The sequence below is a fragment of the Neophocaena asiaeorientalis genome, unplaced genomic scaffold, assembly GCF_003031525.2.
Source record: "Neophocaena asiaeorientalis asiaeorientalis breed wild unplaced genomic scaffold, Neophocaena_asiaeorientalis_V1.1 scaffold67, whole genome shotgun sequence".
NCBI lineage: Eukaryota > Metazoa > Chordata > Mammalia > Artiodactyla > Phocoenidae > Neophocaena > Neophocaena asiaeorientalis.
The window spans coordinates 11,089,640-11,160,810 of record NW_020173731.1 but is presented as its reverse complement, the minus strand read 5'-3'; the positions used below and the strand labels follow the sequence as shown (position 1 = coordinate 11,160,810).

The window sequence follows — 71,171 nt, the reverse complement described above, 5'->3', positions numbered from 1 at the left end:
CACAAAAATCCAGAGAAACAGAAAAAGTATAAAGAAGAAAATTAAAATCACTCATATGTCAACTACCCAGAAATAACCACTGAGGTTTTCCTTTCAGACTCTTTCTTATAAATAAGAGACCTTTAAAAAGGGTATATGTAGGATAGATACAACATGTAATATATAGTCATATTAATATAGCAAAATGTATATTTCATATTAAAAGATTATGTTATGTTAGAACATAATCTGAATTCAGAGAATATATCAATTAACATACAAGTTATTATATAATAACTTAGTATAATATAGGTCATTTTAAAGAAAGCTAAATTGAGATGTTATAAAGAGGGAGTTTTCATTTTTATTTGTTTATTTTTAATAGACAACACATTTGTGTGCTCCATAATTCAGAAGGCACAAGAGGTTATATAGTGAAAATGTCCCTATTGCTCCATCCCCTACCATCTAGCTCTCCTCCTTGGACTCAATAAATGTTGTTGTAACCTTCCAGGAGTTTTATGCATAGACAAGAAGATAAACATATTATTTTCTCCCCCTTTGTTACACAATTGTTAGCCACTTATTCTGCATCCTTCAGTTTTTACTTAGTATATCTTGGATACCATTTCCTATGAATGTATAAAAAGTCCTCTCATTTTTTATGGCTACATACTTTTCCATCATATGAATGTATTCTAATTTATTCAGCAAGTCTCTACTAATAGTCATTTGGGTTTTCTCTAATCTTTTGCATTTATAAACAGTGCTGCCATAAATAACTCTACATATGTCGTCTTGCACAAGTAAAACTCCATATGTAGCATAACTTCCTAGAAGTGCAGTTACAGGTCAAGGGTCAGGTGCAGTTATAATTTTGATGCATATTTCTTAACAGCCCTCTGTAGAGGTGATACTAATTGCTTTAAAATGTCCCTCTTTTGATGTAAATGAGGGATAAAATCAGGTCTGAACTTAGAGTATAAGGAGGCTGGATTAGAAGTGGGCAGGCAGGAACCAGTTTGGAGGCCACTGCAATAGTGCAGGAGAAACCTGCCTAGAACTGAACTATGGGTCAGGACCATTGGACAGAGGAGCCGGAGCCCTGAATTCAAGAAACATTCTGGACTTAGAACTGATAGGATAGAGACACAAACTGGCCTTTGGATGTGAGGGTGCAAAGGTCTCTAACAGAGTGACTGGGTGGGTCTGGAAATGGTGTCTGAAGTAAAAAGGTGAAACAAAAGCTGCAAACAGAGAAGGAAGGAGCCCCCTGGAGTCTCGTTTCTCGAAGTGTAGAGACATTTATTATAATAATGCTCTTACTTTGTTTCTCCTACATCAAGGAAAATGACCTTCACTCTGGAAAAGGTAAAACGGACACATTAAGAGGGAACTGAAGATTCCCCTTTAAAAAGACAGGTTATTGGTCACGTGTGTTCGACACTTCTCCTTCCTGACCCCACGAAAATGATTATAAAGCAATGAGCAACTGTTACCCTCCCAGTGATGAAGAGAACAGGAGAGAGGCCACCGCGGATAAACGTTCTCAGCAAATACATAGGAGCTGAGAAATGGAGAAGAGAGTGGTCACTGATGAAGTGGGTGGAGGACAGTGAACCCAGAGGAGCAGGCAGCGAGAGAGAGAGATGGCTGCACATTACCGCGGCAGAACCACAGTGGAGCTCAGGCCTCCGAGATGCTATGAGGGTGGACGGTGTAGAGGAAGCAGGGGACATAGCCACCGCTGAAGTGAGGAGGACTGGCCAACGGTACATGGAACAGTCAATTCCCAAGCAACACACAGGGCAGCCAGGGATCCATCTCCAGTCGGAAGCTTCAGTTCAATGGTCCCAAAGCAGGGGCTTCCACCTCTAATACTGGAGTCCTCGTGTGATGCAGGCTCACTGCCGAAATGAAATGAAATCTGCCACCTGACCAGCCCAGCCTCACTCTTAAATATGAAAAGACAAAGATCATCAGACATTTGAAAAAAAGCCTCTGGCATGAAAAAAAATAAAGATAAACGGTGTGTGTGGGGGGGTAACATAATGTCCATAATGGACATATTCCATTATTTCTCTTTAGAGAAATAATTTAGGAAACAGAAGACTAAAGAAATTTTCAGTAACTAATAGGTAATCAGGGAGATTTGAGGAGGTGTTGCATCCCTAAACAAGTATAGGATGCTATGAAAGGAAGACCAGAAAATAAATGTGAGCTCCTGGAAATAAAAGATAGGATTATGGAAATTGAAATTTCAATAGAAAGTGTTGGACGTAAGAGAATTAGAGAAGTAGTTTCACGTCTGGATAAGAGAAACATCCAGAAAAAAAGTAAAGAGAAAAGCAGAAGAGAAGAAATTCTCAAATAAGAAAATAAAATAATTCCCCAAAGCTGAAGGACAACTTGTAAAGGGGACACCAAGAATACAGCGCAATGAGTGAATAAGGGACCCACATATGAGCACCATCATGGTGAAATTTTAGAATAGCAGTGATAAAGACAGGATCCTAAAATTTCCCTAGAGGAGAAGAAAATTTACCTCTAAAAATATAAGAATCAGACTGGTCTCAGGGCTCTCATTAGCAAAGGCTACACTGATGCCTTCAACATTCTGTGAAAAAAGCAATTTTCAACAAAGAAGTCTATATCCATCCAAATTATCATTCAAGTGTGAGGGTGGAGCTATAACACTTTGAGAAGCTAGGGACTCAGAAATATCTATGACATACTGCCCACTCCTTTTTTTCTTTCTTTCTTTTTTAATAACAATTTTAAAATTGAAGTATAGTAAATTTACAATGTTGTGTTAGCTTCAGGTGTACTGCAAATTGATTCAGTTACATATATATATATATATATATATATATATTCTTTTTCAGATTCTTTTCCATTATAGGTTATTACAAGACACTGAGTATAGTTCCCTGTGCTATATGATAGGTTTTTGTTGTTTATTTTATACATAGTAGTATATATACATTAATTCCAAACTCCTAATTTATCTCTCCACACACACATACACTCCTTTTTAAGCAATTACCTGAGATGTGGTGCAACAAAATGATAGCCTAAACAAAAACAAAAACAAAGGGAGGGAGGGAGGAAGAGAAGAAGGAAGGAAGGAAAGAAGGAAGGAAGGGAGGGAGGGAGAGAGGGAGGGAGGGAGGGGAGAGAAAACAGTGGGACCCGTCAAGGGCATCAGTGAAAAGAAGTCCCCGACCAACAGCTATGTAAGAGAAAAGCAACACGCCCAAATTAGAGCATATAACGGAGAGGGCCCCGTGTGAGGTCCCTGGGAAAAAGAGGAACCTCGGAAACAGAATACTCGATAAGCTGAAAAGTAGGAAACAAACATGAAGAAATAATCATGGCAAGTAAAGAGAAGAAGAGGAGGGGGAAGGGGAAGGAGAAGAAAGGCAATCTGAAACTATGAAAAACTAAAACAAATAAAAGAAAGAAACATAATTATAGGACATTCCTGGCTCTGCAATAAACAACATTTAATGTAAACATTATTTATTGGTTTTAAACTTTTAGAACCAACTAATAGGCAAAGCACAGAAGACTTAATTATGGTTAGAAAATTATATATACAGGTAATCAACTTTGAACATTTAAAGTAAATGTTCAGAAGACAGAAGCTGGGAAGGGGAGCTAAAAGGGAAAGGTAGGAGTGATATCCTTATCCTTCAAAATAGTGAGTCAAAACTACTATCCATAGCTGATGGTATGAGAAATAAAGATATAAATATGTTACTTAAAGCAACATACGTAATCAACAGCTTTATTTTTATTTTATTTAGAGGAATTAAATAAAAACAGTTATACAACCATGTTGTGAGTAGGGTGGGGGAGAGTTATTTGGATGATATATATGAACTAAATCCTTATTTTTCATAGTTATAAATAAAGAAAGGATGTTTTAAACTGAGAAATCCAGAAACGGCCACATAAGCACATTATTTAGAGATATAGAAGTCATTCCCAGAATAAAGAGCTAAAAGATTTAGAAGCAGTTGCCTCTGGGAGCAGGACTAGAGGGGGAAGGAATGAGGTGGGACTGTTCCTTGCAGGCTCTTCTGTTCTACTTTATTTTTAACCATGTACATGAATTACTTGGATATAAAAATTTAAGTACATCACAAGATAGATGAGAGCTTATGTGGCTGCAGATGAATTCTGGGGGCCAGATTCAGATGAATTAGACACAGGGTCATGAAATACCTTGCAGGTAGGACTGAAAAACAACCTGGGTAAATGATGAGGACATTGGAGATAAGAAAATGTTCATTTTCACAAAGAGACAGAAGGTATTTCTGGAAACTATATACCAAATGGCTCAATATAGAATCCTGGCAAAATTCTAGCACAGATTATTAAACAGATGGCTTGGGAGTGTTTTGTGATTTATTTATTTATTTATACTCTGCCTCCTTCCAAAAAGAAGGATTTGTAGTGGCTTATAGAGAGACGTACAATACAATAAGATTTTTAAAAATTTTAATGAGAAAAGAGTCTCAAAAAGTTAAACTTAAAAGTACTATATGATCCAACAAATCCACCTGTAGGTATATACCCAAAAGAACTGAAACATGTTCACATAAAAACTTGTAAATGAACGTTTGTAGCAACATTATTCATGATAGCCAAAAAGTGGAAACCCAAATGTCCATGGAAAAACAAAATGTGGTACATCCATTTTGAACAATGGAATATTATTAAGCTATGAAAAGGAATAAAGTATTGATACATGCTACAATGTGAGTGAACCTTGAAAACATTATGCTAAATTAATGAAGCCAGACATAAAGGGCCACATAATTATATGGCTCCATTTATACAAAATGTCCAGAATACACAAATCCATAGACAGAAAGTAGATCATTGATTGCCAAAGGTTGAGGGGAAGAGGGATTGAGCATGGGTAATGGGGTGATGAAAATGTTTTGGAATTAGGTAGTGGTGATGTGAATATACTAAAACCCACGAACTGTACACTTTAAAAGACTGTATTTTATAGTATGTGAATTATATCTCAGTTAAAAAGCATTATTATGGGGAAGATTGAGGAAAGGAGGATGAAGAGAAAAGGACAGAAAATAAAGAGGAATCAAGTCAGTAGACAACACATATACCGTAAAATTCCACATAGGTGATAAAGGTGGATCACGACTTTGACCGTGAGCTTTCCAGCAGCCACTACAAGCTTGGAAAATAGTGTTAATTAAATGATTCCCAGCATCCATAAGATAAACATGAAATGGTTGCTCAGGAGAATCACAGATTTTCCTGGTGCCCAATAGAAATTTCTGTGTGTCTTTGTATAGTGGTCCGTTGGCAACAACATCCCTACCATAACTCCAGTCACGTATCTTCAAGTTGCTCAAACTAGGCATAAAGTCCAAGGATAATTCAGTAAAGGCACTTTAATGAGGGGCCTAAATGGTGTGGGATATGCAAGCAGCTCTTGTTGATAAAATGTGGATTCTCTGGAGCAGTGGTTTCCAACCTTGGCTGTGCATTAAAAAGCCCTGGGGAGCTTTTGCAAACTACCAACGCAAGACTCCATCAACCAGAAAGTCTGACTTTTCTGAGATTCCAACATACATACTGTCCCCAACTTATGATGGTTCGACTCCTGATATTTTGACTTTACAATGATGTGAAAGCGATATGCACTCAGTAGGAGCCATACCTGGAGTTTCGAATTTTGATTTCTGGGCTATCAATATGCAGTACAATATTCTCTCATGATCCTCCTGGGCAGTGGCAGCGAGCCAAAGCTCCCAGTCAGCCAGGGGATCATGGAAGTAAACAACCAATACAGTTACAACCATTCCTTACCTGTAAGACCTTTCTGTTTTTCACGTTCAGTACAACTTTCAATCAATTACATGAGATATTCAACACTTAATTATAAAATAGGCTTTCTGTTAGATGATTTTGCCTAATGGCAACTGTAAGTGTTCTGAACACGTTTATGGTAGGCTAACCTAAGCTATGATGTTTGGTAGGTTAAGTGTATTAAATATGTTATTGGGGGGTGGGGGGGCTTGAGGATATCAGTTCCCTGACCAGGGATTGAACCTGGGCCATGGCAGTGAAAACCCGGAATCCTAACCGCTAGGCCTCCAGGGATCACCCTATTAAATGCATTTTTGACTTAATGATATTTTCAGCTTACAATGGGCTTATGGGGACGTTACTCCATGGTAAGACAAGAAGCCAAGTCTGAGAACTACCGACTAAATACAATAGATGACTTGTACATCCCTCATGGAGTCCTCTATGAATATCATTTCTTCCTCAGTTTTTCATAAGTTCAAGGTTACGACAGTTAAACATATATTCACATGGCTAATATTTTCTGAATGCCTGCTATGTGCCAGGAAGGTGCTGTATAGTGCCCCTGAGAATTAATGTGTGACTCAACTTCTATCCTCAAAGAGCTGACATTTGATCCACATTATGAACACCCCAGCTGGTGACCACAAGAAAGGGAGGTAAGTGAGGAGATGGAGGGAACACAAGGCAGGCAAAAGAGGCATCCCTGAGTTGGTGGGGAGCCCCCCGTAGAACATATAGCTCATCTGAGCCCTGAAGGAAAGGTTCATTAGGAAAGAGGAGGGTGGAGAATGGTGCAATGTGTTCAGTATTTTTCTCCGTGGTTTGGGTGAGTACAGTCATCCCGTGGTATCGCAGAGGACTGGTTCCAGGACTCACCACGGATATCCAAATCTGTGGACACGCAAGTCCCATAGTCAGCCCTCCATATCCCAGGTTCTGCACCTGAGGAGTCAACCAACCTCAATACTGTATTTACTGAAAAAAAGCTGTCTATAAGTGTACCCACGCAATTCAAACCCATGTTGCTCAAGGGTCAATTGTATTAGTAAATATACATTATGCATGTGAGGTGCCATCCTTCTCTGGAACAGCTGGAGGAGCAGCCCTTCTGCTGCATGGATGAATTGGAACCCGAAGCATGCTGGCAGGGAAGAGGAACCCAAAGAAAAACTAAATGAGACACGGGAGCAGGGGAAGGCAACGGAGAAGTGTGAACAGCACCGAAGAGTGTCTACCAGCGGCTTTGCATATGCTCTAATTTCATCCCACCATAACACTGTACGAATTTGACATTTTACAATTGAAGAAAATTAGGTTTATCATGTCAAGCCCTGAGTTGTCATGGCCAAGTGTGGGCCCAGAACATAGTCCAGGCCTGACACACTCCCAGGTCCAGATTCTTTCCATTATTCAACGTATACCAAGGCTTATACTTGGATTCAATACATCGACTGCTCATAAATGAGATGGGAAGACTTGGTTTAACAGCAGCTCTTGTGGGGGAAAATGTTAATAGCTATAAGCTCAAGCACAAGTCTTAGGTGTGTAAGTCGGAGTGTGAGAGGCAGATGGTGTCATGGGAAGGATCCAGTGTTTGGAATCGGGATACCTGGGCTCAAAATTCAGCTTCAATACTTACTAGGTGTGTGATTTGGGGCAAGATACTGTGCATTCCTGAGTCTCAGTTTCCTAATCTATAAAAGGGGATAATAAGGCCTATATCACAGGATCATTGTGAAGGTTACAGATAATGTAGGTACAGAAAAGAAGCAGATATTTACATTACTCAGTTATTACACATAACTGAGAAAAGACATATCCGGAGTATATCAAAAACTCCTAAATAAGTTTTTAAAAGACAGACAATCCAATTTTTAAAGTAGTCAGAAGACTTGAAGGGGCATTTCACAAAAGATGATATTCAAGTGGCCAATAAGCACACGATAAGATACTGAACAGTATTTATCGTGAGGGAAATGCAAATTAAAACCACCGAGATAGCTTCTTTTCATCTGGAACCGCCATCTTCCAGTAATTCGCCAAAATGACCAACACAAAGACAAAGAGGAGGGGCACCTGCTACATGTTCTCTAGGCCTTTTAGGAAACACAGAGTTGTTCTTTTGGCCACATACATGCGAATCTACAAGAAAGGTGATATTGTAGATATCAAGGGAATGGGCACTGTTCATAAAGGAATGCCCCACAAATGTTACCATGGCAAAACTGGGAGTGTCTACAATGTTACCCAGCATGCTGTTGGCATCCTTGTAAACAAACAAGTTAAGGGCAAGATTCTTGCCAAGAGAATTAATGTGCCCATCGAACATATTAAGCAGTCTGTGAGTCGAGACAGCTTCCTGAAACGGGTGAAGGAAAACGATCAGAAAAAGAAGGAAGCCAAAGAGAAAGGGACTTGGGTTCAACTGAAGCTCCAGCCTGCTCCACCCAGAGAAGCACACCTCATGAGAACCAATGGAAAAGAGCCTAAACTGTTGGAGCCCACTCCCTATGAATTCATGGCATGATGGGTGTAAAGAAAATAAAAGACCTGGACTGTAAAACAAACAAACAAACAAACAAAAAACCACTGAGATACTGGTATACTACCAACACGATGATTAAATGAACATGGCTGCCAATGCCAAGTGTTGGCAAGGAAGTGGAGCAACTGGAACTCTAGTAAGTTTGTACTCTGATACAATCACTTTGGGTAACTGGTAGCATCAACTAAAGTTAAACCAACCCCACAACCTAGCAATTTCACTTCTGGGCACTATCTCAATAGAATGAGAGCTTATGTCCACCAAAAGGCAAGTACATGAATGTCCACAGCAGCTTTATTTATAATAGCTCCAAACTGGACACAACCTGAATGTCCATCGATAGTAGACAGGATAAATAAATTGTGGTGTATGCATATAATGTTCTCCTATATAGCAATGAAAAATAATGAACTACTACTCTCATAGACACAACATTGAGCAAGTACAGTACTGTTTCTGGGGTGGGTGCTGGAAGTGTTCTATATTTTGATCTGGGTGGCAGTCACCTGGCTATGTAAATACATATGTAAAAATTCAGTGTGTTCACTCAAGGCTCATGCACTTTAATGTATGAAAGTTTAACCTCAATTAAAAAAAGTAAACAAAAAGTTATTGTATGTCATGTGCTTGGCACAGAGTGGGCACTCAATAAATAGCTGTCAAAACTCTCCTTTTCTAGAGAAGAGGAGGCAGCAAACTCATTGCACTGTGTGCTGAATAGGCCACTTGGGAGCCCTGGGTGTGGTGCTGGGAGCCTCCCTTTTTAAGAGGGTCACTGACAATCAGAGCATGACATGATGGGGAGATAAGGATGGCAAGGGGTCTGGAACACATAGTAAATGAGGAATGGCTGAAGGAAGTGGAGAGAATGTTGGGGACAATAAAACTTAGGAAGAACATGAAGGATGTCTTCAAGTAGTCAAGGGCACTCTGTAGAATGGGAATTAGACATTTCCTTTGTGGTTCTAGGGCAGTGATTCTCAAACTGAAGCTGCAGCTGAATCCCCTGGAGGACTTATTAAAACAGATTACTGAGCTGCACCCCCAGAAATTCTGATTCAGCAGGACCAAGAATCTGCTTTTCTAGCAAGTTCCCAGGCCAAGCTGCTGCTGGTCCAGGGACACACTTTGCTAGTGTAACTGAGCAGGGCAGAACTCTCACAGCAAGTGTTTGCAAGCAAAGTAAGGGTTCGTCACAGGGCACCAAGCAAGGAAGTGGAAGACAAGCCTAAGATCCACTCCCTCTTGGTCCTTGAGTTAGGGGTTTTTAAAAGGGAAAGACAAAGAAGCTGGGGTTAATCACCATCTTGTGACAGTTCTTACTCATAGTTTTGGGAGTCAGGATGCCTAAGGCTTATGAATCTCTTGTCCGGTGGTCCATGACCCAGGGGTCTTTTAGCTCATCTTGCCCAGGAGAAACAATCTGAGTCTGAACATTAATGACATTATAGACAACAGCAATTTTAGTCATCTGGCTCTGGGTGATCAGTGTTCAGTTAGGACACAACTAAGGTCAGAGGGGACAAGACAGGGAATAAAGTTTTGGATAGAGAGGTTAATCATAAACTCAGCAGGGGAACTTGGTTTGGGGGGACTCAGTTTCAATCCCTACTCCTGTTTTGACTTTCTCCATATCTTTGAGGGAATGGGGCAATGACTGCTCTGGCTACTTTCTGCTGAAAAGGGGCATAGTCCTGCCTCAATTTGGGGAATGGAAATATTGTACACCGAGTTGGAAATATTCCCACGTTCCAGGTTTTGGATCTAAATCTTGCATAATTAAATTCTTAGTGCCTTGGTCTACCCATTTTGGTGCAATAGCTTATAGCACATTTTATGCTCAGGTACCCAATTAGGAGTAGGACGAAGAGTGACAACCTGAACTTTTTTTCCCTTTTTGTAACTTGAACTTTAAGAAACCTTGGAAAATAGATCTCCTTCCCTGAGAAATTCAAGAAAATAAGCCTGAAAACCAGTCTGAACCTGGCACTTCTGGAGAGACTTATAGTAAAGAGTTGCCTAATTTTATCTAAGTAGGTTTTAACTTCAGTTGTAGTATTAATGTACAAATAACAGGAGCTATTAGCCACTACACATATGATTCCCTTTTCTACTAAAATCTAATCTAAAGCAATTTTATTGTCTAGTACTATTCTGGCTAAAGAATCTAGTGCCTTCTGCTGGGAGGCTATGACTTGAGCTGTTTCATTTGTTACTATTCCCAAAGATATAAGAGGAGAGTTTGAGACCATAGATTGCAGTTGCTAGAAGATACTGTTTTTGAGAATAGCTGATGATCACAAAAAAAAAATAAAAAAAAATAAAAAAAAAAAAAAAAAGAATAGCTGATGATGTCCTTGAGTCTGATACAGTTCAGAAAATTCAAATTTCAATAATACAGGAAAGTGTCTAAAACCATATCCACAATGGCCATCCAGCTCTACTTTGGATGCCTGAACCAATGTTAGTCTATTTTTTTTTTTTTTTTTTGCAGTACGCAGGCCTCTCACTGTTGTGGCCTCTCCCGTTGCGGAGCACAGGCTCCGGACGCACAGCCTCAGCGGCCATGGCTCACGGGCCCAGCCGCTCCGCGGCATGTGGGATCTTCCCGGACCAGGGCATGAACCCGTGTCCCCTGCAACGGCAGGCGGACTCTCAACCACTGAGACACCAGGGAAGCCCTGTTGGTCTATTTTTTATTTCAAAATGCATTTTTTTCCTTAATGGTTAAAGCAGATGTAGAATGCATGTTTGATAGGCCACAACACAGGTGGTTCTAATTAGCATAAAGTTTAAGTTAAATCATGTATAAGCCAGAATGACTTCCCTATTCTTCAATATGTGAACATTTCTTCTATCATTTCCCCTTGTGTTTGCAAATCTTTCAATAGAAAGCATTGATGATCAAAAATACTTGTCCCCCAATGCCAGGGTGGTTGTTGCCTGCCCTAGGTTCACCATGTCCCTTGGTGCCTCCTTTTGTTTATATATATTTGCCTAGTTATCACATTGAGAGAAAACTAATCAGACACAGTGAACAAGCTCAGAGGTATGCTAATGGGGAAACATTTTATAGACTATACATTTTTACCAATTATACCAAATTGTCACACGAATATCGTACATGTGCTTCTAGCAGTAGACTTAAAGCAAGCAGTGATATATGTCATGGGTAGTCATACTCTGTGACAACTTCACTAGAGAGTTTTCTTTCTATCCTGAACAGGGGTCTCCAAACCACAGGCCGTGGACTGGTACCGGTCGGTGGCCTGTTAGGGACTGGGCCGCACAGCAGGAGGTGAGCAGTGGGCGAGCAAGCGAGCGAGCAAAGCTTCATCTGCCACGCCCCATCTTTCCCCATCATTCATATTACTGCCTGAACCATCCCCCACCCATCCATGGAAAAATTGTCTTCCACGAAACTGGTCCCTAGTGCCAAAATGTTTGGGGACCACTGATCCTGAACATTGGAGGCAATAGTATGGTTACAAGTAAAATAATAGCTTCCGCTTTTGATAAGGAGACATACATTTGGTAAAAATTTCAACTGAGTTGGTAGGATGCGTCTTACGGGTCTGGTCTGGATTCTTGGGTCAGCTGTCATCATCATTTTTTTTTTTTTTAAGATGTTGGGGGTAGGAGTTTATTAATTAATTAATTTATTTTTTGCTGTGTTGGGTCTTCATTTCTGTGCGAGGGCTTTGTCTAGTTGTGGCAAGTGGGGGCCACTCTTCATCGCGGTGCGCGGGCGGACCTCTCACTATCGCGGCCTCTCGTTGCAGAGCACAGGCTCAAGACGCGCAGGCTCAGTAGTTGTGGCTCACTGGCCTAGTTGCTCCGCGGCATGTGGGATCCTCCCAGACCAGGGCTCGAACCCGTGTCCCCTGCATTAGCAGGCAGATTCTCAACCACTGCGCCATCAGGGAAGCCCTGTCATCATCATTTTATGCTGATGTCACTTGGGGTTATCAGCCCTTTCTATAGACCTGATCAGGGCAGAGGCCCTTCCTAAGGGAAATATGAAGTCAAAAGTCAATTCCCTTCAGTTTTACTGAGATTGAGCTCCTTAGGACTACCTATTACGGGGCCTTTCTTCTAAGTTGGAGCAGTACTTTCCCATATGCATAATCTCTTGGTTGCAAGTTCTGGGGTATCTGATCTTCATCCAAAGATAGATTGCTGTGATAAGCTTCAGAAACAAACAGAGTATCCTTTTAATAATTCAATTAGACTTTACAATAATGTAACATACCAAGAAGGAGCTGTCTGGGAAGTGAGTCTTAAGCAGTAAACACAGACCTCAATGAACAAAACTAGAATTTAATATCCACTGAAACATAATAGTTTTTTCTAAAATTACCCTAATTTCTACCAAATTAAGACCAATTTTTTTGCAAATCGCGCAGGCTCAGTAGTTGTGGCTCACTGGCCTAGTTGCTCCGCGGCATGTGGGATCCTCCCAGACCAGGGCTCGAACCCGTGTCCCCTGCATTAGCAGGCAGATTCTCAACCACTGCGCCATCAGGGAAGCCCTGTCATCATCATTTTATGCTGATGTCACTTGGGGTTATCAGCCCTTTCTATAGACCTGATCAGGGCAGAGGCCCTTCCTAAGGGAAATATGAAGTCAAAAGTCAATTCCCTTCAGTTTTACTGAGATTGAGCTCCTTAGGACTACCTATTACGGGGCCTTTCTTCTAAGTTGGAGCAGTACTTTCCCATATGCATAATCTCTTGGTTGCAAGTTCTGGGGTATCTGATCTTCATCCAAAGATAGATTGCTGTGATAAGCTTCAGAAACAAACAGAGTATCCTTTTAATAATTCAATTAGACTTTACAATAATGTAACATACCAAGAAGGAGCTGTCTGGGAAGTGAGTCTTAAGCAGTAAACACAGACCTCAATGAACAAAACTAGAATTTAATATCCACTGAAACATAATAGTTTTTTCTAAAATTACCTTAATTTCTACCAAATTAAGACCAATTTTTTTTGCAACATAAGTCTGGTTTCAAGCTTGGCTTGATTATTTACATACATGTAATGGATCACAAAGGCTATTTTATTTTATTTTATTTTTTTGGCCACACCACATAGCTTGCGGGATCTTAGTTCCCCGACCAGGGATCGAACCTGGGTCCCTGCAGTGAAAGCACCGAGTCCTTACCACTGGACTGCCAGGGAATTCACAAAGGCTATTTTAAATTAGCTGTGTTGGAATTTTTCATAAGATACCGCAGATTGAACTTTTAAGAAGGCTCTCAAGACTGGGAAAGCTATGCCAAGGACTTGCCATCAGATTCTGCCTGTGATATCTACAGATTTGGGTGAATTCCTCTCTTCTCAGTTTCCCTAACATATCTTGAGATTCCTGCACCAGTAAGGAGGTGGCCTTTCTTGTTCACCTGTTAAGGCTATTGGGAACTTAAGCATTTCCAATTTCTAGAGGGATCAGGTAGAGAGAAAAGGTAAATGTTTCGATTCTGCTTACAAATGTATAATTTACCAAATTGCTGTTAAGTCATGATTAGCTGAAGGGGAATGTTTTCCTTACATTTGGAAAACATAGATTAAAAGCCAGCAGTATTTCAGACCAACAAAATATTAAAAATTATAACCATATTAATCAGATCACTCAGTCCTATGTAACTAATCCTTTTTGTTAACAGTTTTATGAAGCCATCAGGTTTTCCATTAGAATTCTTTAATTTCTTACTCAGTTCAGCAGTATGATCTGAAAGTTATCAGAAATCTGGACTTGTCAGAAAGTCCTTTCTATGAATCTTCTTGAAGATGAAGCATTTTTGCAAAGGCACTAGTGTAAAACAATAACTGTCCATGAATGACAAAAGACTTAAAAAGGCACAAAGATCTGATTACATTGCAATGACAAAGAAATCTGATTATTTTTGGGACATACGATATTAAAGGAATATAACATTATATCAGGACATATTCAAACCTTAGAAATTTCATATAATTTCTAGAAATTTTATATTAATGCCATTTTACCTATGAAATATAACCTAAGAATGTTTATTACCACTCATTTGACAATGTTTCTCATGTAATTTAACATTCCAAGTAATCCTAAATTAGTTTAATATCTCTCTCTCAGATGCCTCAGAGGTCCTTGGAAACATCCCAAAGTTAGCTGGAGGTCAAAGGAACTTCAATTAGGATTTGATATTTGGGAAGTTTGTCAAAAATATTTTTTAAAAAATTTAAAACACTGGGTGAAATAGAATCATGGGTCACTGTGAAACAATACTTATTCACTTAACCAAAGTGATAGTAAATGATTTCAAAGGCAAATACAGAAAGTTACAACATGTCGCTTAAAAGGTGAAGAAACTTACAGTCTGTTATCAAAAGCAGCTCAATATTCCAAGAAAACTTTGTACTCTTAACACAGGGGAAACAGATTCTAGTTGTTCACTGTTTTATCTTTAACATTAAAATTTACTCAATCAATTAAATGTACTCTAATTTTAGTCAGTCCTGACCACACATGGAATTCCCTTCTAAAGACTCTTTTTTTCTTATAAAACCTTGTACACTTCCTATATTCATATTAATTTGTCCCTTATTTTCTTTCTCATTTAGAAATAATGAGGGACTTCCCTGGTAGCCCAGTGGTTAAGACTCCACGCTTCCACCAGAGGGGGCACAGTTTTGATGCCTGGTCAGGGAACTAAGATCCCACATGCTGCATGACGTGGCCAAAAAAAACAAAGTAGAATAAATTTTAAAAATTAAAGAAAAAAGAAATAATCACCTTTAGGACAAAATTATTCTCTTTTCCCTTAATAAAATGCATTTCCATTGCTTATACCTTCTTTTCCCTCACATACAAAGATGTTTTCCTTATTAATTTTTAGTAGTTTTAATTACATATATTAATTAGAATTCTTAACCTTTAAAAACCTTAGTTTCTAGTGAAAACTTAAAAGGAAACAGTTATGAACTGTCTTTTACATTAGCATTCTATCCATACTCATGTGTCTCTTCAGGTCATATAAATCTTTTGCCTTTTACATTAGCATTCTGTAGATTGGCAAACATAAATAGTACTTATTGTTTCAAAAAACACATGCTTTCTTATAGAAAATATCTTGTTGTGGCACCAAAAATATTTATTAATAGTCCTAAATATCTTTAGCTTTCTGTAAAAAGAAGCCTACATTCAGTAATTAATGTTCCAGTATCTTATTTTATTTGGAAGTGACCTAGATATTTAATAAACTTCCATCACTTAACTTAATTTAGCAAAACTCTAAAGCTTCAAGCTACCAAAAATCGGGAGAGACTTTCCTTTTTTTTTAACAAACACTGGTGAAGAAGGATCATATTTCAAGTCAGAAATATTTTCTCAAGGACATTTTATATAGAGATTTTTTTTCCTCATAAGTTTTTATTTTCTCTTAGATACTTCTATCATTTCAAGACTTACCACTTATTCTTTTTTTTTTCAATTTAATTTTATTTATTTTTTCTACAGCAGGTTATTAGTTATCTATTTTGGAGAAATTATTTTTAAGTAGACATTCCTAAAACATAATTATTCCTAAAGAGTTTACCTAAAAACTCTCATTTCATTTACATTTAATTTACTTATAAAAATTTCATTATATCAAGTTATTTTTCTTGATGAGAAATTTTTGTAACAGAAATAAGATCCCTCACAGATACAGAGAACAAACTTGTGGTTACCAACGGAGAGGGGGAAGGGGGAGGGGCAAGATAGGGGTAGAGGGTTAAGAAGTACAAACTACTATGTACAAAATAAATAAGCTACAAGGATATATTGCACAACCCAGGGAATATAGTAAATATTTTATAATAACTATAAATGGAGTATATCCTTTAAAACTTGTGATTCACTATATTGTACACCTGAAACTTACATTATATTATAAATCAACAATACCTGAATGAAAAAAGAAAAAACAGAAAGGAAGAAATAAGATCTTTTTTGACTTTCAGTAAACCTAGGTATAATAAAAGTATTAATGTTGATGCCTCTAAAGACATGTCTATGTTAATTAAACCAACAAGCTTAAACTAACTTTTTAAAATTTTTTAAATATAAATTTATTTATTTATTTTTGGCTGCGTTGGGTCTTCGTTGCTGCGCGCGGGCTTTCTCTAGTTGCAGTGAGCAGGGGTTACTCTTCATTGCGGTGTGCGGGCTTCTCATTGCGGTAGCTTCTCTTGTTGCCGGGTGCGGGCCCTAGGTGCGCAGACTTCAGTAGTTGTGGCACGTGGGCTCAGTAGCTGTGGCTCACGGGCTCTAGAGCGCAGACTCAGTAGTTGTGGCGCATAGGCTTAGTTGCTCCTTGGCATGTGGGATCTTCCTGGACCAGGGATCAAACCCGTGTAGCCTGCGTTGGCAGGCAGATTCTTAACTACTGCACCACCAGGGAAGTTCCTTAAACTAACTTTAATACCAGATAATAATTTAATACTGAATATTTTGCAGATCACATGAACCTGAAATCAATTTGGGTTAGTTTCTTTTCTATTTCTTTCTTTCTTTTTTTTTGGATTTTTTTCACATTAGTTTTTAATTGAATCATATTAATGACAAAATAAATATGTGCTTGTTTTTTTATTAGTTTATTTTATATCTTTTCTATTTCTGAGAATTTAAATAAGTGCTTAATTTCCTTTCAGCCAATTAAACAGAGTTCACTTACAAATTAATTTTGATAATACCATCCAAAGGAAAAGACATATATCTGTAATGCACACATAGACATATAGACAGACACAATCTCATAGCTTCATTTTAAAACTTAGTCATGAATCAGGTATTATAAAACTCACTAGTTTATAAATAACAGTTGGAATAAGTTAAGTTTAAAATGGTCTCTTTTCTCTTTTTTTCCCTCAGTCTGAGGAATTGGAAATGGTGTAGATAAGAGGAAGATAAAATTTCCTGAGAGCTGTGGTAGAATATTTACATCTCAAAGGCACAGGTAGAGAAAAGCAAGTTCTTCCTAGAAGCACGTGTTCCCTTAGGGTCAGAATTCTGAAAAGACTTTTTATCAAGTCAGCAACCCAGTTTTGGGGAACTATAACTAAAGGTGGTCTAAATTTGTAGTATCCTACAAGGCTATTTTTAGGAACTGAACTTTTGTTTGTCATGTCGGCCAATTAAAATACTGCATCTTCTTTGACAGAAATATACTCTCTCTCTCTCTCTCTCTCTCTCTCTCTCTCTCTCTCTCTCACACACACACACACACACACACACACACACACACACACACGACAGATGTCAAACCAATTCCAAAAGGTTTAAAGCCAAACCAATTCCAAAAGCAACCTTAGGCTCATACTTTTATCAAACCCAATCCCTCCCCCAATACCCAGCAATGGGCCTAGGAGGGCATCAATATACAAACCTAAAAGTTTTTGGCCTACACCATTGTGCTGGTTGTTTACCGGTAGATGTCTTCTAATCCAAAAACCATTCCTTCACCGCAAGCCTGGAATATTGCCTAGGCTGATGCTTGGTCAAAAAAGGAATTCCCCAGTTGGATCTCCTGGCCAAAACAGCTTCAGCTGCCGGATCTGCTAAGGGAAGACTGCACTGGCAGAGGGCCACAGACCATAGGCACTAACTTCAGAGGAACCTGAGAGGTCCCTTCATGGTCGCCAAATGATAACCTAGCAAAAGGGCTCATGAGCCCACCATGTAGAAAGCCAAACTCTGAAAGCAGGTGTTGCAGCAAACTGAGTTTATTGCAGGGCACCAAGCAAGGGAGTGGGAGACAAGCCTCAGATCCACTCCCACTTGGTCTTTGAGTTAGGGGTTATTAAAGGGGAAGGAAAAGAAGCTGGGATTAGTCATTTTATGGTATTTCTTAATCATAATTTTGGGAGTCAGGATGCCAAAGGTTTATGTGTCTCTGGTCTGGTGGTCCATGACCCAGGGGTCTGTTAGCTCACCTTGCCCTGAAGAAACAACCTGAGTCTGTACATTAATGATGTTATCGACAACAGCAATTTTAGTCCTCTGACTCTGGGTGATCAGTGTTTAGTTTGCACAGGATAGAGGCCAGAGGGGATAAGATGGGGAATAGTTTTGGACAGAGAGGTTAATCATAAACTCAGAAGGGGGACTCAATTTTAGGGGGATTCAGTTTCATTAGCCACTGTTCTAGCGTACAAGACCAGGAGATCATTTTGAGTTGTTGTTGATGATAATAAATATAATACTATTAACAATAATCTATTGAGAACCTAGGGCACTAGCTCCTGTGTTACACACTCCGTCTACATTTTCTGTCAGTAAGGGAGGAATTATTCTCCCCATTTCAGAGAGGAGAAAACTGAGGCTCAGTTTTTCACAGGTCTTATAGATTCTTCTCACTAGATTCTTCTGACTTCAAGCCTGAGCGTGCTGAAGCTGTGGCTACCTGCAGGGATGCTATAAATGGAATTCCGTTTCTGAGTGGGAGGTTGCACTAGATAATTTCAGAGAGTCCTTCCAACTCTCAAATTTAGACTAGCTTCCACTAGCACTTTTAAGCACCAACTAAATGCCAGGTGCTATGCAACATTCTCTCCAGGATGCGTGCGGCCACTGGTCTAACTCTTAAGATGCTTCTGGGCCATTTCACCTGCTCCTATCCCTCTTGGCATCTGCAGCGACCACCCCTCTCACCCTCCATGCAGATAAGAACTCAGTTCACCTGGATATTTGTACACACACCCATCTCTGCTGTTTGAGTTCATGTGTGGTAGGGTGGCTGGGTCATCTGGGTGCAGTCCTTGGCACCAAGCTGTCTGCAACCTACCCCATGCCACCCCCAGACAGAGCCTGCCAATTCACTCTCCAAGTCTGGCCAGCCAGGCAACGATGTGGAGGAGAACACAAAATCCGGAAGTAGGGGAGGGGCAGCCTCACACCCTAGAGAGGCCAGAGGAACCGCAGGGTATGCTTAATGATCTTGAACTGGAGACTTCACTCTACTGCTCCTGCCTGGCCTCCTGAGAGTCTGGGAAGCAGAGATCAGAGGGCCCTGGGGACGAGGGCAGGTCCATGGTCACTTAGAGGATCCTGCCAAGCATGAAATCAGGCCCAAGTCCAAGTGACTCCCCTCTAGGCTGCTATAATCAGACCTTTTCTTTTTGTACATTTTCCTAACATTTAAGGTTTTCAATCCTAACAGAAACAGTAACAAAAACAAAATGCACATCATGTGCATTTCTTTTTTTTTTTTTTTTTTTTTTTTGCTGTACGCGGGCCTCTCACTGTTGTGGCCTCTCCCGTTGCGGAGCACAGGCTCCGGACGCGCAGGCTCAGCAGCCATGGCTCACGGGCCCAGCCGCTCCGCGGCATGTGGGATCTTCCCGGACGGGGGCACGAACCCGCGTCCCCTGCATCGGCAGGCGGACTCTCAACCACTGCGCCACCAGGGAAGCCCCATCATGTGCATTTCTACACTCAGGAATCTGGGCAGCCGTGTTGCATGTAAAAGAATCACAGTGAGGGTACCTAGTTCTTATTTCACTTTGTGTTACATTATCTTGTTTGCTTTCTCCTTGAGTATTTCCAGGATGTTGATCACCTATCCATAGTCCAAGACATGCAGTTGATTTATTGCTTGTAAACTTCCAGGTGTTAGCAGGAGTCAGTGTAGTGCAAACATCTCTCACCAAGGAGTCAATCCCCACATCCAGTGAAGAACAAACCCCATGGGCCCTGCCTTGAAAAAGCAGCAGCAAACAGGTAATTAGCAATGATTTACATTGGGAGCCCCAAGGAGGGACTCTAGGAAGGTCAGGGAAAGCTTCCTGGAGGAGATGATGCTTGAAGCAAAGAACAGATTTCAGGAAAGAGCTTGAGAACACTTCACTCCTTCAGATTCTTTCTGCCAGTCTATTCAGTCTTCCATATTTTGGGGTCTCAAACTGCTTTCCAGAGCTTGTGAGAGGTAAGGGTAATTTCCTTCCAATTTAGAAGGAGGTAAATCAGAGAATGGCTAAGGGACTACCCAATTTCTTTCAAATTTAAGAATGACCAAAGGGTGCCCAGCTAGGGCTAGACGTTTGAATACACAGCACAAAGGCAATATAGGATAGACTCTGCCCTTGGGAAACTTGTTATTACTGGAAGATATGGTATGTAAATGAAAATCAAAAATAATTGCAAAGGTGTTATATAAATAATTCAGTTCCCAGCTACTTATCCAGGACTTGCTATCTGCAAGGTGTTCTGTGAGGCACAGGGTAAAGGAAGGGAGTTAGAAATATAGGTAAGTATAGTCCCAGCCCTTTCTTAAGGAAGAACCCACAGTTTAATTGGCTGCAGGAGAGGCAGGGTGGCAAGAACAGGAAGCTAACACTTGGTTAAATGTAATAGCTGACACTATGAAGACTGGAGGGTGAAAGGAGTGGAGGGGGCTTGCTGGAATTTGGGGGCTGGATAGAATTTTGCTGAGAAAGCTTCCTGGAGGAGGTGGACAATGTGATTCTGGAAAACAGAGGAGATAGAGAAAGAGAAGAAAGAGCACATAAGCAAAACCTTTTCACATACTTGCCTTTTCTCATTCAGTTCAGTGGAAGGAAGGGAGGGAGGGAGGAAGGGAGGGAGGGAGGAAGGAAGGGAGGGAGGGAGGGAGGGAAGGAAGAAGGGAAGGCCTTTCACTATAAGGTGACTGGGTACTGCATTCACAGTGGGGTGTCTCACTTTCTTTTTGTCTACTTATTTTTACTTTTTCCTATTTTACTGAAGTATAACTCACATACAGTGAAAGGCACAAATCATAAGCATACAGCCTAATGAATATTTACATGTTTACAGCTGTGTAACCACCACCCAGATCAAGTTATAGAATGCTTTTAGCATTCCAGACATGGTGGGCTTCCTCACTGACCTGAGTCACTGCCACTGTGGCCCGAGGATCTGAACCAGTAGGGTGATGTAACTGGGAAGCACCATCCAAGAAAATTATGAAAGAATTTCAGGAATTTGGGCTGGAAAAGCCAAGTGCAGGGGGGCGGGGAGAGTGGTGGTGGGTGAGATCACTATGTGTGTGAAGGGCTAACACGCACAAAGCAATAGTCTTGTCCTGTGGGTGGCAGTGGGGAGCCACAGGGAGAAGCATTTCAGTTCCACATAAAAGCTTTCCTACAACCAGAGCTGAACCACACTGGAGGCAGCCCCCCAGGAAATGATAAGTAAGGTCCCCATCAGTAAGAGGTATCACTCAAGAACAATACTGACAAGCATTTATCAGCAGTGATGGGGTGGGGATACGGGACTGAACTGGAGATGGCTCCTTCCAACTCTGAACCTTCTATGGTTCTGGAATTCTTTGAGTGGCAGAGAGGACTCAAACATTGGTAGTTATTACTTAGTTTTGCTTTTTCCCCCCAGAGGATAACTTTTTACTTAATTGCAAGTACTGTGCAGGCCCATCATTATCGCCACTGAATAAGTAACCGTCGTCACCTATAGACCAACTGAGCCAGAGGGACCCTGGGGCTCTCCTCCCTGGTGTTCACAACCTAGGGGAATGGAGCAGATGCTAGGGTGCCACTGTGAGGGGGGAGGGTACCTGCAAGAGAAGCTGGTTGCCCCACCACATGCCAAGCTGTCATGGGGACACCCACCTACCTATCTGCTCAGCCCTTTCAGCCCTGGTCCCCTTGGTGGGCAAGTGGTCATGATGTCATGGCTCCTGCTACTATTAGGACACTTGGGCAGAGTGACCCTGAAGGACCTTTCTGCTCTGCTTCCAGGTGTCAGCACAGGAAAGGTGTCTGGCAGCCTCATGAGCAGGACTACACGGGACCCAACAGCCCCGTGGCCATTTGGGGGGAGTAACAGCCTGTGTCAGCTGCAGGATCCTGGAAGGACTCCCAGTCTGGAATATAACACCCTCCCACTCCACCCTCCATCCAGCTTTTTCCAGCAACAAAAAAACAAACAAAAAAAAAAAAAGCAATTTTCTTCAGAACTCTCTTTATTTTCTTTTCCTAGAGGGTTATTTCAGAATTCCTTCAAGTCACTGCCCTGCTCTTCCCGCCCTCTCCTCACCCTTCCCCCAACTAGGAAGAAGGGAGAGAGATGGAGTCTGGAAGAACGTCTACATCTTCCTCCATCCCGCACCTGTACAGGGCGCCAATGTGATGGGGCAGGCGAAGACCGGCTCTCAGGCCCTTCCGTGGAGCTGAGAGTGAGTACCTTTCTGGTGAAAGCCATGAATACTCTACCAAGAAAAAAACGTATGTATGAAATTTTGCCTTCTATTCCAGGGTAAGATGGGATGCTGTCAGACCCCGAAGTCCATCAGTGAAGCCCCTAGGTTTAAGGGGGGAGGGCTCGGTGTTTCCTTTACCGCCAAAGCACAGGCCAGATCGGTGTCTGGGGAGGGTTTGCAGCTGCCCCGAAGGAGAAGCGCTGGAAGATCCTGCTCCCCAGCCTCTCGGTGTACTTACAGGACGTCTCAGGCTCTCAGTTTGCCCAGCTCTAAAATGGGCGTCCAGGCCCTCCAACCCTGGGGGGCTGGATAAAAAGGCTGGAGAGACGCGGAGCTGGGTGGGAGCGGGGGTGGCGGTGAAGAGCGGCTCCCGGTTGGTCTCCCGAGGCCGGGGGAGGGTGGAAACGTGAGTTCAGGAAGGAGGGGAGGCCGGCGCCTGGCACCGCACGAGGAAGGCGCTGGCCCGGCCGCGGTGTTTTTTTTTCCCAGCCCTGCTGGCTCTCCCGCGGGCGAAGCGGCAGTCGGCACCGCGCGCGCCCTGACCGGCAGCCGCCAGCCGGGACCATGGGCTGCGACGTCCGCGTGTCAGGGCTGCTCCGCCGCAACCTGCAGCCCACGCTCACCTACTGGAGCGTCTTCTTCAGCTTCGGCCTGTGCATCGCCTTCCTGGGGCCCACGCTGCTGGACCTGCGCTGCCAGACGCACAGCTCGCTGCCCCAGATCTCCTGGGTCTTCTTCTCGCAGCAGCTCTGCCTCCTGCTGGGCAGCGCCCTCGGGGGCGTCTTCAAGAGGACGTGAGTGCCCGGTCCGCGCGCCCGAGGGCCGCAGCCCCCCGACCCTTCCGACCCTTCCTGCCACGCTCGTCTCTGCCCCCGCGGGGCTCGGGCCGCTGGTTGTCCCTGCCTTCTGGAAGGCAGCGACCACCCCTCCCCGCTACGCTAGCCATGCGCAGCCTTAGCTGGAGGGCTGCCTCCCTCCCCCACCCCAGCTCTCCCCGCAAAACTCTCTCTGGAGACTGAAGGTGACTTCTGGATTGTTTATTCGCCTTCGCTCGCCCCTGTGAGGGCATAGACTCAGCTCTCACCCCTCTTCTCCCGCCCACACCCCGAGGGAAAGGGGTGAGGCAGTTTGCAGAGGTGGGAGGGTCGCCCTCTTGCACGGCAGACCTGAGGTTTGTCTTGTCTGCAGCCCCTGCTGCCGGGGGTGGGCGACGGAATTGGAAGTGAGGTGGAAGGAGAGGGAGTGTCACCTCAGGGGCCGTGCCCAGTGCCAGAGCTGGCTGCGGCTGGACAGAGTGCCCTGGGGTGTGCTCCACTCAGATCCTCAGCTCCAGATCAGCTGACACAGGGTGTCCCTTCCCCTGGGCGGCCACGGGGCAGGTGGGTCCTGTGTGGTCCTGCTCCTGAGGGAGCCAGGGTTCCTGCATGGGCCCCTGGAGGTGGCATCCTTCTGCCTCTGAGACAAACAGGACCTTAGCACTTGGGTTCATGTAGGGGAGGCACAGGGTGACTCACCCATAGCTTAGTGAGGTGACACTCCAGCTCTGGTGCCAGGATCCCCCTCCGCTTTCCCCCACCCCATGTTACTCCTCCCTGGCCTCTGCCTGGCATGGCCCCCAGAGATGCCCCTTGGGATACCATTGCAGAGCCTCAATCTCCCGCCTCAAATTCGACAGGGCCACCTCCACGGAGCCCTTTGGAAAGGCAGTAGGATTCACTCTCCTAGTGCAACTGGGAGAGCAGACCCAAAGCAGGGGCTAGATGACTTGCAAGTCAGAGGCTGCTGGAGGTTTCCCTAATCCTGGCTTCTGGCTGGGTGGTTTCCTGGACTGCATGGACTCAAGCGAGCAGGCGTCTGGGAACAAAACCACAGTTGAAGCCTCTGGGGAGCCATTCTGCACCAAGGGCTCTGCCCTTTGGCTCACTGCTAGAGGTATCTGTGAGGTGGGTTTCCCCCTCCACCTCACTTCTGGAGCTGATGGAGAGGAGCATAGGTGTCTATACATATGGACCCCACATTAAGCGACCCAGCTGACAAAGCATCAGTTAGGGAGTGATTATCCCCACTACCAAAATCCTCGTGTAGACCCAGGTGTCCTCTTGAGAAGCAAGTCTCCTTGTGTACAATAGTGTTTCTGTGGGTTTTGTACAGGATCGCATGCATAGGGGACTCCGAAAATCTTAAGAAAAAGCTCCAGATCCTTTCTAGTTCTGCCTAGAGGTTTAATTAGAAATCAGTCAGGGTATTTTTCTGGTTTTGTTTTCAAGTATTTTGACTTACAAAAGCTCCCTTACCTGGAACTTTTTAGGAGCCTGTGTAGTGCAAAGAACAGGAAAGGGAATGAGGATCATTCTAAATGGCAGGTTGGCACGCCAGGCTTTGTAAAAACAGCAGAGATACACAACAAGCTGGGCCAGCTCTTCCTTGCTTGTTTTGTGCCTCCCTCAGGGCTCCTTACTCAACGAGGGGCTCTGAACAGGCAGTGGAAAGGGTCTTGCCTCAGGAAACTGGCTCACAGAAAAGAATGATCACGGTAGCCATAATAACTAGCTTTATGGAGTGTTTAGGCGATGCCAGGCACTGCTTACTTAGTACCTCACTTGTATCAATTCATTTAACCTTCACAACAACCCTGCAGAGTACTGCTGTTGTCTCCATTTTGTGGGTAAGGAAGCTGAAGCACAAGGAGGTTGAGAAACTTGCCGCAGGTCACACAGCTATTAAGCTAGTGAGGATATGAACCCGCACATTTGTGTCTAGAACAAGATACTTTGGAAATCCCTCTTGCTTTTTCGTAGTTGTCAGCTTCAGCTCTGAAGGGTACAAGTTATAACCCATACTCACCAGGCAGAGGCATGGCATGAGTATCCCTGTGTGTACTCGTGGGCTGGGTATTCCTGAGCTGACACTCCTGGGAAGGAAACTATGGGCCTCTGGGGCTTCCGGCTGGGATCTGAGGGGTGGGGGTAGGGTGGAGTAGGGGGAGTAGTCCCATCAGTGGTTCAGGTTTCAATTCTGAACCTCAGTCCTCCCACCGAAAGACAAAATGTCTTAAAGAACCTCTTCCCTTGGTTAAGAGCAAAGTAGACTTCAGTGGAAATAGAGGGACATCACAGGGATGGCCTGTGTGTAGACAGGAGTCGTCACCCAGCTAGGGCTGGACAGCTTATCGCAATCCTCCATCCCCCAAAGCAAGCAGAACCTCCACCAGCCCTGAAACCAGCCTCTACAGCTTGATTCCTTGGGGCTTCACCACAAGTTAAAATGCTAATACCACTGCTAGCGCTTTCAGCTTACGTGATTACTGCTGGTGTAGCTAGTCTGGTACTGCGGGAGGAGGGTTGGTTTAACAAATTGGGACAGGAGGGCCAGCTGTCGCGCGGGAGTGGGGAGAATTGCAGGATGACACACACCAGGCAGAGGAGAGCCAGGGGAGCACACTTTCTCTAGGGTTCCTGCTCAAGTCCTGCCTACTCCTTGGCCCAGACTGAGTTCCAGGGCTGAGCAGAGTTTCTGGATGCCTCCAAAGGGACATGCATTAGAGGGACTGGGTGTAGAGAGCCTCGATGTTAGAGGGGGTGCAGAGGAGGGCAGGAGCCCTCCACTCAGGATGGGACCAGCTCTCTCTCTCTCTTCTGACATTGACAGAGATCTTGAAGGAGGCCACCACATGCAGGCCAAGAGGGACAAGGGTGCAGTTAGGGCCAGAAAAACGTGGACTAGACCTTCCTTAGAAAAACCTTGCTTATCGAGAGCAGGAAGCCTTTCAGAGAAGAGACAAACCCAAAGCCACCTGGTTGGCAGGGTGTATAGATATGTGCTTTGTCAGGTAGGAAAGAGGAGGGGTATTTAGACAAAAGGTTAGGGTTTTGTTCCTGGTTTCAAGGGGACCTGTTTAACCACCCTGGGCAGGTTGGGAAACCCCTTTATCTCAAAGGCATCAGGGCAGATAAATGGCTTTCAGAGTTTCCCCAACCTTTTCCCAGCCTCACCTGGGCCTCTCCTCTGCACACAAGCTCTTAAAGGAAGGCTTGAGTTATTCTCTTTGCTATATTAACTATGTCTTTCTCTACCTTTCTTTTTTTCTCAATTTCCTGCAGCCCTGCCTTCCCAATGCCCACCTCTGACTCTCTCCTGCCCACTGCATGAAACCCAATCTCCATGCAGTGTTCCCCAGGCCACTATCTGACCTACTTCCCCAGGATGCTGGCCCCCTGTGGTTCTGGGATCACAATACAAAAGCCAGTTCCCTTCTCTGAGCCAGACCCTGGTTAGTCTCCCATCTAGAAAGCCTCTGCCTCTCCCTCCAGCAGCTTGTCCACCTTTCAGCATGTAGCAAACGTGGGCTGAAGGTCTCCTAGGGGTCTGACACCAGACATGGTTCTTGCTTAAAAATCCATTTCTTCATGGGAGGTAGCATCTGACCCAGCAATTTCACTCCTAGGTATATTCCTCAAAGAACTGAAAACATGTCCACACAAAAACTTATACAGGGGCTTCCCTGGTGGCGCAGTGGTTGAGAGTCCGCCTGCTGGTGCAGGGGACACGGGTTCGTGCCCTGGTCCGGGAAGATCCCACATGCCGCGGAGTGGCTGGACCCGTGAGCCATGGCCGCTGAGCCTGCGCGTCCGGAGCCTGTGCTCCGCAACAGGAGACGCCATAGCAGTGAGAGGCCCGCGTACCGCAAAAACAAAAAACAAACAAAAAAACCTTATACATAAATGTTCATAGCAGCATTATTCATAATAGCCAAAAAGTGGAAACAAACCAAATGTTCATCAACGGATGGATGGACAAACAAAATGTGGTCTCTCCACACAATGGAATATTATTCAGCCATAAAAACGAATGAAGTACTGACTCATGCTATAACATGGGTAAACCTTGACAATGTTATGCTAAGTGAAAGAAGCCATTCACAAAAGACCACATACTGTTATGGTGTCATTTATGTGAAAGGTCAGAGTAGGAAAATCTATAGAGGTAGAAAGTAGATGAGTAGTTTCCTAGGGCTGAGAGTGGGGTGCAGAGAGGAATGGGGAGTGACTGCTAATGGGGAAGGGATTTCTTTTGGGGGTGATGTAAATGCTCTAAATTGTGGTGATGAGTTCATAACTCTGAATATACTAAAAAAAACCCATTGAGTTGTACACTTTGAATAGATTAATTTCATGGTATATAAATTCTATTTCATTTTTTTTAATTTAAAAAAACTCATCCCCCAAAAAAAAAAAAAAAACAAAAAAAAAACAACTCATCCCACCCTTTAATTCAGTCATTTAACAATTATCTCTGGAGCCAGACCCTGTTTTGGGGGTGAATATGACACAGGTCCCTACTCTAATGGAGCCTACATTCTGGAGAATCATTTTAGTGAAATGAAGGAAATAAGGCGGGGTAAGGATGGAGAGTTACAGAGCTGGGGGTTACTTGAGCTCAGTGGTCAGGGAAGGCCTCTCTGAGCTGACACCTGAATGACAGGAGAGAGTCATGCAAGCAAAGAACGTGGGGAGAGGTGTTCCAGGCAGACACTGGAACTGCAAGTTCAACCAGCGTGTAAGGAGCACTCCCTGCAGGTCCAGCACCCATTGAGCCAGGGAACATCGTCATGCGAGGGTGCTCCCCTGATCTGAGTCTAACAGGGATCCCCCCCAAAGACAGGCTTCCTTGCTCCTCCTTCTGGGTCCCCCCAGCCTTAACAAAGGGTGTCAAACAAGCTGGGGTGTCAGTGTGGGGGGACCCAGTTAGAGGGGGACCTTTCCGCCTGCCCCTCCCTCAGTCTGTCACCCCTTCCCTCTCGCCCTGGCTTGCGCTGCAGTCTCCAGCCTGCCCTCACTCCCAGCGGGTGTCCTGTCCCCTGGTTCCTGTCCCGGGCCCTGCTCCTCTCTTGGGAGACTGCCGGGCCCTTTTGGGGTGGAGGGGAGCTGGGGATGCCTCTGACCCCTCCTGGTTCTGCATTCTGCCCCTTTCCCTGGTCCTTCAGGGAAGGAGATTATCCAGGGTGGACAGGGGGAATCCCCTGAGGTAAAAATGTGAGGAGCATGTGAGTGCCGCCCTGGGGTCGCTCACCCCGGTGGCATGGGGCTGGCCCTCAGCAGCATTCTTCCCCACCCCTGGGCAGCGGAGGGCTGGACAGCTGGCTGACATCTTACTGTTTTGCTCAAGCCCTTCCCCTGCTTTGGAGCCTAGCAGCCCCTCCAATTATCACAGAACCAGGAAGGCCAGAGCAGGCACCCATGGCAGGACAAGGTGATCACGTGTGCCCTCTGGGTAAGGCAGAGCACCGGGGCTGACAGGTCCGCAGTGTGCTCAAGGTCACACAGCCAGCTGGGCAGGCACCTGGCTCCCTGCTCTCCCTTGCCCGTTTGCACCTTCCGTGTGGAGCCGTTACTAATAACTGACACACCACTGTAAAGCAATTATACTCCAATAAAGATGAAAAAAAAAAAAAAAGTAACCTGGACGTTTCTCAGGCTTCCTGAGGAAGGGTTCCCTAGACTGTCTTGGGGGAGTGGGGCCCTTCCTGTCATTGGCCTGAATTAACGTCAGAACCCAGGGCCAGGGGAGGGATGTTCCACGACACCGCGCTGGCCTTTTCCTGGATTGGGAGTCAGAAACTGGGTCCCCACTCAGCATTACTCGCTCTCTTCGCTGTCTGGGCCGGCTTCCTGATCTGTAGAATGGGGGGTAGGACTCTTTGGTCCTCGATACCACTCTGGCAGTCAGAGGGCCTGGCATCAGGAATGGGCGGGGCGGGGGCGTCGGGCAGGAGCTGGCTCCGGTTCTCTGACCCTTTCTGCCCAGCGAGCCTACTTCTCCGGGCCTGATGATGCTCTTTGGGGCAGCCCAGGGCCTGCAGGGAGGGGGTAAGCTTCCAGTGAGTGAGCACAGGAGGACCGACTGTAACATCTCACTCCCCCTGCAGGCAGCCTCTCCAGGCACTGCTTCGTATCCCTGATTTAATAGCAGAGCACCTGAGGCTCAGAAAGGCTAAGTGTAAGTGGCTTGCCGTGAGCTGCCCGCTGGGAAGCGGCAGAGGTGGGCCTAGGACCAGTCTTCAGGTTACAAATCCCACCACATCCGTGCCGCCAAAGCTGCGATGACATTATTATTCTATAATTTTCAATTACCCACTTTCCTGGAAGGGGCCATTGACCAAACCGTTAAGTGACCAAGACAATTAGTGTATTTCAGTCTGGCTCTGAGATGTGTCTAGGACTCCTTTTTTCTTGGCAACAACATACCATTCTAAAGAAACCTGTTCAGACTGATTTTCGGAATGACCAGGCACAGCCCTGCTGAAACAACTGGGGAGGGTGGGCAGCCTGGGATCCAAACCCAGGGTTCGTTGTGGTGTGGCTGTCCCCATTTACTGGGAACAAGTCTCCATCTCCCCTGCCCCCACAACCTTCTCACCCCGCCCGATACCCCAGGAACGCAGCTGGCAGGCTGCAAGGTCAAACCATGGCCCTGGGGTTGGCAGGAGTCACAGGGAGGGGACTTCCCAAGCCAGCCTCCCTCCAGCCTCTCCTTTCCTCCTGTTCTCTTTTTATCCCTCCCTCCTGCCTGTCACTGGGCCTGGGAATGAAAGAGCCCCCTTTGGGCACCGAGTGTCCTTCTCTGGAATAACAAGGTGAGAGGGTATCAAGAGGAGAGAGGAGAGGCCTGGACAGGGCTGCCCACTGGCCACCAGCCCTTCCCAAACCCCATCCCTGTCTCCTGAGCCTCCTGCTGTTCCAGTCAGCACCTTCCTGGCAACTTGGCCCACTAGATTCTTTATCTCGTTACCTCTGTCTCTGTCTCTGTCTCTCTCTCTCTGTCACCCCCATACTATCCCACATCAGCCTCCGAACAGCCTCTAGTCCCTTTCTCCAGGCCATGCTGTGTGGGGTGATGAGACAGGCCTTTCTCAAGCATTCCCATTTCACTAGCAACATCCAGAAACCCTGGGTCAAACACCTCAGGGCCAAACACAGTCCAGACGTGGGGTCCCACAATGAACAGGATACAGCAGATGCCTTGGGAAGCTTGCGACAGAGCCAGCAGTTATCCGGAAGCAGTTGGAGTTCCCATAACACCAGCAGAGGGACCACTGGGGGACTCATGTTCTAGTGGCTACAGCTGTTTGCCATTGCTTCCTAAGACCAAGGCTCTGAAGAATCTGGCCTCATGCTCCCTGGCTGCTCCGCTCTCCAGCTCGGCTGGGTCCGTGGCCCAGCATCAGCCTTTTTACACACACACACACGTGCACACTCCATGGGAAAGCAGCATGGCACAGGGAACAGCAAGTCAGAAGCCCTGGGTTTGGGTCAAGGATCTGTCTGCTACTTTCTTAGCCCTTCTCAGCCTCAGTTTACTCGTGGGTCACACGAGGCACAATTGCAAGGTCTACCTCACAGCGTTGTCACGTACACCAAATGTCTTGGACCCTGTAAACAAGTGTTCGTTGTTTTCATGTACCCTGTAATGTTAGTTCTCCTTTCTTTTCCCACACCTTCCCACAGCTCTTGCCTATCTCAGTTTACTGATCCCAGGTCCCGTGCCCTCAGGACTGTGCTACAGGACTGGTTAACCACTGTCATCCAGGTTTTTCAGGGCAATAATGATAATGTATTAATTCTTCAAGAGAGCATTTTTGTACCTGGGGTGTCGGTGCTTTACCACGAAGTGGTGAGTGAGGTTGTGGCAGTGTCAGGCCCATGTAGCAGCTCGGTGGGGGGAACACTTGAGGGGGAGATGGGGACCCTCTTGCTATCCCTGAAGTCAGGCCACCTAGGAGGCTGCCTAGTCGACCTTGTGCAGGGAAAGGAAGGGGAAAGAGAGAGCTATTCTGAGAGGCCTGTCGATTGTAGCAGCCTGCAGAGGTGTGGGCATCGCCTCTGTGCCAGGACCAATGAGACAGGCCACCAGGTAGCAGGAAGCAGAAACGCATGAAGCTCGGTGAGCAGCCCAGGCTGTCGGTGCTGGAGGCCGGCAGAGCAGGGATGCTTGGGGAGCGGGAAGGGGGTGCTGGGAGGGGCCTGAACAGCCCTCTCCACAACACGAGCCTCTTGTTCTCCTTCCAGTGGCCGGGGTGAAGTGAGTCTCCCCTGGCCCCTCACACACAGCTCTGAGTTGGGAACAGACAGGGGTCCTGATTGGTAATCTCCAATCAGCAGATCAGCCTGGAAACAAGAAAATGAGAAAATAAAGAACTGCTGCTACCAGCAGAGCCCTTCTGATAAAGAATTTCATCAAAGATGGGGCAAGATGAAGAGCTGAGAGCCAACAGGGTCAGAGGCAAGAACCTCTGGGAAAAGACAGTCGGGGGGGGGTCTCTTGGGGCCTCTCCCTTTTCCTCTGTGAGCTGGAAACTCAGGTCTTCTTGTCACAGAAATACCAACACTCCCACCTCCACAGCTCCAGGTCCAGCAGCCAGACGGAGGCACCTGGGGCTCTCTACCTTCTCATAATCTGAGACACTTTCCTCTACAACCCCTCCCTTCCAGAAGCTGCTTGCTGCCCACTCTCCTTCCCCCCACGTTAGCCTTTCAGACTGGCCCCAGAAAATACGAGGCTTCCTTCCTTTCTCCGAGAGTCTGCTTACTGGGCGGAATGTACCCGAGAGACCGGACAGAGCCTTAGGCCTCCACCCATGTGTTCACTCATCCATTCACTCCCTCAGTCTGCTGCTGTGGGCTCCTCTGGGGAAGGTCACCACTCAGACACCTCTCAGTGGGGCCTCCCTTCTGGACACTTGCCAGGCACAGAGTCCAACAGCTCTGCCCATAGAGGGGTCACCAATTTCCCCAAATACCTCGGCTGTGGGCTTTGGTTCAGGCAGCTCAGGCCTGGTGCCTGCAGAGGGCCTTGGCGTGTTCCGTTCCTGTGTGGGGAGGGCAGTGCAGCCCGGCTCGGCCGCTTTCCCCGGCCCCCCTCCAGGCTCACGCATGTGGCACGGCTCCCTGGAGGCACTCAAAGCCATTCCCCTCACACCTTCCGTGAGAGAGATGGATATGTCTTTGCATATGATTGTTTATAAGTAAACAATCTAAAGTTTAAGTAAATGATACAAATTCACTTCTAAGTCCAAAATTAGCAGTTACACTTTGTGAAGTGTCCATTACATAGTTCTCACGGGTACCCCGTGTGGTAGGGATTGTTATCTGGGCAGACTCAAGACATCTTGCCCACGACCCATAGCTAACAAGTGACAAAGCTTCTGCCACAGCTCCCTTTGCCCTTGGACCAGAGGCGGGGGGAAGCATCTCGGCTTCCGCGGGGGCCACCCGGTGAGTGGAGGACAGGGTGGGGGGGGGTCTTCCTTCGAAGGGCTCCGGCCCCCCTCCACTGACTACACCCTCCGCTACTGCAGCCTGGCCCAGTCGTTATGGGCCCTCTTCACCTCTTCTCTGGCCATCTCCCTGGTGTTCGCCGCCATCCCCTTCTGCCGAGACGTGAAGGTGCTGGCCTCAGTCATGGCGCTGGCGGGCCTGGCCATGGGCTGCATCGACACCGTGGCCAACATGCAGCTGGTGAGGATCTACCAGAAGGACTCGGCGGTCTTCCTCCAGGTGAGCCCCCAGCAGGCGTGGGGCTGGGGGTGGGCAGGGCACAGGGGAGCTCCCTCAGCCCTCTCCCCCGGGCCAGGCATCTCCTCCCCGAGACCAGGACAGTGACCCAGAAAGAGTAGCAGGGTCGAGTTCGGTGTGACCGTTTCCAGCTGGACCATACTGGGCCGTTATCTCTGGACTCAGGTCTCTTCGTCTTTAAAATGGAGTGATGATCCTGGCCTGCAGGTGGTCAGAGGAATCTAAGTGCTAATGAGAAAAGGTTCTTTGTAAGTTGGAAAGGGCGTGATGGAAGGACTTGGTGTTTTCTCTCATCTCCTCCTCTCCCTGTGTTTCTTCTTCCTTCCTTCTCCCAGTTACCCAGGATTCCAGTCCAGCCCTTCCCTTTATTAAGCCCCCTTCCCTTTAGGGTGTTAACTGGTGGATGCTAACTTGGGAACAGCCCCCAGCTGGTGGTTAAGCTTTGGGAAAGAAGAGAGAGGGAGGGGTTGGCCACTGTCACCAAGTTATCCCAGGCAGGAAGGTGGTGACAGGAGCTTCATTCCTCACCTCTCTTGCCTCCCACCCTACTGGGCCCCCTCCCAGGCAGGGGCTCCCCAGATGGGACACAAGGTGGGGGGCAGGCAAAGCCTGAGCCATGCCTCCACCCACCCCGATTCTCTTCCCCTCCCAGGTTCTCCATTTCTTTGTGGGCTTTGGTGCACTGCTGAGCCCCCTTATTGCTGACCCCTTTCTGTCTGAGGCCAACTGCTTGCCTACCAATAGAACAGCCAACGCCACCTCCGGCGGCCACCTGCTCCACGCCTCCAGCGTCCTGGCCCACCACCATACTGGGGCCCAGCCTTGGTCCAACCAGACGCTGACCCCACAGGACGGGGCAGGGGCCCGCGTGTCCTACGCCTTCTGGATCATGGCCCTGATCAATGTGAGTGCCACTGGGGCAGGGCTGGGTGGGGACTAGTGGACAGTCACCCATACCAGTCCATACCAGCTCCCAGTACAGATTCTTCTGTTTCTGAGAAACGTACTAGGGCTGAGATATGCCTTCAGGAAGGCAAGAAGAGGGGAGAACTGACCCCCGGGGATTCATCTGAACACAGGGGGTTGCAGGAGATCACCTCTAATGTCCTTCAGTTGCGACATCCTGGGATTGTGATTCTCAAGGGAGATGAAACAGTGAGCAGGTTTAGTGCAATGAGATCAGGGTCAACTTCCAAGTCATCAGAGGTTCCCTGGGGAACCAGCTCTTTTCCTCCAAGGCCAGATGGTGTAGACCCTGGGACACAGCACTGCAGGACATACCAGGCTCTTCTCCAGGGTCCTCAATCACTGGTGGGATTCTTCTGTGCCTGCTGTGAGGTGGCCCCCTGTGGAGGCTGGAGGATAGACAAGATGACCTCCAAGGGACCCTGCCTGCCAAGGCTGCCCTGGTGGGAGCAGAACAGGGGGACCACGTCACTGTGTCTGGGTCAGATACCAAGGCCCTCTGCACCCCAGCTCTCATCCTCCCCTGCTAAGTCAGGACTGACTCTGGTCTCTGGCTGGAAACCTCCCCTGGTGCCCTGCGGCCCAAGTTAGCCCAGGCTGGGGCCAGAGGGAGAGCTGGGACACGCTCCCCACCAGCTCCCCCCCAGCTTGGGAAGAACGGTCGTGAACACCAGCAGCGCGCACTGGGGTGAGGAGTATCCCAGGTGGCCATCCACCTGGCTATGGGATGGAGGTGCCACATGGTTTGTCACTCCAAACTTGGAGTCTGTCTTTGCTCTAGGCAGACTTGTTACCTACCCCTCCTGAGGCAGGCAGTCTGGGCCTCAGAGTGACGCTATACACATAGCATCAAAAGAGGCCTTTGAGGGCGCTCAGTCCCACTTAAACAGCAGGGCAGGGGTGTCATACCATCACTGACTCAAGGGCCTGATGAGGGGCCAGTAAGAGGCTTGGCCAGGCTGGAACCCTGACCCCCAGCACAAGCCCCTAACAGCTGCCCTATAGTCACTGCTCATTTTCCCTTCTCTTTTGTAACTTTCCCTGTATGAGATTCTTCACTGGGGGCTCTGAAAGACATACCCCTCTCCCTCTGCTCCTTTTCCTTTCTGCCCATGCCCATCATTGTTATGGAAACAATGCGGCTTTGGGCCTGTGCCCTCCACAGGGGACCTACGAAGGCAAAGAGCACTGTCCGTACAATGTCAAGGCTGAGACTCTGGGACCAGGAAGCCGGAAGGTCCAGGCAGCTTAAGCGTGAGGTCTGTTTTCTCTTGCCCCATGAGGTGCAGACTGGAGGCACTTTGTTTGCTGCAGGATTTCCGGACTTTTTCCATTGGTTTGTGTCTGAAGATAAACAGCCCACCCCAGAAGAGAATGGGCTGTGCATGCATGTGGGCAAACACATTCACACAGGCCAGCCCACCTGGCATTCTCTGACTTTTAAGGTAGAGCCCACCTTCCCTGAATGGGCTTCTTATAAAGATCTGGTGTGTTCCGGCCAGCGACGTCAGCCAATCCTCTGTGAAGTCCTTCCCACCACCCACCTCCCTGGAGAGCCCAACCTGCGTGAGCACACCTCTTTTACAGCTGTTTCCCCTTGGCCTTCCCCCAGGCATTCTGCTACCACAGGCCTCTTCGAGTGGGTTTCCTGTTTCTCCCATCAGACTGGAGGGAGGGCTTCACCTCCCTCATCAGACCCAGGACTCCTGAGGGCAGGGGCTGTCCTGTCCATTCAGACCAGATTTATGGCTCTAATGCTGCTGGGGTGTGTCTGACTTATTTATAAGTGGAGGGAGGCTCCCAAGGTGCCCACAGGGAGGTGTCAGCACAGGGGTGGCATTCAGGTGACTTGGGAAAATGTCTATGCGGGCCAGCCTTCCTCCGGGCGACGGGGAGGCTTCCCCAGGGCAGCACTAGGCAGGGGCTGGCAGCCCCCTGATGTCCGTCTACCAGGCCAGCTTCGCCTGCGAGCCCAGAGGAGCCCATTAGTCCCTGGGACACTTCCGCAGTTCCCTGGGCTTCCTCTCTTTCTGAAGCAAAAGGAGCCGGGATGAAGTTGCAGCAGGAAGGGCAGAGGTTAGACTTGATGAAGAGCTCCCTGGCAGCGAGGGTGGTTAGACACAGGCAAGGCACCTGAGGGAGGTGGTGAAGGCTTCCCCATGCAACCTCAGGAATAGGAGACGTTTCCCATTACTCTGGGGAGTTCATAAAACTGAAGCGGCTTAACATAAATATCAGTGAACATGACACTGGGCTCTGCGCGTGTGTTGCTCACAGCATGCATTTTTCAATCCGGAGGAGTCCCTGTCTCTGTTTTCCCTAAGGATAGCCTCTGTACCTTCTTCCTAAGGTATAACATCCCCCAGAACAGCCCCTGACATGGAGATGGCACTGGTCGGAATCAGGTTGCCCGGGCGCCAGTCTAGCGCTGCCTCAAGTCAGCTGTGTGACCGGCACTCATGCTCTCAGGTCTCCTCCAGTTGTAACAGTTTTGACTAAGTAATAACTCTGAGCCTCAGTTGCCCCACCTGGAAAATGGGGTTAATGATTTCCCCCCAGCACGTTTTACAGAACTGTGATGAACAAAAGCCAAACTTCTTTGTAAAGCATCACATGCTCTACCAGCATGAATGAGTGTGAGGGGCCCTGCTCCAGCCCTGCTCGGGACAAGGGTATTAGAAAGGAGTTTAGCACCTCCTGTGCCAGCAGAGGCCCGGTGTGAGTCCAAGCTTTGCATGTGACGAGTACCTGTCTTTTCAGGGAAATGACTGTGGTTAAAGTTGGGCAGCAATCACACCAAGCCTGCCCAGGTGTAATTGCACCTGGCTGCATTTCCCAGGTGGGCACCCTGGGAAAAGAGCTGTCTTCTCCCAGGACTGTGCAGACATTTGCCACACAGCCACGTGGAGGTGCATGCAGCAGGCCAGGCATGGGAAATGGGGACCCTAACGGCAACAGGGCTCTCCTGACCCTCTGCCCACCCCCAGCTCCCGGTGCCCATGGCTGTGCTGTGTCTGCTGTCCAAAGAGCGGCTGCTGACCTGCTGCCCTCAGAGGAGGCCCCTACTCCTGTCTGCAGATGAGCTCACCCTGGAGACGCAGCCTCCTGAGAAGGAAGACACTTCCTCGCTGCCCCCTAAGTTTCACCCAGGTGGGGGCTCTAATGAACTCTCAGGCTCACGGCCCCATACCGAGGCTTCCCTGGTAAGCCCTCCCACCCAGAGGGAGAATGTAGATCACAGGTGAGAATGGTTGGGGATGAACCCTTGGCACTGCTGGTCTCGGGAGGCAGGAGATGGAACAAACTGGCCAAGAGGATGAGGAAGGCAGACTTCTGGCTCCAGCCTGCATTCTGCCTAACCCCTCCTGTGTGACCCTGGGCGAGTTACCTGACCTCTCTGAGCCTTGCTTCCAACAGCACCGTGAGATGGACAGGGGCTGTTCCTAATAGACAGTTGGAAGCTGGAGAAGGTGGGAGGCAGTAAGTGGTCTCCCCTCTGCCAGGGCTCTCCTGACCGCCGGCCACCGTCCCTGGGTGCGCAGAGGAAGGGAGCAGGAGCTGAGACCTGTCCCTGCTCTTCTCGTATGTCATCCAGGGCACGAGGACCTGTTCCGCTGCTGCCAGAGGAAGAACTTCAAAGGAGTCCCTTCTTCTTTCTTCGCCATCCACATCACAGCCGCCCTGGTCCTGTTCATGACCGACGGCTTGACGGTGAGCCTGCCCTCAGACGGTGTCCCTTATTGGGCACCCCCTTGCGCCCCCTGAGCCTCAAGTCTGGGGATGGTAAGAGAAAGGAGGAATGTCAAGGTTTCCTAGAGACCTCACCTGTACTACAGTGGGCCCCCAAATTTAAACCAAGCACAAGTCCCAGGGGAGAGTCTCTCCAGAATTGAATACAGCCCCTTGGAACTGTAGTCTCCTATCTCATTCAGTTGTTTTTATTTTCATGAACTCTGTGGATAGGGGCCTCTGGTTTGTTACTGAGTGTAGGCTCCCCACATTTTTTAAAGGGGCAGTGCCCTCTTCCCCCAGGTAGAGGTCATGCCATATAAACTCTAGGGCACTCTGCTTCCTGGAATACATTCGAAGCCTGGGCTTCTCAAGCCACGTGGTAAACAAACTACAGGTGGGATCTGGGCCCAGCTATTCAGTCCACTAGTGACCTCTGTTACTGTTTAGTGCCTTTCTCCAGAAATCTCTAAGGATTAGGACAGTTTTGAATGGCTGATTGATTAACTCGTTGCCATATGAGGGACTCTCCAAAGAAAAGGCCCTAAAAACTTAGATGACCTGGTGGAAAGTACTCGTGACGGTACTGGTTGACTTCCAACTCTCAGTGTGACCTTGGGCAATTCACTTCCCTCTGCCCTCTCATCTGTAAAATGAGATGCCTATACACACCTTTTTTTCAGCTGCAGCACCCTTCCTTCAACAAAAAACCTTCTGTGGAATCCTCATAAATAAGGCATGTAGTGGAACTCTGCTCTGGTTGAAGGGGGGAGCAGAGCCTCCCTGACCAGACCCTTCGGGACTCCCGTGGGGACCCAGAGACACCTTCCTGGATCCCCTAGCTCCTGCAGGCACCGTCCGTAAGCTGTGGTGCCCAGGTTCCACTCTCAGCTCAGGCCTGTGTGTGCCGCGTGGTCTCGGCTCCAAGCCCACCCCTAAGCCTCCAGCAGCAGGACCAGTCCCTGCCAGCCCACACCACACCTGCCCCAGCTAGGCCTCCTCTGCGGGGGTACGCTGCAGGTGTGCTCAGCAGGACCTGTCTCCCCACAGGGGGCATACTCCGCCTTTGTGTACAGCTATGCAGTAGAGAAACCGCTGTCTGTGGGACACAAGGTGGCCGGTTACCTCCCCAGCCTCTTCTGGGGCTTCATCACTCTGGGTCGGCTCATCTCCATTCCCATCTCCTCAAGAGTGAAGCCAGCTACCATGGTTTTCGTCAATGTGGTAAGTGGCCTCCTTTCACTTTTTGGAGACCCAGAAGAACCCTTCACTCCTGGCCCTGGTACTGCCCCAGGACATTTGTTCGGAAGTGGACTCTGTCAGCAGGTGAGAAATGTAGAAGTAGAGGGAGGAGAGGAGAGGAGAGAGATGCTGGTGCGGAAGGGATGGAAATCCAAGGCGTGGAGCCTATCCGTGCGATCTTGGAAAAGTCCTTTCCCCTCTGTGGGCCTCTGATTTTGCACCCATGGAAGAAAGGGGCTGTAGGAGACGATCAGTGCTGCGTCTGGAGCAGATCCCAGCTGACAGCCTGCAAGGAGTAGAGAGAAGCAGGTGCTGGCCTTGATCCTCCCTTGTTCACCTTGGTGCCCAGCTGGTCAGAGCCCTATGGCCAGTGGCCTTCAGAATCACCATCTCTGGGCTGGGGCCTGGGAATTTACATCTTGCATAGTCGCTCCGCGGCATGTGGGATCTTCCCGGACCGGGACATGAACCCGCGTCCCCTGCATCGGCAGGCGGACTCTCAACCACTGTGCCACCAGGGAAGCCCTCCCAGATGATTCTTAAGTAGCCAGACTGGCATATAGGATGGCCTTCAAGGAACTGGTCTTCTCCGGAGGCAGGAGGTCTGGGCCTGAGAAGTGGGTTAAGTCTTTTACCCTCATGTGTGTCCATGCCACCATCTATGACAAAGAGGTCCAGATTACAGATTCCTGTAAGGGTGTCTAGCCCAACCTCTGACCAGGGGTTGAATCACCTCTGTAATATCCCTTCCAAAGGGTCCACAGTCTGTCTAAACACCCCCGAGTGACTGGAAACTCACCACCTTTCCAGGAAGTCCAATCCACTGTCGGAAAGTACTTCCTTGAGTTGAGTTTCTAGTGGAGAGAAGGTTCGGAAATATGTAGAGGCTACAGACGTCAAAGATCATGAGCCCCAAGAAAGGCCCTTGGATTTGGCCTTGTGCTGGTTGATGACTTTCAAGAAAGAAATTTCTGTTCAATGTAGATGGGAGGTGGGGGGAGGGGGGTAGAAGCCAAACTCAGGAGGTTGAGGGTGGGAATTCCCTGGCAGTGCAGTGGTTAGGACTCCGTGATTCTACTGCAGGGGGCATGGGTTTGATCCCTGGTGGGTTCGATCCCTGGTGGCCTGGGAACTAGGATCCCGCAAGCCGCACAGTGGAAGCCAAAAAAAAAAAAAAAAAAAAGAGGTTGAGGGTAAGAAGGAAGTGGAGGTGTGAGAATTGCAAATATATCTATGAAGGGAGTTTTGTTTGACAGGAGTCAGGTGGTATGAGCGTGTTTGTAGGCAGAGGAGAAAGGCAGGAAGCCTGTAAGGCGGAGGCCTGTGAGGATAGCACGTCAGAGAGTAAGTGAATGAAGAAGGCCAGGGGAGAGGGGACGGAGTCGAAGGACAGAGGCGAAGGAAGGGCTAAGCTTAGTAAGAAGAGGGCCCCTGTTCTGTGGAGCTGGGGTGATGGTGACGTGATGCAGGCAGAAAGACTCCTGAGGTCCGTGAGGTGGAGAAGAGTGAGGGTACAGGGGCTGCTGGTGGCCAGACTCTCTAGCACACGAGGCCAGCTGCTTGGAGAGAAGACAGTGGGCATGACTCTGGGTTGGTGAGAAAAGGAAGTCTGAAGCGTCCACATGAGTTAGGCACTGATGATAAACTCACCCGGGGTGCTGGTTTTTAAAAAGGAAAGTCAGATTTCTGGGTCCAGCTCAGACTGGGTGAATCAGAATGTCCAGAGGAGGGGGCTCGCAATCTCTATATTCAACAAACACTCTAGGGGGTTCGTGTCATCAAGCAAGTTTGGGAAAACACTATCCTAGAGCAAGTGATTCCCACATACATGAGACCCACTGGAGGTGCTTTTGGAATATACAGATTCCTGGGCCCCTACCCCAGAGATTCTGATTCGGGGAGCAGGGGGAAGTGTGGAGGGGAACCTGGGTGTCTGAATTGTTTTAAAGCTTTTCAGGTACTTTTCGTGGGCAGCCTGTTGGGACCACAGCTGAACAGCCCTGAGCAAGCTCCCAGATGCTGCAGCTGCCATGTCTCAAATTCACTGCAACTTCTTCCCAGATTCCGCTCATTTTAAAATTAAGGGTCACTCTGCTCTTGATGTTCTCCTGGATCTCAACGACCACTTACTGGTTAATGAGTACACACGTGGGTGGGGGGGCCCTGCGGGGAACGGCTGGGGTGCCGAGTTCTACAGCATGAGGTCTCTGCCTTTAAGGAGCTTACAGTTGGCTAGGGAAGAAGATGGGCAGGGGAGAGGGAACGTGTGTGTCCCGGTGCAGAGGTGAGGATGAGGGTCTGGTAGGGAGGTGAGAAGCAGGCTGACAGCCAGTGTGCGCCACCGACTGAGGAGGCGGCCACGCCGAGTGGGAGCAGAGTTGGTTGGCAGTTGCTAATTCGCCCTTGGCATCCTCAGTCTTCTGTCATGCAGGCTAACATAAAAGAGTTAGGTGTTTTTAAAACTTCCCAAGTCTAGAGATTTTCCGGGCGACGCTTCAAAGCTTTGTTTGTAAGGTCAGAGCGGAGTAGGAGCTAAGCGTCTCTAAGGCATGCGCGGTAGGCTGTTTGCGAGATGTCTGGCTGGGCTCCCCTCCCCCCTTTCTCCTATTCTCAGGGTTTCCTTGGCCGACACCAACTGGGGAAGGTGCAGTTCCCGCATATTCCACAGGGGAGCGCACGGGTCACACAGCGCTGCCCCTGCGGCTGGAGAGGAACTTTTCAAGTCTGCAGGCGGACTGCTGGTTTTCCTTTCTCCATGACCAGCCAGCTTTTCCCCAATTTCTCATCGCCTTCGTCTCCGCCATGACAGGTCGGCGTGGTGGTGACGTTCCTGGTGCTTCTTGTTTTCTCCTACAACGTCGTCTTCCTGTTCGTGGGAACAGCCAGTCTGGGCCTGTTCCTCAGCAGCACCTTTCCCAGCATGCTGGCCTACACTGAGGACATCCTGCAGTACAAAGGTGAGCCGGCGCGCCCAAGAGCGAAGAGGCACTCCCTCGGGCCGGGCGCTGCTTCCTCCCCGCAAGCCCCTCTTCCTGGGGTCTTACAGCTACAAGGTCCCTGCCCCACCTCCTCACAGAAGTGAAGGCTCCCCTCCTGACTCTGTCCCCCGGCCCGTAGCGGTGTCTACAGACCCACAGCTGGCATCTTGTGTAACACCCACGTGCTGGAAATAACAAGTTCAAAGAAAAGCAAAGTTGCACAGGAAAAACTATAGCATAGGAAAGGGGTTTTATAACATCAGTAAAGGACCTCTGTGTTTTGTTGTGGCGGTGGGTGTTGTTCGAAACAGAGGGGAACGATGACTCCACACCTGATTGAGGGTTGTGCCTAGCTTCCTTGATGTCGGAAACCTCTGATTCCCTCAACTAGTCTCCTTCCCTTTCCGTAGCCTCCCAAGGGCGTATAGCAAAGTTAATTAAAAATAATTGTTTTGAACATTTAACGTTACCCTCAGAAGTAATCAGAGGTGCCCTAGAGTGTTGGAAAACCAGCACTAAAGATGAGTGATTTCTCTAGAGCAGAAGTGGGGGCCGTTGGTGTAGGGGGTTGCGGGGGGGCGCCAGGCAGGGTCAGAGCAATGACAGCTACGTCCCGCTCATCCGCTGAGTTGCTCCTGAGACCTGGGTCCTTGAAATCAAAGGATGATGCCCAAACTTCAAATGAGTAAAGGAAGTAATGAAGTAATGTTGGTATCACCTGTCACATAGTATGTCCCACAGAGGTTGCAGTGATTAACAAATGTTAGAGTTTCAGAAGAAGGATGTTATGTTGGTTGGTTCTGCTGCAAATGATCACTCAGATCCGTCCTCTTCTTTTCTCACCATCCCCGCCTTAGTTCAACCACTCAACCTGTTTGGATTAGTTAAGGGTGCCCAGCTTTTCGTAATTTCTAATCACTCCCATCCCTGCCTTGGCAGGTCTTGGCTTGTCTCCTGGCCTTCAGATTTGCCTCCATCAGTGGTTCTCACTGCTGGTTCCACATTAAAATCACCTGGAGCCTTTGTAACAAAGCCCAGTGCCTGGGCTTCATCTCCACAAAGTCTGATGTAACTGGTCCAGAGCTGCTGAGTGATGGTAACGTGTAGCCAGGGTGAGGAACACTTACTGGGCCGTCCTCTACACGGCTCCAGAGGGATTGCTTGGAAACACAGAGCTGCTCACAGCCTTCACATCTTCTGTGGAGCGCTTTTCCTTTCTCCAGCCTTCTCCCTCCCTGCTTCCCCCTCAGAGCCGGCATTCTAGCCATGGTGAATTACGTGCTGTTCCCTGATGGCACAAAACCCATTCTGTATCTCCACACTTTGGCACAAAGCGAACCCTCTGCCTGGAATGCCCTCTCTCTTCTGTCCCACCTTCTCATCTGCCTGTTCAAGTCCCTCCCCTTCCACCCCCTCTGGGAAGCTTCTCTGACCCCACTGGGAAGGTGTGCCCCCCTCCTTTGTACCTGCCTCTCGTGTTTGTCCCACCTCAAGGCTTTTCTACCTATATTATCTGCGTCCTCTCCTTGACAACACGCTCCCTGAATGCACCAGCAAGGGACAAGGGCAAGAGCATGGGCTTTGAGGTCATCAGCAGATCTGAAGGTCAGTCCTGTCTCCAGACCTTCTGGCTTTGTGACCTTGTGCAGGTCAATTTCCTTCCCCTTTCTGAGCCTCAGTTTTCTTATGTGCAAAATTGGGATGCAAATACCTTCCTGTGAGGATTGTTTTGTGCACTAGAGGAAATGTAAAGCTCGACTTAGCAGCGTCAGGTGCTCAGTATATACGTTAACTCTTATTATTCATCTGAGTACCCTCAGTGTTTAGCACAGTACCTGATGCACAGCAGGTACTGAAAGGTTTTTGAACGTATGAGTGGAATAGACAGTGGGTACTGCTGACCAGTGTTGAATCTAGAGATAGCTTCATGGAGGGGAGGGAACGTGAACTGCCCCAGGGTTTGGAAAGTCAGAGGAAAAAGGAAAGGCATTCTGGGGAAGGATGGGGTGGGGGTTAGTGAACAGGGTGAGAGCAAAGGCACAGAGACAGGTATAAACGTAAGTGAGGAACTTGAAGGACAGAGGAGACAATGGCGATCTCTGATTCAAACAACACTAAATGTCTACCGTACGTTGGCCACTGTGCTAATATTAAGCAGTGGTATATGCCACTGAACTAAAATTCAAGGCACATCCTCTCTCATGGGCTTCCAGCCCGTAGAGGGAGGCTGCCTGGTAAACAGGTGGGAGGCACACGTGAGAGTAGAGTACAGGGGGCTGAGGGAGCACAGAGGAGGAGCTAATCCAGGTTCAAGGACGGGGGCTGGGGGGAGAAGATTATGATGGAAAGCTCAACTTAAAAGATGAACAGGAGTTTTCCAGACAAAGAGGAAGAGGAGGAATGTTCAGGAGGGGGTGAAGGCATATATGAGAAGCTGGCGGTGAGAATGTGTGCAGGGTCAGGAAACGGAAGAGAGTTTCTCCTGACTGGAGGGTAGATTGTGAGCATATACTGTGGCAGTCTGAGCTCTCAACGGGGGCAGATTATAGAGGGCCCTGCAAACCACATTAAAGCATTTGGACCTGATCCTGATGGCAGCGTTGAAGGGTTTAAGCGGGGAACTGGCCAGCGCTCTGCTGAGCACTCACGTGTCTTGCGTCAGTTATCCACACAGCAACCCTGCGAAAGAGGCGTTGTCATGCCCATTTTACCGAAGGAAACCAGGGCCTAGAGAATGGGAAGGACTTGCCTAAGGTCCCATGCTAGTAGGTGATGTAGTGGGCTTGGAACCCAAGTCTGACTCTGAAGCTTGGGCTCCGAAGGTCTGTGCCATGTTGCCAGATTGACCAGAGGTGTGGCTGGTCAGCACGATGCCAGGGCAGTGAGGACACTAGCCTGCCTGGCAGAGGAGGTCAGGAAATCTTTCTGGAAAGGTAGTTGGCATTCCGATTGGGAAGGGCCCTGAATGCCAGGCTAAGCAACCTGGAGTTTATACTGGAGACAGTCGTGAGCAATTGAAGGTTTCAGAACAAGGAAGGGATATAATGACAAGTAGGACCTAAGCAATGTTCAGAGCTAAAGTCTGAGAAATCTCAGGGATCCAAAGTAGTCCTCTTAGGCAGCTGTACCACTTTCCAGAGGCTTCCCGGAAACAACCTGGATTATGCCAGCCGACTTCCGTCTCCTTAACTTGCTATTACTAAGCCAGATCCTTCTCTTTTGGTTAGGCTGTGCGACCACGGTGCTGGTAACAGGGGCAGGCGTTGGTGAGATGGCCCTCCAGATGCTGGTTGGTTCGGTATGTGGGGAAACTCGGGGTGGGGGGAGTAATCAGGGACCGCCCCTCCAGGCAGGTGAGAAGATGTGGCCAGCCCCCGTCTGTCCCTTCCCTGAGCCTCCCACACAGCAAGTGGGAGCCCCACTCTGTCTCCGTCACCTGTTTCCGTTTCCGAGCCACCCTTGAAAGCTGAGCCTCCAAATGTGGGACCTGGAGATGTAAAGGGATGCTAGGTATTGTCCAAAGCAAACACAAGCCATGTCTGGGAGCAGGGCCAGAGGGCCCCGTGGGAATGTTTAGCTGTCAGCCTGGGATGGGTTTGGGCTGCAGGCGGAGTTCCTTTCCATCCCTCTCAATCCACCGCTCCCTGCCCCACCTCTCCTCGCCTCTGGCCACCCTACAAAGGGCCCAGCTTTCCTGCCCGACTCCTGCCCTGATCAAGGGCCCAACTCACCCAGTTCTCTTCAAACATACCCACGTTTCATTTGTTCATCAGGAAAAAAAAATCCACCTACTTTTTATGGAAGACAGTAATGAAGATATTGTCATGCTTCCTTTTACAAAGGAGGATACTGAAACTCAGAGAAATTAAGCAACTTGCCTTCAGTCACACCTGTAATAACCAACAGAGATGACGTCCATACTTACGTCTTTCGGTCTCCAAAATCCCCCTAATCACTACTCAATTCTCCTTCCCTTTTGTCCTGCTGGACAGGAGGAAGAGCTACATCTTACGCTACCCTCTGCATTGAAATGACGTGATGTCATTTGTTTCAGTGTAATCTAGTGCAGGGAAGAAGGGGTACAGAGGGGTACAGAGGAAACATACTAATTACTAAAGTTGGTGATGGGTCCATGGGAATTCCATATGCCACTTGAGTATATGTTTTAAATTTGCATAATAAAAGGATACACACACACACACAACACACACACACACATCATAATAAAAGGATACGGAGATATATCTCTCTCCTCTGCAGAGTTCTGTTCAGGGCTTGAGGGTATAGAAACAGCTAATATGATTGGAGTTTTAAGGAAGATACGGAGATTTTCAAAGGTTCCAGGACACAGAGCCGAAAGGGACTGCAGGGGTCACTGGGTCCAACCTCTGCCATACAGCAGGATTTCTGCCACCTCCAGAAACATAACCTTGAAACAAGGCCAAGATGTCCCTCCTACCAGTGTTTCTGTCTGTTAGCATGCTGGGCCAGAACTTGACTGAAAAACCTGCTGAGGCCCGAGAAGGCTGCTTCCTCCAATACATCTTTATGTGAGGTTTTGATGGCCTGTTTCTCTGTGTTTTCCCCTTTGGCAGATATTCCAGGCTCGGGGCAGCTATAGTTTCCTGGTCTGTGGCGTGATCTTTGGTGGCTTGGCTTTTACCTTCTATATCTTGCTCCTGTTTTTCCACAGGATGCACCCTGGACTCTCATCAGGTAAGGAAAGAATCTGTTTCTACACAAGAGGAGGAAAACAGAGCAGGGGGGCACATGAGAGATGCTGTGGATCTTAGCACGCCACAAATGATGTTCTGTTCCAAGTAAAATGCAAGGAAATGTTTATTTTTCTACAGCTTCCTTTTCCCCTCTTCCTGCTTTGCCCTGCGATTGTCTGTGCTGGGCTCTCAGGGCAAGAGGGAACGGGATAGGCTGACTCATGGTTTCTCCATCAGGAGAGGGGCATGGTCTGTGAACTGGCTTCCTGCATCCCACCAGACCAGGGGACCATGGGCCAAGAATCGCATTCCAGCCTGTGCTGAGCACTGAGAGGCAGAGCCTGCCTCCTTAGCTGGAACTCGGCCCAGCAGCCTAATTGGCCATTTCTTTGCAGTTTGGGACTTGACTCGAGTCCAAATCTCTTTTTTTCAAAAAGAAGTCCTTCAGGCCAAGTGGCAAAGAAAAGCTCCTTCAGGGCAGAGACACCTCCTAAGAATAGTCTCGCTCCTGGAGACCCCAGGCAGGGGGAGTCCCAAAGCTGTTTTCATAACCCTGAGCTCTCACCTGCCTTTCCGCCCAGAGCTCTCAAAGTCCCAGCAACTGAACCAGCTGTGCACACAGCCAGTTCTTAAGAGAAGCTGCCCAGGCAGAAACCTTATCCTCTTCATAGAAAGTAAAATACCAATCACAAAAAGACTGAAGGGTCAGGCATCCATGGTCCTGTCTCTCAGTAGGTGATCATACACTCCCTTTAAACATCAGTGTGGGCCCCCCAGTCAGCACACACTACATCCTTGTGCCTGAGGTGGCAGGTACCAGAGTTGTTCAGTCCAGCACTCGGCACAGGGCCTTCAGTTAGGCCACCGTTCAAGAAAGCTCTGATGAATATCCAATGAGTAAGACTTCATGAGTTCCCTGTCCACGGGAGACCAAAAAAAAATATATATATATATTCCCCAAGCCCTAGACACTAGTCTCAGCAAACTGTCTCCACCGACTAGTCTGCCAGAACTAGTAGGTCTGGCTTTTCACTCGGCTTCCTAATGTGAGCCGTTGAATGGCAGAGACACAAAAAGTAAGCTGTCGGGATGAATAAGGGCTAGTTAATCAGAACTGCTCAAACATGCGACCTGCTTTTTCTCTTGTAGTTCCTACCCAGGACAAAGCACTTGGAATGGAAAGCCTGGAGTGCTACCAGAGGTAAAAGTGAGATGAAGGAGGCTGGCGAAGACTTCCAGCCTCTTGCGCACCAGCTCAGGTCAAAGGGCTGAAGAAAGCTGGGGTGGCAGCGGAGGCAACCCCTCGACGCCTTGGTTCCAATCTTCTCTAATACTTGGTTGGGTAGAAGAAATTAAATTGAGTTCTGGTACCTGGGTCCTCCCTGGGCAAATCATTAGATGTTTACCTGGCTATTCAAGTTACTCTCCTCTTCCCTGGCTCAGACTTTTGGTAAGAGCGGGCTAGGATACCCAGCTGGGAAGGAAGAAGACAGCTAGATGCTTCACTCCACTGGCCGCCTCCTTCATGGACCACACCCTGGGTTTGAAGATCACTCTTGGTTGAAGTTTGAAAAAATAAGTTGAAATTATAAAGAGCAATGATCATTGCTATATGTAGATAGACTTTAAATTAATCAAAACAAATCCCAAGTTATTCCCTGGCATGCTCAAAGGATTTATGTGCTTTTACTTATTATAGTCCGAAGGCCCTCCAACTCCTGCTGCTGCTGTCAATAGTTCGTCTGTAATCTAAAACATCGAAAGGAAAAGTTGAATCTTGCTACCTTTGGGGCACTTCAGTGGTATGCTGGGCTAGCTCATACCAGCTTATAAAGGCCAATTGTTAAGTATTCATTTTGAGAGCTGGTTGTTAAACCCAGCCATTATTTAAAATTAAATTAGAGAAACTTATTACCTTTGTTTTTAATGTAATTTAACTATGACTACTCAAAACTCATCACTTCCTCACTTCTTTATACCTATGCTCTTGAAGTTATTTATTGTGCCTGCAGGATAGAAATATAAAGGTATGCTTCCGTGTATGTCTTTCCAACTCCACTTTCAGTGATAATATGTTAGTGGCTTGAGATCAGCCATGGTGGGAGTATTTACACCACAGAAGTTGGCAAAAGCTACAAATCATGGCTTTATTGTCCCCTTGGAGAGCCACTTGATAAACACTTACCAGCATACCACTGCTAATCATCAATGCTAATTGGTCCAGAAGTTGTCTGGGAGAATGGGATAGAGTTTCTGCTTTTCTTACTGACATTGAATGGCTTATAAAAGGTATAGAAACAGCATGAAGAATTTCTCAAAAATATCTAATTTAAACTTTACATCTTCTATAGGGAAAAAAACTCTTTATATCACGTCAGAATTTTCTTTAACATAAAGCTGGACGACTGGCCAATTCGAGCTGTGCAGTATGCTGAAAGCAGTGTCTGTCAAGGAGTATCAGCTCCTGTCCAGATCAAATCCTGTAGTAATACAGAGACAGAATGCAAACTCAGCCAACTTGGAGCGGTTAAGAGTGCTGAGACTTCTGTAAGTAGTGAAATGGCTATTACAGTGGCTGTTTGTGTGTTAGTTTACCAGCACTTTCTCTGTGTAAATACAAATGTACATGTATAAATATAAAATAAGTGGATCGTGCTTCTCAGTAACCTGTCCAAGTGGAGCAGTTCACATGCCCCACACCAAAGGCTTATCCTGGAACCGTCGGCACTGTCATGTTAGCCAGCTCCATCTGCCGTCAACATGGTGTCACAGTGAGAATCTGGCTATAGAGAGAGACCTGGTTCAAGCCCTGGCCTCACCTTGTAGCTATGTGGCTGGCCCTGGGCAGATCACTGAGGCTCTTCCAGCCTTGCTTTTTTTGTATCTTTAAAGTGATATTTCTAAAAGAACCTTACCCTACCTCAAAGGAATTCTGAAAGAATTAAGTGAATTTGTGTAAAGCAATTGTCATATGCCTGACATAGAAATTTGCTTAATAACTGTTAGCAATTTTTACTTTTAAAACCTCCTCGTCAGCAGCTTAGAAACTGTTCATATGTTTGGTACATATTTATTGTAAATCAAACAGATCCAAATTCTTTTGAAAGCTGGTGGTCTGGGGGTATAGTTTTAACTGTGCCTGTAAATACTTAAAAGTATTAGATGGCAGCCAGAGTTACTTGTGCAATCTAACCAGTGAGTGACTGACCTGGGGAAAAAGAAAGCAGCTATATTTTTCTTGTGGTTTTTTTCAAGAAAACATCCTTTTTGTACAGATTTAGAAAGAAGAATCAATAGCTATATCTAAGGTGATCATGATTAATCTGTGAATATAGAAAACAAGATTGAAACAAATCTAAGAGTACCTTTCCTAAAATAAAATATTTTAAATTTAATAAGCATGTTGTCCATTATAAAGGACAGTCGATCCTTTTATAAAAGCTCAGAAACAAATGACCAAATGTTCCCCAAAGACAGGTCTCTCTCATACTGTAGGTTCCCATGGCTGATACTGTAGAAGAAACAAGACTCTGAGGGAGGACTGAGAACCACTGTTCCCTCTTACATATGATCAGAATAAGGGGAAGCGGGTAGGTTTTATACCACACTTCAATATCAGTTACAGAGAAAGTAGGCTTTTTTCCTGATCTTCTTTGAAGGGTGTTGACATCTCAAGAGTGCTGTGGAATCACCCTGTTCCCAGATTTCCTTCTGCCACTTGGATGTGGGAATCTAACCCATCAGTATACCAGAATCTGGAAGTATACCAGATTCACAGTGACATAAAAAGTCTTTTAGAGAATTCATGTACTCATTTAAAAAAGATTTATTGATCACCTCCTAGGTTTAAAGCACTGACCCAGGTGCAGATACAGCAGAGAATGGGACAGAAGTCCCTGCCTCACAAAGACAGTAAACAAGTAACGTGCCACAGGGTGAGTGATAATTGAGTGCATAAAGAAAGATAAAGCGGGGAAGGTGGATGTGAAGAGGGAATGTCAAGAGATGCTCCATGGCCTTTCTAAAGAGGTGTCATTTAGGCAGAAACCGAAATGATAGGCAGGAGCAACCATCCAAAGGCCTGAGGTATTTCCTGTCGGGCTGGGGACACAGCAAGTGCAAGGGCCTTAGACGGAATATGCTTATAGTGTCTGAGGAACAGCAAGCAGGCCAGTGTGGCTGAGTGCGGTGAGGAAGCGGGAAGAGTGGCAAATAAGTTGGGGTGGTAGCTGGGGGCTCAGATCATATAAGCCATGGTAGGAATGTGGATTTTTTTTTTTTTTTTTTAGTTAGGTGAGGTTATTGGGAGAGTTGTGGGCAGCAAGGGACATGATCTGATTTACATGTTTAAAAGTAATACTCTGGTGGTTGTGTGAAGAAGAGAGAGGCTGTGGAACAAGGATGAAACTGGGGACACCAGAAAGGGTATAATTGCAGTAAACTAGGTAAGAGATGGTGGTGGCTTGGACAATGCTGGTAGCGTCAGTAGTCAGAGTGATTGGGTTAAAGTATATTTTGAAAGTCAAACTGACAATTTGCTGATAAATCAGGTGTGGGGCATGAGAGAAAGACAGGAATCAAGGATAACCCCAAAGGCATTTGACTTGTGTTATGGGCATGTGATAAGGCCATTTAAGGAAGACCTTAAATGGTCTTCCTTAAGGAAGACAACGGGAGCGCTCAAGAGTTGTTTCAGGACATGTTCATTTTATGATGCTATATTGGATGCCAAGAAGGCTGACAGATATAAAATCTAGAGGTTAAGAGAAAAGTCAAGCCTGAAGATACAAACTTCGTGGTCACCTACATATAAAGAATGTTTAAAGCCACGGGACTGAATGAGGTCATCTAGGGAGTAAACGTAGAGAGAGATCGAAGATTGAGCCTTGGGATTCTGCAACACTGAGAGGTTTGAAAAAAAGAACAGGATCCAGCAGAGTAAATGAGAGAAGCAACCAGAGAAGTAGGAGGAAGTTCAGGAGAGAATGTGGGTTCCTGGAAGGCATGCGAAGAATATCTTAAGAAGGAGGAAGTAATCAGTGCTGCTACAAGGTCCCATGTGGACTGAACATCGGCCACTGGATTTGGCAATACGGAAGGTGACCTTGACTAGAGAGGGGTTTCTATCAAATGATGTGTATTCAAAACATACGAGAATCATAAAATCAACTCTGTTCCAGCAACCTCCTTGCCACCAATGCTTGCCACCTAACTTGCACAGCTATTAGAAATTATTGTCCCTGTTTCATTTTTCATTATATAATGCCCTCTTATTGGAAGATTATTCCAAATGAAGTCAACTTCGTGGACTCCCTTCAGTTACAGGGTGTATTCCAGTAAGTGCAGTGCTTTGTAGTGACAATCAGTGTGAAATCTTACAACTGTTAATGATTATCTCCTACCTAATAATGCCAGTTACCCAATATTAGGATATTCGTTTTATCATTAGATGCATCTGTGAAACACAGAAAGTATTGATAATTGCAAAATAGACATTATGCCTCTCAAAAGAGGATGTGTCACCAGTCAGAAAGGTTAGAAAATGGTGGATTAAACAGGTTGGTTTTTTTTTTTTTTTGCGGTACGCGGGCCTCTCACTGTTGTGGCCTCTCCCGTTGCGGAGCACAGGCTCCGGACGCGCAGGCTCAGCGGCCATGGCTCACGCTGCCTCACGCTCCGCGGCACGTGGGATCTTCCCGGACCGGGGCACAAACCCATGTCCCCTGCATCGACAGGCGGACTCTCAACCACTGCACCACCAGGGAAGCCCTAAACAGGTTTTTTTTTTTACTAAAAGATTTCTTAGAGCTTTTAATATTCTGATACGCACTTCAACTCTCCAAGCGGTGAAGACCCCATTTCCCAAACTTATTCGCCCTCGTGGGACTGCTGTTCTAGGCAATGCATTTCGAGAACATTGGTTTAGGGGAATCCAGCAGTCCTCACAAGTGGTTACCACCCACTGTGCTGAGTGAACATTGCCCCATCATCTGAAGGGACATCTCACCAGGGCTAGTGAACTGTCGTCCCCTGCGGAAGTTTGTTCCTCTTATTTTCATCTAGGGATGATATGAAACAGAGCTCTGATGTGATTCTGCCACCTATTAACCCCACTTGCCCCCATGTATATTTTATCAGACCAGTTCTAAAAAGGCCTAACTTCATTTGCTTAACAAACTGAAGTCTCTAGTTTCTAATCTCGAAAACTACGTGAAGAAACAGTGCCTAGAGCGGAAATAAGCAAGAGCTGCTTCTTACAAAGGACTGAAACAAAAGGGCCTGATTAAAATTTAAATACTTTTTAAAAATGTAAATAAATTTTAAAAGTAAAATAAAAAGATTTCACAAGGAAAATAATTTTTCTAGCCAGTCAGTACTCTTTTAATTCCTTTTTGTATCAACAGTCATTTTACAGTTTCCCCTTTTCACTACCTATCTCAACACAGGCTTTAAATATTTTAATGTAGCTACACATCAAATCGTTGAAGGCCAGGTTTTAATGATAACCTTTGGGAAAGCGGAACTTTCCTTACCCACATTGAGCATAGACGGGAATATAATACACAAGGACTACCTCAATAGATGTGAGAGGAGGGAAGTAACTCAGAAAGTCATTTTGTTAAAAATATTTATTTAAAAAAATACAATTGTCCGTATCAAGTCGCACATACATCTCTGAGCATATCTATATCATCTTGGACTTCAGTAAACTTGGTACAGCGCTTTCATAAAGCCAGCTTGCCATTGTACAAAGCAGATACCTCTGACAGCTCTTACATAAAATAGTTTTTAAAAATGTATCATCTTTCTAAAAAGACGCATATCATCATTACAGAAGTTAACAATATTTTTGCATAAAACTTGAAGCCATAGAAAAGAAAAGATCACCTGATCGGTGATCCAGAGCAACCCCTTACTATGTCTGGAGGTGCACTGAGTATCAACTACACTTTTCCCTCCTGAAAGCAGCATATTATAAAGCCCTCAAAGTGCCAGCGCATATTCTTCCTCGCCAACCTAAACTCTGAAGTTTTTCTGCCACACGCATGTCGAGCTGAAGGCTCCGGCTACAGCCAGACTAACTACCCTAAAACAACATCCCTTAGTTTCCCAACACGTTAAGTCAGACTGCTTAGCTAGAAGATGTGGCAGTTTCTCTCCAGCTGCATCAGCAATTAATGTGATTTTAATAAATGTTAGCAGTTACCATCATTTGAATTGCTTTTCTAGGAAAAAGAAAAGAAAGTGATTTTAATACTTCAAAGGTCTCCCTCATGTAAATTAAACAGATTAATCAAGACAAGTTGTTAATGACACTTTCACAATAATGCAGTCTTTTGGGTAGGTGCGCACTGGTATTACATGTAAGTATTCTGTTTATACAAAAGTAGTGGATACTAGATCTTACGAGAGAGAGATTTCAATACAATAAACAAGGGGAAAAATAAACAATGAAGTAACTGTCTTCTCAGCTGAATGAATCGGAGTTTAAGAAAAGCACCCTGACAAGTTCTTATTACAGAGGCCAAACTAAGACACTGAGGTAAAAGAATACATCTCTCTGTGTTAACACCACAGCAGACATATGCTCTCTTTCTGACTTACGCGTTGGGTGGGCGAAAATCTAAAGTTTAACAGTATTTAATTTTCAAGTGTTATCCATACTTGAAGATCCAATAGGGCTCACAGAAAATTATTAGTTCGCTCTTCAAAGGACAAAATTGTACACTTTTTTTTAAAGCCAACTTGATTATCTAGTGTAAAGGGCAGAATTCTAAAAAACTAAGTCAAAAATTTTATTTGCCTCAAACCAAAGCCAACCAGTAGCAAAATGACTGGACTGAGTTTCATATTTAATCTTCCCTACCCACAAAGATAAATGAAACTGCTAGAAGGTAAAAGTGAAGAAATACACATGATTGTGACTAGAAAAGGTCGAATGGCCAAACCAAAAATAGGCCTCAAGTAATCAAAAATTAATTGCATTCATTTCTATCTTTACATATATGCATCTCAGTTCACTTCACTAATACTGAACAGGGAAGTTCATACAATATGCTACTTTATCACATAAGCGATGAATGTAATGTACACTTAAAGGCCCTTGGTAATACTGCCATCAAAAACAAAAAGTGTGAAATGTCTTAGAAAGGACTGTGTCCCCTACCTGACAGACAATAAGCAACAATGATTAAACAGAAAAGAAACTTAAATTTGGCGAATTCACAAAGTTGAGTATAATCCACCAACTGCAGACCATTAAAAGTCATACATTTCTACAAAGCAGAATATTAAAAGCTTGTAAATTATTTTAAAGCATCCTAGCCAAAACAGCATACCTTACAGAGCCTAGAAGGGCTCATTGGGTAATCCACTTACCCTTCTCCAAACAGCCAAGTTCCAGAAAACATAAGCAAGCAATAAACCTTAACTTCCCTGACCCTCAATATCCTCAAGGTGAAATTAAACAAAATAATCATTAAGTGCTTCCAGTTATTAAAAACAGAACAGTGCTAATAATGGTGTCCCAAAAAGTGCCAAGTGATTTCATACCAGTATATGGCATTCCCACCCCTGAACTCTAGGCAAGCTTGAATGATGGACTGGCTAGAACTCAGGCCCAGCCACAGGGAACCTCCCCACCCCCAACCCGTCCAGAAGATCCCAGGCCTGTCCTCGCAGGGCTCATAATCCTTGGAGGGGACAAGAACAAGAACGGGCCCTTATGAGATGGGAAACAAGGCAAAGTTGAGAAGACCATTCAGCCCAAGATACTCTTTTGAGTTTTCTGCTAATGCTTTTTATGTACAGTTCAAAAGGATGAATAAGCTACAATGCCAGAATTCCTCCACCACTATATCAATCATGGTTAAATCTGTATTTTAGAACTACTACGTCTAGTATAAACCTCCTCTCTGAGAAACTTAGAACCCAGCGTAACAAGGGTTTTACACAAAAATGTAGACGTTTTTAGAAAGAACATTCTTATTTGCTCAATGATACATGAATATAAGAAAACAGTTTAAGATGACTTTGCTTAGAGTATGTCACATGTAGCACACTGTACAGTATTTCTAAAGAGTAGACAAGCAATTAGTCTTTAAGGCTTATGATTCTATGCATTTAAAAGAACAAATGTGCAAGGCATTAATTTTTAAAAAGTGACAACTGCAAAGTGCAGCCAATTTTTGTTTTTAAGTTTCAGTATAAAATAGCCTAGGAACCATCCCAGACTAGGATGACCATATGTTCCCTCTGAAAAATAGATTTATTTATACACGTACACACAAACATATACTCAGTCAATACATCAGTAATATATACACACACATGTATGCACTCAGCCAATCAGAATGACTTGGAAAGAAATGCTCTAGTTTCCCAAAATATTTTAAAATAAAAACTTAAGCCTCATAAAACTTCTTAATCTATATTATACTCAGAAGATTAGAGTTCAAGAGACTATGTTTGATTGTATCCCTCATAAATTTTCTTGTTAAAGGTTTCATTTAAAACGTTAACAACAGCCTGAATTTCCTGGTTTCTATAGAAAGCTTAGAGCCAACCTTTCCCCTCTCACGCAAACCACTCTGATTTCCATCTTCACAACAGCTAAGTGTGGATGGCGGCACCCTAGAAATTGCTATTTCTGGCAGGCTGTCAATCTATCACAATTTTTTTTTTCAGAAAAGTAGCTTGAAGAAACTGGCAGCTTCAAATGGAACATTTATACTACATCAATAACTCACATTTCAGTTCTGCTCTGTTTACAGGTAAAAACATGACTTTCATCCTGACAGGTTCCACCAAGTACGAGAAATGAAATCAAACCGCCTTCTTTTCTTGCTTAATACACCGCCACCCACAAGAATTCTAGATTCTAAGATTAAAACTTCAACTTCAGTAAGCAGAATTCTGATGACACAGAGAAATAACAGGGCACCTGTTTCAGGCAACACCAGCAGCATTAAAAACAGTAACAACTGTTTATTTAATTGTTGATTAATTGTTGACCCAAAACCAAGAAGATAATTGACCAAACACTTTCCATCCAACTAATTCTCTGGTCAGAGTACCTGCTCAAGATAATTATGGCTGGCCTCCACTTCACTATTATGAATTGAACAATTAACTTCTCAATTCCATCCTGTCACACCCTCAGATCACAGACTACGTACTTCATGAAGAGTCTAGTTTTCCTGTTGCTGTGATCCTTCACTCAGAGCTCCAGGCTTCCGCACAGAGACCTGCACTTGTCGCCATACTTGTTTACACACCTAAGAACGGCACCTCAGCACAATTCTAGATTTCTGGCATGGGTAAATAAAATACATACAATAAATGAAGTGATAGATAGAATAGACCCATCAAGAAAATATTTATTTGTTCAGATGCCAAAATGTTACCAAAAAAATAATAATAATAATAAAAAACTTACCAATGCAGCAAGAAACTGGAGGTTGTTATGTATTTTAACATAAAGCAACTTGAAATAATTCTGAAATTGTTGGTAAAATGTAACATTAATAAGGCCAAAAGAAGTTGGAGAGCAGCTAGTAAAACAGAAGTAAATTATAAAGTCACACCTAATATGAAAAGGAAAGAGACAACAGGGTGTCAAAAATAATAAGCATGAAGCTCTGGAAAACATTTGGTAATGGGCTATTTGGCAATGTATGAAAAAGAAATTTCTCATGAAAAAGAAATAGGAAATTTCAGAAAGCTGATGACAAGCTCTGCTGAAAAATTCCTAATCTCTACTGGAGATTTTACATAAAAATCAAATCAAATATGTAAAGGATTTCCCCATATATCACAACCAAAGCTTCCACATTGTATTTTTCAAGATTAGACTGACAAACAAACCCTGAGTCAGGGGGCTTTAAAGTAGAGTACATGCCTCCAGGGGGGTGCACAAGACAATCTACTGGATGCAGGAAAAAAATATTAGAATTTCTACTCAAGATTTATTTTTATGCCATCCTTAATTTCTGTTTTGTGTTATGTCTTATAGTGTATATAGGACTTTAGTATAGCAGTATATAACTTAACATATATACATATAAATTTGCAATAGGGTATTTGTGTTCAAAGCCTTTTATTGATCAAGGTGTGTGTTCAAAAAGGTTGGAGACTGCTTTTCTGAAATGCCAGTGAACGGCTCTAATGTGCATATATTCACTAGAAACATACAAAACTGCCTTTGAGAACTTTAGAATCATAACACAAGTTCTGAGATCAGGATGAAACGATGTCATTAGACTAGACATCACACAATGCCAAGTGTGAATGGCACTGAAGTGATAATATCAACAGCCTGCAGTTACAGTTCCAGAATTCCAAGCCTCTGATTTACTGTCTCCTCCAAGCCTAAGTAACACACAGTATGGAGAAAACTAAAAATTGTGCCATGTAAATAGATTCAACAGTCAGTGCTGCCTTTTTTGAGCTCCACTATAGTATGTAAATCTTCAAGGAATTGTAAAAAAAAAAAATCCAGTGTAAAAATAAATCTAGTACCCTTTTACTATAGGCTCATGGGCTTATTTTCCCCATCAAAATCTAAAGAAAAAAATTACTGTTACCTGTATTTTAACCACCAAGATGTAGAAAAATTAAACCTATATTTTAACTCAAAGAAGCATAAGGCTGACCTTTTGAGGGTTTCTGGATTCTTCCATCATGTATAAAATTTTTAAAAATCAATGGAAGTTTCCACCTTTGAACACATAAAATATGCCATGAGGAATATTGTATCACAAAAGCACTGTGACAAGCCAAAAAGAAAAAATTATTTTAGAAATTATGTGAAAATCCACCCTGGGGTGAAATAAATGCAGCGGTTCGCTGGCTGAGTGTGTGGCTCTGAGCCAACTGTGTGCCCCCCTTCTCAACTCCAAGGTGGTGGCTTAAAATCAACCACAGAGGGAGTAACTTACACGACGGGAATCAGCAAATGCTACAATTTAAGGGCCTTTTTTTTCCCTTCAGAGAGCCTGGTGGTTAAACATCTCACAGCATACAACTGACTAGATATCGGCCAGAGCAAATGAAAAGTTAAGCTAATCGCAGCAGAAGTCGCAAAAACTCACTAAACCTGCTCCCCTATCTTAACTTGGGCTCCTTTGGCCAACCAGCATTCATCCTGGCAAAGCGACCAGTGATGGATACCAGCTACCGCTACCAAATATAAGTCTCTCCAGTGAATACTGATCTTAAGTGGTATGTCACCTTTTGATGCTAAGAAGAACTCTGTGGATGTTCAAAAAAATACAAAACAGAGACTTTTCCAGGAAGGAGGTAGTTTACAAATAGAACGATCTGCCTCATACACACTTGCACTATAGTTGCAGTTTCATTTCACTTAAAAAAGTGAACACATACATACACACAAACACACACACCAACTTCCCCAAAACAGTTGATCTCAAAGAGAAAGCAGATCATCATCAACCTCCTAAGGCCCACACCTCTCAGAGACTTCTGGGAGAGGTTTATAGGCAGAGGACTCACTAAAACTGGTTCCTAGGAAGTTGCTTTGACCGAGTTTTCATGATGCCCTTGGTTCCAGGCACCCCTGTGCTGAGACAGTTAATTATCAAAGATACTATCTATGAAAACAAACCAATGGCTTTTCTCCTTTGACTCAAAATAAGATACTTTTGTGCTCTCAAAATTTAAAATATCTAGTTAAAATCAAGCCATCAATATTTACTTATCTAATGTTCAAAATGTGAATTAACCTAATAAAAACTAGTCCAAAGTGCTGCTGAGCAGTCTAATTTCAAAGAGGCATGCAAACGAAATGATTCAATGTGGGAAGAAAATCCAGTATGTCTGTTCCCCATCACTACTGCACACTACCTTTCAACACTGCTATCGCACATCTCAGGAACAGAACTTTTCAGCTGATAACCACACATGAACCCGTAACAGTCTCCAACACTACAAATATAAAGGCAGCTCCCTGAATACTGTCCTTCTGCTACTAATGAACTAGCACAGACATCTTATGCTAGAGTTTCTCCATACTGTATAAAACAAAGTGAACTTTATGTATCTGGAAGATGCTGGTTTATAGCAGTGTCACTTTGAGCCCTCAAGTCCTTACGACTCCCTTATTCCATTTACTTCAGGTGGTTAATTATAGGAACTATTTCTAGGGTTAAAAGACTAGTTTAATGGGCAGGGAGGTGGTGGTGGTAGCAGCATATCATCTGATCCTGGACTTTAAAGCCAAGTTTTTCAAAAGACTCAACTGTGACGTTGGTATCAAATCACTTTAGGGGATCAACAAATCTGTCTGCACCTGGCACTGATTACTATATGGTAATATTTTATAAATTTGGTAGAGATGAAGGCCTAAGTTTTTCACTACTAATATGAATAATCCAATCCCTATGTATGAGCATTGCCAAATGAACTCTGCTCCTTTCTTATTAAAAAAAAAAAAAACTCAAAGAAATAAGCATATCTTTACTTCACTACAGATTTGGAGGCTTCATTTTGCTTTTCATCTTCCTAATTACTTGTTAAAACTATCACAACCTCTAACAACCTTAAATTTAAAAGACAAATATACAGTAGAAAATGGGATAAAATGAACAGAGAAAAGGGTCCTTCACGCCGGCACCTTCCAACCGAGAAAAGCCCTACATGTTGTTTCAAGTTATTCAATTGAATCTTCGACTCAGAGATGCCTCAAAATTTCAAACCCCAGGTTCATCTCCCTAAAAGCCATCGTTTACCATACTGTATTCTGTGGGTGTGTAATCATACCACCTAGAGAGCAGACGACATTTCTGTGCCAGATATGGGGTCCCATGTTCTCACTGGTTGTTCCAAATACTGTTTTAAGTCCCCGGTTTAAAAATCTCCCTAAGTGGGAATAAACTAGCTCCATGCTCTGTTGACAGGTTCAGACAAGATCACACATATAGCTAAGAGATCCACCCTGAATAAATGTAAATAAGACGCCTTTTTGTGGAGTTGCTTACATATGTTATAGTTCATAGCAAAACAGAATCTACCCAATAGTCCTGCTCCAATCTTTCTTTGTGTGAATAGGAATGATTCTTTTTCCTCTACTGCTTATGCACAACTCAGTATTCAACAGAGCACATTAAAGTCCTGAAGATATGGCCAATTTCATTTAACTAATATTTCTTTATATAACATGCTCAAAGCATAATTTTTTTCCTGGCCAAAGGGTCCCAATAAGGCAGGAGGAGTAACTTTGTTCTTAATTCTCTTGCAAAGCATAGCTAGCTGCTAAACCCCACCAAAAATTTCTTTAACACGAAGTTCAAAATATTTTTTTAAAAAGAAAGAAAAAGAGGGAGGTGGAGTCTGGACTCCAATTAAGGCATTTTTATACACAGTCTAACTTGAGTCCTATTGAAAGGGAATCCTAAAAAAGCATTTTTAATGGAGAATGGCAGAAATCACAATAGTCTCTTATCAGCATTGTGATGTATCAATTGCTCACTTTAAATGTAATCATGTTGGGTGTCTCTTGGGTGTTATTCCTTGGTTCTCTCATCCCACAAGTGCATAGGTTATGTTTTCTGTAGATCTGGGGAAAATGGGCCAGGGGTGGAAGGTCCATCCAGGCCAGACAGAGTGAACGGCCCATGACTGTTCAGCACAGAAGGAAACTGAGAAAGAAAATAAAACACATTATCGTCCTATTATGCAACCCTAAATTTCACTTTCTGTCCCTATTATATTCCCTGAGGCAGAACATGACATCCACCTGCAGTGGCTCACAGGACAAAGGCAGTAATTGTTTATCATGGAAGAATATGATGTCACAGAAACTTTTAAAAAGCTGTTTGTCTTATATGTTAAATATTAACACCCTCCAGCGTACCTTGATGGAACGGAAAGAACAAACCTATACTTTCCCTCAGATGCTAAGGTACACAGGTTCACACCTGACTTCAAATGAAGGTTTTAGAAAGTTCAGTAAATGACAGTATGCACTACAGAGTATAATTCAATTGTATAGCACATCACAGACTATCAAAAAGAGGTCCAGAGGAGATGCCCATCTCTTAACTGCTGCAAATAGTTGTAGGGTGCTCATCCTACAAAAGGGCTCCCCATCATGTATTCTGAGACCAAATGTATATGGAGATTCCAGGCTGGAGCTACATGAGCACTTTGACTTTCTCTCTATAATTCAATTATCTGTTTGTGAGAGGCAAAGAAAAATGTAAAATGAAATATGGAAAATTCTCAACACTCTATTCAATAATTTATAAGATTTTGCAAAAAACAAATTGCAGAAGTAGTAAGATTTTTAATTTTCTTTCTTTTTTCCCCCCTCACCATTCCATTTCCAAAAGAACAAATGAAAATTTAAATTACAAAATCTAAGAAAATCTCCCAGGGAGTCACCCTTGAATAAGTGAATGAATCAACTACAAGAAAGCCTACAAGTTATAAAGTCTAGATGTTCTGGGCAAAAAAATGGTTTAAAGCTGTGAGACTGGGACTTCCCTGGTGGTCCAGTGGTTAATTAAAAATCCACCTTCCAGTGCAGGGCACGAGGGTTCGATCCCTGGTCGGGGAACTAAGATCCCACATGCCGCAGAGCAACTAAGCCCGTGCGCCACAACTAGAGAGCCCAACTCGAGAGAAGCCCATGTGCTGCAACTACTGAGCCCGTGCGCTCTAGAGACCACGCGCCACAACCAGAGAAGCCCGCACGCCACAACAAACAGCCCACGTACTGTAATGAAGACCCAGCGCAGACAAAATTAAATAAAAATAAATAAATAAATACCTTAAAAAAAAAAAGATTAATAATACCTGCCTTGCAGGGTTTTAATAAATAAAGCAAGCTGTGAGACCTTTCCTAAGATCTTGGTTAAGAGGTAATACAATATTCATTTTTTAAAATATAGATATTTAAAATACTGATGAATATCAATTCTGAATGAGGGGGGAAATGGGAGTATTTGATATACTATTCTCAAGAGTTTTCTCTATTTTTTTAAAGTCCTCAGTTAAAAGGGGAAACCCCTCTAAAAAGAAAGATATATATATACACATTTTCTTTTTTTAGAAAAGAGGATTTCTAGCATTTAAAATGACCAAAAAAAAACTGGATAGGCTCAAAATCTACTACAGTTTTAAACAATTCTTGCTCTAATTCAAATGTATGGGATAGTAAACAATGAAAAGGAAACTCTGCCGTGAATATTTATCCGAGTTGTCTGCTGGCCAGAAAATTAACACTTAGAAATTCAAAAATAAATCTAAGGAATACTTATTAAGTAGAAGTTTTACAATGATTAACTGAAGAGTGGATACTGCCTTTTTGCCTCTTTCTTCATTTACCACACCCCAATTACAGAAGACAAGCTTTTATGTAATTTACCTGGAAAAGTGTGTTAGCACCTTGTAGCCTGGCTGGACTTAGGGGAGCAACAGGGCTGAGAGTACTCCAAAAGTGGATACTGGAGAGCAAGGGGCTCGGAGTCAGTAAGATGGGTGTCTGCAACACACAAACCAAAAATATAACTAAATGGCTTATCAGGATTATGTTTACCCTTGTAATACACAAATAGCTCTGAATCCAAATATTGTCCTATTCTCCACTCCAAGTATCTCCAAGTCGGAAATCTTATCATGAGGAAAAACTCAGAAATTACTTTTACAACCCAAGTAAGATAAAGGTCAAAATATTTTCTAACCCGTTTTTGGTAGAATCTTTTTCAAATAGAAAAACAAAACCAATCTGAATTTTGGTATGGAGAAATTATGGGTAACTGAGTCACAAACATATTTTCCCCTTAATAATGTGTAGGTCTAGGAGTAATCTAACTATTTAAATGTTATATGAGATGACCAAGTTAAGAAATAGCTAATGAAAATAACTGCACAAACTTGTAAGGACCTCAGGATCTGTTGTCTTCTAACTTGAGATTATCACTGTTGTTTTATATGACCCCCCCCCCAACCGCAAAAAAAAAGAGAGAGAGAATATACTTATTTTCTTTAGGAGAAAGTGGAAACACCAAATACTTATTTACTTGTAGAACAATGAATTTTTTAACACAATACTCCAAACCTTTTATTTTGACAATCCTAATTGAGGTGAGGAATTGGGTTACTTTCACAGGGTCATATAACCTTCTGTAAGGCAAGCCTATGTAGCCAAATGAGAACTTGAGGTTATAAATTCTGGATTTGTTTTAAAAGGTGAGTAAAAACAAACAAAACCAAAAAAATGCAGCACTAATAAGAAAGAAAGTGTTACCTGCGAAAAAAGTGCTGGCGTAAGGGAAGCTGTAGGGAGAGATGGGCTTAATATTCCCAGTGGGCTTGGATCACTGCCCGTGATCACCAGGGTTGGTGCCAGCTCTAACCCCTTGGGTTTCTTGGACCTTGACGAATTATTTGTTTTGTCCTTTTCTGGCAAAGCCAAATCCTGGTCTTTAGGCTCCAGGGACAAGTCCTCCGGAAGTTCCATTGGCTGAGAAGCCACTGATTCCATGTCTGTGTCCATGTCTGGGTTGGAACTCAGTGGTGGTGAAGGTGTTCTAGAAGGCTCCTGCAGAGGGGACACGGACGAAATAGGTGGTGTGGTGGTAAAAGCGGCAGTTACGCTAGATGCAGAAGCTGGTGCTTCCAGAGAAGGCAGTCTGGGGGAAGCCAAATTCTCCAACGCTTGCATAGTTTCTTCTGAAGACGGAGAGATACTTGGGCCAGTAGAGATGGCAGCAGCAAGAGGTTCAACTGGTGGCTTTTTGGCAGGTGTGGTTACAAATTTGATAACAGATGGTGTTGGCTCCTGAGGAGATTTTTTCTCTGCCAATTTCTCAGCTGGATTTTCCACCTTTATAGATTTGAAAAGCTTCCTGTTGGAGGAGTTCAGAGAGTTGAGAGTAAATGAAGAATATAAGCCAGAGTGTATGTAGTCATTGCGGCTAGAGGCCTTGGCACCAGGCTGTGGTGGCTTCTCTTTCCCGCCATTCTCCACATCTTTGGAACTGTTGCTGCTGAGTTCACTGACGCTTAAAGCTTCACAGTCTCCCTCAACCCTGCCCACTGTCATAGGATCCATGTTCAAAATCTCTGGGTACGAGACAAACTTGTACACAAACTTCTGACCATTCACTTTTTTAATGATATTCTGTAGATAAATAAAATAAACACTCTTAGACTTTCTTAAACTTTTCTTAAGCATTTCTTAAACTTTACCCACCCCCCATGAAAAAGCTGACCAAATGGGGTTCTCTATTTGATAGGTAGTTTACTTGAAAGCTTCAAAATCATCTAAATTTATCTAGCCATACCAAACACAGTTCCTACTATTATGGAGTACAAGTTAAAAACATTTAAATGTCTTACTAACAACTGAACTAATATGTTACATAAAAGCTGAAAGATTTTAATTGCTTAGCACTGTCAGCCAAGTATCTGTATGAAGTCAAAAATTTCTGAACTGCAATCTCAAATAACTCCAAAGGTACAAGCCATTCACATGCTGAGGAAGCAAAAAGGAATTCAGAATATTACTTCTGCTAAGGTTCCTACTTCCTTCAGAAACTCCAGCTGCTTCTTACCTCATCTCTCCATACAGGAAAGCTGATAACATCAACCACTCAAAGGTGAGAGAAATTAAGATCCCAGCTTCTCACTTTAATTCTACCCATTTGAGCCATTTATTTCACTTCAGTGCCCAAGAATGTATTCAAAATAATAAGAAATTAAACAAAAACGTTTTAACTAAGAAATCACATCTAGGTATTAACAGCTATTCTTTAAGGTATTAATTTGTGTTCCAGGTTAAACTAAAAAGTAAAAATTAAGTAGAGCTAAAAAAATGAGTAAATATGAGACAATTTTTAAAGTAAATTATGATATAAACAAGAGTATTTATTCATCCTCAAGAATCTCAAAAGTTCCTTTTCCTTATTCCAACTCTATAATCTTTTTTCCTTTAAAGACAACTGTAATTAGGAATAATATATGAGCAATGGGAGCTGGGTACTGAATAAGAATTTTCAGAAATACACCTGGAACATTTACATCTTTCAGCCTAATTCCAAACTGCTGAAGCTGTAAAATAAATTGAATTAAAATAAACCAGAACAGTGATCATTTCACAATGTATACAAATATCGCATCATTATGTTGTACACCCAAAACCAATATAACTTTATGTCAATTATACCTCAATTAAAAAAAATTTCTTTTAATAAATAAATAAACCAGGACATTAGTACCGCTAACCTCACCAGAAGAGAAGCATCAATTCTTGTTTTGAGGTGGATGTGTATTACCTTCACATAATAGTATCTGAGGGCTCGGCTGAGTTTGTCATAATTCATATTAGGCTTGTTCTTTCGAATCCCCCAGAGACGAGCCACCTCTTCTGCCTGCAAAAGCTTGAACTCCCCATTATTAGAGGTCCAGCAGATCATGTGATCGTTCTGAGGCTCCTTTAGGAGCTGAAGGAGGAACTGCCACAGGGTGATAGCACTGTCCATAGCAATGAGCTGAAAGAGGCATCGGGTAAAATACACAATTAACAGCCAACCGTATATGTCAGACACTGTTTTAAGTACTCTAACTGTATTAGACTAATTACTCATTTTATCCCCACAACAATCCTATAAGACAGATACTACTGCAGCCTCATTTTACATGTGAAAAAACTGATTCATTAAAGAGTTAAGTAACTTGTCTAAGGTCACACACGTAAATGGTGGAGCTGAGATTTAAACGCAGGCAATCTGGATCCAGAGTCCAAACTCTTAAGCATGCCACGCTGCTTAAGAAAAGTCTTGCTGTGAGATAAAGCTAGTTTCATAAATTGCAGTAGCAGACTGACGAATGCCAACCAGTAGAGTAGCACTGTTATTAAATTTTATGTTAAAAACTCATTGTCATATTCTCTGAGGAGACCACCATTTCAGCATCTATCTAAATTAGCCCAGCTGGTTTATTTGCCAGGATATGTTGTGTGTCTCAGGGTGGCCCAGAGGTATAGGGAATAATCTGCTTTTGCTCCACTGGTATTTCTCCTCCAAATAGCTTCCATTATCATAAATGTAATTTACACACAAATTGGCAGCACTGAATATTCAGCAAAATGTTCCCTAAGTTACAAGTCCTGTCACCATTCTGTCCACAGGGATTCCACCTGCATAGATCCTCCTTTTATTTGATTAGCAACCTTTATTTGATTATCAAGACTGGAACTGAAATATCTTTCAGTATCTCAAGTTTCAGGATCTCCCTATTTAGGCCAGAGTTTCCTAAATTCAGCACTATTGATATTTTGGGCCAGATTAGTTTTTTGTTCCTGGACGCTGTCCTGTGCATTGTAGTTTAACAACATCCCTGGCCTCTATCCACTAGATGCCAGTAGCACCTCCTGCCCAATTTGGCAATCAAAATGTCTGCAGACATTGCCAACTGTTCTCCTGGGGGGACCATATCATCTCAGTTAACAACCATTGGTTTAGGCAATGGAGCAGCAAGGAAATGTTCTCACAAAGTTATTTTCCTCACAAAAACTTCCAAACACCTTGTTTATAAGGAAGAATTTTTTAAAATATTTTTTAAACATCTTTATTGGAGTATAATTGCTTTACAATGGTGTGTTAGTTTCTGCTTTATAACAAAGTGAATCAGCTATACATATACATATATCCCCATATCTCCTCCCTCTCGCATCTCCCTCCCACGCTCCCAGGAAGAATTCTTTAGGGCAGAAACTCTGGCCATATATAAGCACATTCTAAAAAGTCTATAATTGAACTTTACACACACACACACACACACACACACAAAACAAAAAACCTTCCTTTTTAAATCTATGAATTAGATCTCACTGGATCAGAACAGGACTTAAATGAAATCAATTCTGTTAAAATACTCTAAAAACAGGTAAATTGACTACAACAAAATTTAGAACTTTTGTGCTGCAAACAATACCATCAAGTGAGGAGACAATCCTTGGAATGGGTGAAAGTATTTTCAAATAATAAGGGACTTTCATCAAAAAGTATAAAGAATCCTTACAGTTAAAAAACAAACTGAAAATAGGCCAAGGTTTTGAAAAGACATTTCTCCAAAAAGTAATACAGATGTCCAACAAGCACATGAAAAGATGCTCAGTGTCATTAGTTACTAGGGAAATTAAAATCAAAACCACACAAGATACCACTTCACACCTACTAGGATGGCTACAATCAAAAAGACAGATGCTAAGTGTTGGCTAGAATGTGGAGAAAAGTGAAACCCTCATACATTGCTGATGGGAATGTAAAATGGTGCAGCCACTCTGGAAAACAGTTTGGCAGCTCCTCAAAATACTAAACACAGAGTTACCATATGACCCAGTAATTCCACTCGTAGGTATATGCCCAAGAGAAATGAAAATATATGTCCACACAGACACTTACACAGGAGTGTTCACGGTGGTATTCACAATACCCAAAAAAGTAGAAACCACCCAAATGTCCAACAACTGATGAGTGGACAAGCAAAATGTAGTATAACCACAGAGTGGCATATTAGCCAGAAAAAGGAATGAAATACTGATATGGGCTACTTCCGTGGATGAACCTTGAAAACATTACCCTAAGTGAAAGAAGCCAGCCATTTATATGAAACATCCAGAATAGGCAGAAAGTTGATTAGTGGTTGCTTAGGGCTGGGAATGGGGAATGGGTGGGGAGAAGAAAAGGGGAGTGACTGTTAATGGGGTGATGAAAATATTCTAAAGTTAGATCGTGGTGGTGGTTATACAACTCTGTGAATATACGAAAACCACTGAACCGTACTAAGTAGGTGAATTTTATGGTATGTGAATTATTTCTCAATAAAGATGTTAAAAACAAACACTACAGACAATACAAAAGTTAGGCCTGAGAAAGCTAACTCTTAACTATGTACAACTCACAAAGCGTCAACAATGTCTACTTCCAAAAAGGGCAAAGATGAGGAACTATACTAGAAACTATCTGAGTTTCTATAACTTCTGAGACATTCAAAAAGTCCTCCAATTATCCTGTTATCACTTCGAAGCTGGTTATACAGAGATACTGTCATCCAAAAGTAGAGCTGGGAAAATAATAAAGAATAGAATAGGGGAGATGCCTCCCACATTTACAGAGTTAATGGAGAAACAGGCCATGAATCTAAGTCTCTTTCATCACAGTCATATACTCTGTTCATTAGGGAAACCACTTCCCTAGATGGATAAAAGCATTCACATCACCAGTGGGTTGTAAAGAAGTATTACATTATTAGATACTAAGTGATAATAATGTACAAATATGAAATGCTACTTTAATGCTAGATAACTATGCTCACTAGAAATCATAGTTTCCCATAGCCTCACTTAAGCTGGGTTAAAACAGAGGTTTTATATTATATCCATCAAGTATTGGGCGGGGAGGTGGGGGGATGGATGGTCCCTGCCATTTCTCTGACTTTACTGCAGAGGCTTTTCTTCTGATAATGCCTGTTCATGGCAAGTTACTTTTTAACTACATATGTTTCCCATTTAAACAATTATTTGTTAGTCTAAATCTGTTACAACTACTTCCCAGTAAATTTCAGCTTAACCAGAGAACTCAGTCTCCACATTTCCAAACATCATCTTCATTATCAACAATGCTTACAGCACTGTGTGAATATGTGTGAGAGAATGATAATGGTGATGATGGTGAAGCTAGAAAGGAGGGGAAGAGGAGAGAGGAGGAAAGAAGAAAATGAACGGGGCAGAGAACCGGAATCTCAAGACTATTACACATTTGGTGCCTGTAATTCCATTTATTTTTGGAAAAATTCCCCAAACCAAATCCTAGAGTCTTAATGCCTATCACGCAGATAGTGCTTGAACCCCTCAGGTTTATAATGGCTAAGCAATACACGCAAAAAAAAGGAAATAACCATCAACATCTCCACAATGAGTACACAAGTGCCATCCTGAGCAAATGGGAGGTGTTCCCAAGGTGGTGTCGGTTTACCTTCCACCTCTCCCTCTGGTTATTAGGAGAGAGTGTGTACTGAGCCAAACGCTGGTGGGGCTGTTGCATACTGCAGGGCAGAACCCAACTATGTGGACAACGCTGCAGCTTCTCTAGTGTACTTCACAGTGCATCGGGGATGGGAAATGGCTGTGAAAGAAAATGGGCACTGTGGTTTTGGACTTACGTACTGGAAAAAAAATTTCTTTTGCGAAAAACTAACAAAGACATAAAATGGACATCCTCAGTGGGTACTTTAAAGGAATATTTTACTCATTCAATTTTGATAAGTTTATTCTTTGACTGAAAAGGTGGTGAACCACTGGGCATATAGTTAAGCTGAACCTCTTCATTTTAGTTCCTAAAAGTGTGCCATTAATATGAAATTCAACCATTTCTTCAGCCATAAAAGAGAATTAAAGGAAAAAAAGTTACAGAAGACAGTTATTTAAAATTACAAAGAGTGAAATAAAGTCAAAAATATTAAATACTTTTATTCTCAGTCAAAAAAACCCCAAACCCTTCATTTTTCTTCTCACGAAAATCTCAATGTTTCTACAATTACAGTTTTTTCCAGAAGTTACAGTTTTAAAAGAGATTTTTAGTACAAGTATAATGAGGGAGGGAAATACTTAACTGATCCAAATGAAGGAATCTGATTTTTGAGGGATTAAATGTGGAAAACATAACTGATTCTAACTTAGCACTTCAAAGATAGTAGATTAGTTCCTGTGCTAAAATGAAAGGAGCATGTTGAAGTAACTCATTAGGGAAAGGAAGCCTCTATTAAGTGAAAGCTTTCCCACCCTGAACATGTTTATAATACACATAGTCCAGTTGCTGTGGTGACCCATGGCCCAACTATTTTTCAGAAACAGTAGCTAAGACCCCCAAAAATAAATGTCTCTAAATTCATAGTGCTGCTTAAGTAAAACAAAAGCAAATTATGAAATGTATCAAGCCTAGTTTTGACTTAAAATCATCGTAGTTGTCAAAAAGTAATCTGGTGTATCTAACTGTACAGTATCCTATACTAACAGAATATTAAAAGTGTACTGTTACATTACCATAAAACTTAAAAACAACATTTCCCTAAATGGATTCCACTTAACGCAGTTTTAACATTTAAACAAAATTAAAGAGGGGAGAGTTCCTGAGGGGGAAAACTGAATCACAATACATTTTAATGAAAACACCACTGACAGTCTTAAATATTGAAGCACCAAGTTTTCCACGCAGTGCGGCGGTGAGTGGGAGATGGCAAAGAGGGAGGGAGGAGGCTCTGATCCACCAACCAAAGAGATGGGTGAACCGTTCTGATGAGGAATAAAATTCCAGAGTCTTTCTTTAAATGCCCTAAACTTCAAATAGC

The 71,171-nt window shown here is 44.6% G+C and overlaps 2 protein-coding genes and 1 pseudogene across 3 annotated transcripts; 2 read left to right on the top strand and 1 right to left on the bottom strand.

The window, feature by feature from the left end:
• Positions 1–7,873: 7,873 nt before the first annotated feature.
• On the top strand, positions 7,874–8,359 carry LOC112403573 (60S ribosomal protein L21 pseudogene; annotated as a pseudogene).
• A 14,191-nt stretch (positions 8,360–22,550) lies between these two features.
• On the top strand, positions 22,551–50,194 carry SLC60A1 (solute carrier family 60 member 1). 2 transcript variants are annotated; one of them, XM_024751098.1, is made up of 11 exons: positions 22,551–22,623; positions 23,243–23,392; positions 32,953–33,151; positions 33,822–34,073; positions 37,123–37,285; positions 37,731–37,846; positions 38,915–39,088; positions 41,916–42,063; positions 45,312–45,382; positions 46,680–46,800; positions 47,949–50,194. In XM_024751098.1, exons 3-11 carry the CDS (start codon positions 33,056–33,058, stop codon positions 48,002–48,004), a joined length of 1,197 nt encoding a protein of 398 aa, XP_024606866.1. In that variant the 5' UTR covers positions 22,551–22,623; positions 23,243–23,392; positions 32,953–33,055; the 3' UTR covers positions 48,005–50,194. The 2 variants fall into 2 exon arrangements, with proteins under 2 accessions (XP_024606866.1, XP_024606865.1); XM_024751097.1 differs by lacking the exon at positions 22,551–22,623 and having other exon boundaries at positions 23,113–23,392.
• A 3,216-nt stretch (positions 50,195–53,410) lies between these two features.
• Positions 53,411–66,318, bottom strand: ELK4 (ETS transcription factor ELK4). Its single transcript, XM_024750938.1, has 4 exons — positions 66,098–66,318; positions 64,069–64,944; positions 63,187–63,303; positions 53,411–61,456 (listed from the first exon to the last, which is right to left on the bottom strand). The coding sequence occupies exons 1-4, from the start codon at positions 66,302–66,304 to the stop codon at positions 61,358–61,360; spliced, it is 1,299 nt and encodes a 432-aa protein (XP_024606706.1). The 5' UTR covers positions 66,305–66,318; the 3' UTR covers positions 53,411–61,357.
• Between the last annotated feature and the right edge of the window lie 4,853 nt (positions 66,319–71,171).

Excerpts from the sequence above, each read along its gene's own strand:
- SLC60A1 (XM_024751097.1), top strand. The coding sequence starts at position 23,163 with ATGGGCTGCGACGTCCGCGTGTCAGGGCTGCTCCGCCGCAACCTGCAG. Across the intron at positions 23,393-32,952 it reads GGGGGCGTCTTCAAGAGGAC|CCTGGCCCAGTCGTTATGGG; the intron begins GTGAGTGCCCGG and ends CCGCTACTGCAG. Across the intron at positions 46,801-47,948 it reads GCACCCTGGACTCTCATCAG|TTCCTACCCAGGACAAAGCA; the intron begins GTAAGGAAAGAA and ends TTTCTCTTGTAG.
- ELK4 (XM_024750938.1), bottom strand. The coding sequence starts at position 66,304 with ATGGACAGTGCTATCACCCTGTGGCAGTTCCTCCTTCAGCTCCTAAAG. Across the intron at positions 64,945-66,097 it reads TCAGATACTATTATGTGAAG|AATATCATTAAAAAAGTGAA; the intron begins GTAATACACATC and ends ATTTATCTACAG. Across the intron at positions 61,457-63,186 it reads GTGCTAACACACTTTTCCAG|TTTCCTTCTGTGCTGAACAG; the intron begins GTAAATTACATA and ends TTTCTTTCTCAG.